The following is a 72,089-nucleotide window of genomic DNA, read 5'->3' on the forward strand; positions in this document are numbered from 1 at the left end:
GGCTGGGTTTAGGAATAAATACAGGATGAACCAAAGAGTAGACAGAAAAGATGGTTGAGAAATGGCCAACATAGGAGGTCGAATCAGATATGGAAGATAAATTAAAGGCTAAAGAGACTGGGATAGTTGCTTTTCACACTTATAAGTAATCCATGTGATCTTTCGCGGCAAGGAGCAGATTCTCACCATTTGAGATTATAGCCATCCAGAGGAGGACTGTCAACATCACATGAGATTTTACCCCTTTTAAAGTTAGTCATTAGACTCTTGGGGTCCAATCTCTTAATGTTGCAAATGATTCTTATAAAAACATGATTTTTAAAAATCATTCTGTCTTTGCCCTGATGGCATACACAAGCAGCAAATCACATCTGCCACATGAACTCCTAGCCTGCAGGGTTAGAACACTGCTGCTTTCTAATCTTAAAAGGACAAACTGGGCTCCAGAACAGGAAACCTGGCAATTTACATGATAGGGTTGCTTCAAATCTGAGTCTCATCTCAGAGCAAGTTAAGGAAGCAGCAAGAGCTGCTCTCTCCAAGGTAGAAGCCAGCTCACACTCATAATGGCATTGGTGTTTGTGAATATACATCTCTGAATCCAATCCCACCTCCAAGGAGATCCTCAGAATAGAACACTTACCTCCATGCCCTGCATAGGGAACAGCAGAGGTTTGGGTGTTCAATTCAGGGAAACAAAAATGATTGGTATGATTTATCGTGCTCTCTAACCTGTAAATGCTTACCAGAAGTGAATCATTTATTTCTAGATTATGAATACCAAAAGCCGCTTCTGATAACATGAAGGACATGAGAAAAGACAGCTGGCAAAGGTATTTACCTTAATTATTAGCTTTGATAATACAAATTTAATAGAGGCACAATTCTCTCAACATTCATCCAAGCTGTGGAAAACAGGCCAGAATTAAGTGTAGCTATACAGTTGTCCCTCAATATCTGTGGGAGATTGGTTCCAGGACCCACTGAAGATACCCAAAATCCAAGGATGCTCAAGTTTCTTATACACAAAATGACATAGTATTACATTTAACCTATGTACATCCTCCTGTATGCTGTAAATCATCTCTAGATTACTTAAAAGACCTAATACAATGTAAATGCTATGTAAATAGTTATGTTGTATTTTTAACTTTTAAATGTGTTGTGTTGTTATTTTTTATCATTTAAAAAAATATTTCCCATCCGTGGTTGGTTGAATCCCCTCCTGGATGTAGAACCTGCAGATATGGAGGACCCACTATACATGTGTCTTTCCTGAAGAAAATCTTAAATCCAAAATACAAATGTTCAAAACAGAAAAATGTGGCTCTCCTTACCCTCTACTCTCAATATTAATGGACCCTACAGAAAATACAGCAGGCATATAATCTTTTGGATTACCAGTAACCAAAGGAGATTAGGGGTAATATCTACAGTCTAAAAGGATACTTTGCTGCTCTCATCAAAAAGGTAAAGAGAAAGCTTCCTAGGTTCTGGTTCCAGTAACAGAGCAACTTAAAATGTACTAACCCTCCCAGAGATAACAATTGTAAATTCTATTCAAAATATTTAAAATCCAACTATCTGAGGCTTTTGAAAATGACCAAAGCAGGCAGAACTGGAAATGAGAGTATGTCTCAGGGAGGTGGCCAAGATGGCTGACTAGAAGCACCTACTGTGCATGACTCTCATAGAGAGGAATAAAAGGAGCCAGTAATACAGAACCTAAAATGGAAACATTCAGGTACTTGCATTGGGACTAATCAAGGAAACAACTCGACCCACGGAGAATGCAGAAAAGCAAGGCAGGATGACAGCCCACCCAGGAGCAACATGGAGCCAGGGGAACCTCCCCTGCGCAGGGAAGCCATGAGTGAATGTACGACCCTGGGAACCCACGCTTCTACCACGGATTTCAGGTCAGGAGATCCCCTGGTGAACCCACTCCACCAGGGCCTTCAGTCCGATGCACAGAGCTACCTGGGGTCTTGGCAGAGCAGCCACTCAGACACGTGTGGAAATCTGGGAGCCTTCAATACCCAGGCTTTCTGGGCTTCCCGGCAAAAGTAGCTGCAACTCTGACAAAGCAGGAGGTTAGACTCTCGTGTATACCCCTAGGAATGAGGCTGAATCCAGGAGGCTGAGAAGTGACAATCTGCAGGCCCCACTTCCACAGCATCTAACAGGATAAGACCCACTGGCTTGGAATTCCAACCAGTCACTGGCAGCAGCTTTGCACCTCCCTGAGACGAAGCTTCCAGGGTGAAAGGCAGGCTGCCATCTTGGCTGTTTGGGCAACTTAGCCATTTCAGCCTTGGGGCTTTGGAGAATCCAAGGCGACCAGAGGTGGAAGGGATCCTTCCGTACAGCATAGCTGGTCTACAAAACGTGGCCAGACTGCCATTTCTCCTCACCTGCAGGACCTCCCATCTGGCATCTCCACCCACCCCTGCCGGTGTTTTCTGGCCAACAGAAATTTGAAACCTCTCTGGGACACAGCTCCCAGAGGAAGGGATGGGTTCCCATTTTTGCTGTTTGGATGACTTAGCCATTCCAAGCCAATTGGGGGTAGAAGCGGTTCCCCAGGACAGCACAGCTGCTCTATGAAAATATGGCCAAACTGCTTTTCTTAAAGCAGGTGCCCGATCCCATTCCTCCTCACTGGATGGGACCTCCCAACCGGGGTCTCCGCCCACCCTTGCTGGTGTTCTCCAGCTGACAGATCTGAAACCTTCCTGTGTGGGAGCTCCCAGAGACGGGAGGCGGGCTGCCAACTTTGCTGTTTGGGTGAGTGTACATTAGTTTTAATAATTTGGGAAAGCTGTATGGCAATTCCTCAAAGAGCTAAATGCAGAACTTCCGTTTGACCCAGCAATCCCATTACTGGGCATATACCCAGAGTAATAAAGATTATTCTGCCATTAAAGACACATGCACACGAATGTTTGTTGCAGCACTATTCACAATAGCAGAGATATGGAATCACCCTCATTGGCTATCAATGAAGATTAGGTAAAGAAAATGTGGTACTTGTACACTGTGGAATACTCTATAGCCATAAAACAGAATGAGATCATGTCTCTTGTGGGAACATGGATGGAGCTGGAGGCTATTATCCTTAGCAAACTAATGCAGAAACAGAAAACCAAATACCGCATGTTCTCACTTATAAATGGGAGCTAAATGATGAGAACTCCTGAACACAAAGAAGCAAACAACAGACACTGGGGTCTACTTGAGTGGGGAGGGTGGGAGGAAGGAGAGAAGCAGAAAAGATAACTGTTGGATACTGGGCTTAATACCTGGGTGTTGAAATAATCTGTAGAACAAACTGCCATGACATGAGTTTACCTATGTAACAAAACTTAACGTACACCCCCAAACCTAAAATAAAAGTTAAAAAAATTAAAAAGAATATGTCTCCAGAAAGAAAGAAATTAAACTGGGTAAGATCTACATTTAGACAGGTTTTTCCCTGAGGGTATTTCTCAGTCAGTAGCCCTACAACTAAAACTCAAATAGAAAGCAGTCTTACTGGCTTGAGGTGTCAATGGGAGTGCTGGGAAGTGCCAGAATGACTGATAATAGAGGGTAAAATTCTAGAGAAGGAGCCACAGAGTGAGAAGCCCCCAGACCTACTTACACATTCCATTCAGAAGAGGGGTCTCCAAGGAGTACATTTGACAGCAACAGCTGGAAGGAAAAAAAGTTGAGTAATGATATCAGCGGCTACCCACAAAAAGGGAGACAAAGTTTGGGAGTAAAGTTAGAGGGGCTTACCTAACAGCTTTGGTTTTCTATGGAAACAACAGAAGGGCCTTAGGAGTAAATAACCTGTGTCCCAGGACTAATGAATGAACAGCTGGGAAACATACGTGTAATAGAAATACCCAAAGTAGTGAAAAGAGAAGATAGAAAGAAAGAAATATTTGAAGCAATAGTGCCTGAGAATTGCCCAAAATTAATGACAGATACAAACCACAGATATTAGACTCTTAGAGAACACCAAAGATAAATACTAAAAAACCTATACCACAGCATATTATATTAAAACTACAGAAAGCCAAAGAAAAATGAGAAAATCTTGGAAGAAGTCAGGGCAAAATAAAGAACCCCACTTCACCTATAAGAGCAACAAGAATAAGAATTACATCAGACTTCTCATCAAAAACTATGCAAACGAGAAGACAATAAAGTGATATATTTAAGATGTTGAAAGGAAAAAAATCCTACAAGATTGAAAGAAAAATGAAGACTTTTCAGACAAATAAATCTGAGGGAGTTTGTTGCCAGTTAACCTGCTTTGCAAGAAGTGTTAAAAGAATTTCTTCAGGCAGAAGGAAAATGATATATATCAGAAACTTGATCTGACATATATTGTCAGAAAGGAAGGGCATTTGGAAAAGGAATAAATGAAGATAAAATAAAATCTTTTTATTTTTTATGTTCTTAATTGATCCAATAGATTACTGTTGGTTTAAAATAGCAATAGCAACAATGTTTTAGGTGATTATAATTTGTGGGTAAGTGAAATGATTGATCTTATAAGGCACAGTAAGAAGAAATTGCACATATTCTTGTACAAGGCACATATACTACCCATGAACTGGTATACTGTTATTTGAAATTGCACTTATATTAATTGTAAATATATATTGCAAACTCTAGGACAAACCATAGGAAAATGTTTTAAAAGAAGATAATATATATGCTAAGAGAAGAGAGAAAATGGAATGATGTAAAATCCTTAAAACCAGAGAAGTCAGAAAAAGAAGGGAACTTTTTTGAAAAAAACAAAAAACAAATACCACAAATAGAAAACAGTAGCAGATATGGTAGATATTAACCTAAATATGTTAATAATCACTTTAGAGGTGACTTGTCTAAATATATCAATTAAAGGACAAACACTGTCAGAGTAGATTTAAAAAACCAAGACCCATGTAGAGGCTGTCTAAAAGAAAACCATTTTAAATGTAAATAAACAGATTAAAAATGAACGGAGAAAGATACATACACCTTGCTAACAGTAATGGAAAGAAAGCTGGTGTATATCTAAATATACGCTTCAGACAAAGCCAACTTTAGAACAAAGAAAATGATCAGGAAGAGAGAGACATTAATGATAAAGGGGTAAATTCTCCAAAAAGACATAATAATCCTTAATGTGTGTGCACCTAACAACAGAGCATCAAAATATGTAAGGCAAAAACTGGTAGAACTACAAGAGAAACAGAAAAAAATCACTATTATAGTTGGAGACTTCAATACCCCTCTATCAGTAATTGATAAATGCAGCAGGCAGAAAATCAGTATAGATGTGGTTGAACTGAACAATAAACCATTGGTCAACGGGATTTAATTGACATTTATAGCATACTTCCTCCAACAACAGTGGAATACACATTCTTCTCAAGCTCACATGGAATATTCACTAAGGTAGACCAAATTCCAATTCAGAAATCACAACTCAACGTAAAATAGAAATCATACAAAGTGTGTTCTCAGAGCAACATGGAATTGAACAAAAAATCAACACAAAGATAGCTAGAAAAATCCCAAAATATTCGGAAATAAAACCACACACTTGTAAATACACATGGGTTTTAAAAAAAGAGTCTTGAGAAATTTTAGAATATTTTGAAAGAAGGAAAATGGTGATACAACTTATCAAATTCCGTGGGATACAGCGAAAGCAGTGCTTAGTGGGAAATTTAAAATGGTACAGCCACTCTGGAGACCAATTTGACAATTGAAAAAAGAAAACTAAACAAATAACTACCATAGGATCCAGCAAGAACACTCTGGGGGACTGCACTGCTAGATACGTGAAGACAAGTTCACACAAAAACTTGTATTCAAAAGTTTATTGAGCAGCTTAATTCCTGATAACCACAAACTAGAAACAACCCAGATGTACTTCAAAAGGTAAAATGATTAAACAAACCGGGATACATCTACACCATGGAATACTACTCAACAATAAAAAGAAACAATCTGTTGATATGTGCAAAAACCTGGATGAATCTCAAGAGAATTATCCTGAGCGAAAAAAGCTAATCCCGAGGTTTCAGACTGTACAATTCCAGTTATATAACATTCTTAAAATGACAAAATTATAGAAATGCAGAACAGATGAGTGGTTGCCAGGGGCTAAGAAGGATGTGGTGGTGGGAGGGAAATGTGTGTGTGTCTATGAAAGAGCAACAAAAAGGATCCTTGTGGTGATGGAAATGTTCTGTATCTTGACTGTATCAATGTCAATATCCTGGTTGTGATACTATACTAGACAGATATGCAAGATGTTACCATTGTGGTAAAGGGTACAAGGGATCCCTCTGTTATTTCTTACAACTGCATGTGAATCTGTAATTATTTCAAAATAAAAAAGAATTTTATGAAATAATTGAAAAAAGGATAGGGGTGTGGGTTACATGGCTATATGGACCAGTCAACACTCACTGAGCCATATCCTTAAGATCTGTACATTTCACTTTATGTAAATTTTATCTCAGTTTTTTAAACAAGATTTTGCTTCCAAGCTGCTTAACTTATTGCTTTTCAATACACCAAGGCAAAAGAGTACTCATAATAAAGAATTTGAGGCACAGCTTGCTAGATACATTATAATTTCTCATAAATACTTTTGTGTATTCCTTAGAGACTTGAGTCAACCCAAGTTTAACAGAGCTAAATTGATATTATATTAAATTATATTAAACTCTCTAATCATATGTAGTCTTAGCTCCAGTTTGAGTCACATTCTTTACAATGTGTCAGGAAGATCCCTCAGTATCTTGCGTAATTCTTTCCTTTTGCCACTTGTATTAGTAAGTATATTTATAGAACAATGGCAATGGTTTATTAAGAGATGGGATATTTCATAAAAGCAATCATTTAACATTATGAAACAAAACTGCATACTATCAAATATAATTCTACTCAAAGCACTACACTCATTTATGATTACATATAATTTACTTATAAATTATAAAATATTAAAACCATACTTAATAAGAAAAATAAATTAGAAAACTAAAAATACTGGCTGAAAAAAGGTCACATTTTTATCAAGATCCTTAGTCAATGAAAGCTTCTTAGTTTTTATTATGTAATTAGTAACAGAATTTCAGTATTTCTTGAAGCCTAATTTATAGACTCTTTTCTTAAAAGATGAGACTTCCATGTAACTATCAGAATTTTTTTACATTTTGTATGACCCATCCAGATGGAATATCCTTTTTTTCTCTTTCCAATTTTTATTTTAGGTTTAGGGGTGCATGTGCAGGTTTGTTACATGGGTAACTTTCATATTGCAGGGTTTGATGTACAGATTATTTTGTCACTCAGGTAATAAGGATAGTACCCGATAAGTAGTTTTTTGATCCTCACCCTCCTCCCAACTTCCACCCTCAAGTAGGCCCTAATGTCTGTTGTTCCTTTCTTTGTGCCCATGTGTACTCATTGTTTAGCTCCCACTTGTAAGTGAGAACATTTGCTATTTGGTTTTCTGCCCCTGTGTTAATTTGCTTAGGATAATGGCCTCCAGCTCCATCCATGTTGTTGTAAAGGACATGATCTCATTCTTTTTAATGGCTGCATAGTATTCTATGATGTACATGTACATTTTTTCAGACTACCATTGATGGGCACTATGAACATACATGTACATGTGTCTTTATGGTAGAACAATTTATCATCTTTTGAGTATATGCCCGGTAATGGGATTGCTGGGTTGAATGCTAGTTCTAAGTCCCTTGAGAAATGTCCAAACTGCTTTCCGTAGTAGCTAAACTAATTTGCAATCTTACCAGCAGCATATAAGTGTTCCCTTTTCTTCATAACCTTGCCACCATCTGCTGTTTTTTGACTTTTTAATAATAGCCATTCTTGCGGGTATGAAATGGTATCTCATTGTGGTTTTGATTTGCATTTCTCTAACGATTTGTGATGTTGAACATTTTTCCATATGCTTGTTGGGTGCCTGTATGTCTTCTTTTGAGAAGTCAGAGAGAATATCCTTTAATTTCACCATAAATGTGTTGCCCAGAAGTAACTAGAAATATTAGAATCATAGAATATTAAAACTAGAAGGTCCTTAGAGAGATATTTGTGCAACCATCTTAATACACACAGGAGGAAGCTGAGGCATGGAAAGAAGTCATCTGCCCAAGGCCACCAACTTTCAGTTAGTATGCATTCAACAAATACTGATTTAGTGCCCTCTCCTGTAAAGCCCTATTGGAACAGCTTTCAGACACAGCAGTGAACAGAAGGACAAAAACTCCTGCTTTCATTTATTAGAATTCTAGTGGGGAGAGAAAGACAAATACAATGTATAACCCATCAGATGGACGTAAGTGTGGAAAAATTGTTGCAGAATGGAACTGTAATTTTTAACATAGGGTGGTCCAAAAAGATCTAAAGCAGGGGTCCCCAACCTCAGGGTCATGGACTGGTACTGGTCCATGACGTGCTAGGAACTGGGCCACACAGCAGGAGGTGAGTGGTGGGCAAGTGAGCAAAGTTTCACCTGTATTTATAGCTGCTCCCCATTGCTCACATTACCATCTGAGCTTCATCTCCTGTCAGATCAGCAGTGGCATTAGATTCTCATAGGAGCACAAGCCCTACTGTGAACTCCACATGCAAGGAATCTAGGTTGCACACTCCTTATGAGAATCTAATGCATGATGATCTTATGATCTGTCACTGTCTCCCAGAGGGGACCGTCTAGCTGCAGGAAAACAAGCTCAGGACTCCCACTGATTCTACATTATGGTGAGTGGTATACTTATTTCATTTTATATTATAATACAATAATAATAGAAATGAAGTACACCATAAATGTAATGTGCTTGAATCATTGCCAAACCATCCCCCAACCCTGGTCCATGGAAAAATTGTCTTCCATGAAACTGGTCCCTGATGCCAAAAAGGTTGGGGACCATTGGTCTAAAGGATCAAATGACATTGAACAGCGATGTAAGGAGGTGAGGAGGAGGTCACTGGCAGGGGTGGAGAGCTTCCTGGGCCGAAGCAACAGCCAGCACAATGGTGTGGCGTAGGCTCATACTTAGCTTGTTCCAGAAACACAATGGAGGCCAAAAGGGTTTGGCGCAGTCAGCATATGGAGGCTTAGAAGACGGTGCCCCTGCGTTGAGGTGCGACCATGAAAGGCCTTGTAGGCCTTTGTAAGAACTAGGCTTCTACTCTGAGAGAAATAGGAACCTACTGGAGGTTCCCCAGTAGTGGAGTGACCTAATCCAACTCTGCTGCATGTGAAGACTCTACAGTAGGGGCAAGAACAAAATGAGAGGAACCAGTTTTGTAATAATCCAGGGGAGAGATGATATTGTTTGGGACCAGGGTGGTAGACACTAAATTTGTAAGAAGGAGCCAAATTTGGATTATATTTTGAAGGTAGAACCAAGAGTGAGTAAACGGCAGAGCTAGGCCTAGACCCACGTTTTCTGATGCTCACAGGTTTTTTCATGCGTTCTTTTTGATACAACATGTTGTTGGATAATTTTTTAAAGTTAAAGAGTATTCCTGAGAATTTGAATCACAATTAAGGATCAGAGTTGCAATTTTTTGTATGAAAATGAGGCACAGCTCACAATCACTATACCAAGAAAATATCTGTAATTAGAACAGCCCACATTTATCAAGTTGAACCATCTGATGAAATAAAATTTTAATTACCTGAGCTTTTTGAGTTGCCTCACTGATCCTAGATTTAAAACATTAGTCTGAAATTGCATTACAGTTTTTACAAAGAATAATAGTCTCATGATGATAAAGATAAACCTGCAGTGGTAAAGAAAATCTGTCTATGTCAATCGCCTGCAGGCCTAAGCTTATTTGAAAATGTAGTACTTAGGCTGGGCACGGTGGCTCAAGCCTGTAATCCCAGCACTTTGGGAGGCCGAGACGGGCGGATCACGAGGTCAGGAGTTCGAGACCATCCTGGCTAACACGGTGAAACCCCGTCTCTACTAAAAAATACAAAAAGCTAGCCGGGCGAGGTGGCGGGCGCCTGTAGTCCCAGCTACTCGGGAGGCTGAGGCAGGAGAATGGCATAAACCCGGGAGGCGGAGCTTGCAGTGAGCTGAGATCCAGCCACTGCACTCCAGCCCGGGCGACAGAGCAAGACTCCGTCTCAAAAAAAAAAAAAGAAAAGAAAAAAAAAGAAAATGTAGTACTTTAGCTGGGCATGGTGGCTCACGCCTGTAATCCCAACACTTTGGGAGGCTGAGGCAGGCAGATCACCTGAGGTCAGGAGTTCGAGCCCAGCCTGGCCAACATGGCAAAACCCTGTCTCTACTAAAAATACAAAAATTAGCCAGGCATGGTGGCGTGTACATGTAACCCCAGCTACTCAGGAGGCTGAGGCAGGAAAATCACTTGAACCCGGGAGGCAGAGGCTACAGTGAGCGAAGATTGCGCCACTGCACTCCAGCCTGGGTGACAGAGTGAGACTCCATCTCAAAAAAAAAAAAAAAGAAAATGTAGTACTTTAAAAATGACAGATTTTTCAGATACCAAGCTTTATACACTGCATATCATTTCTCCATGGATAAATCAGAAGCCAAATACATTGCTTTGTGTATAGACATAATATTTATATACAGTATAACTCAAGAAATTCATATCTTCACCTCCTTTATCTAATACAAAAGTTCAAACACTCAGCCTAGGTTCAGCGAGTAGTGTTGGGAAGAATGCATGCAGATGGGAAGCATGGCCAGTGAATTTCACCAGAGTACTGGAAATAGCATATGAGCTCATAATTGATCACTAACACTTCTCCCTTCTTTCCCAAATTCACCAGCCCACAAGTTCTTATCAATGAATGCTTCATAAAATGTAAATATCCAATCAGTACATTTGTTTCACACAGGCTTTAATTTTATTAGGAAATACTTTTTAAAACATTCAGAAAGTTAGAAAGAATAATACAATGAATACTAAGATACCCTTCAGTTATGTAACAAACCTGCACGTTGTGCACATGTACCCTAGAACTTAAAGTATAATAATAAAAAAAAACAACAAAAAAAGATACCCTTCAGCTAGGTTGAACAATTAACACTTTCCCTTATATGTTCTATATATGTATGTAACTTTCCAATTATACTGCTGGATCCATTTTAAAGCATATTATTGATATCGCATATCACTTTACCACTACATATCTCAGTATGCATCTGCAGAAAATAAGGATATTCTCCTGCATAACCACAATGCCATTATCATAACAACACAATTCCCCTTTGACACCTAATATACAATCCTTCTTAAAATTTCAACAGTTGTCCCTATATCTTCTTTTTCCCCTCAAAACTGAATCCAGTCAAAGTTCATTGTTTATATTTGGCAATGCTCTTAAATCTTTTAACCTGAAAGAGGATCTTTTTATTCAATGACATTGACTTGCATTTAAGAGACCAAGTTATTTATGTTATATACAGATTTGCCTGATCATTTCTTCATGGTGACATTTAGCTTGTTTCTCTTTCCCGTTTCCTATAAACTAGATGATGGATCTAAAGCCTTAATTAGATTCAGGTGTAATGTTTTTGGCAGTAATACAGAGACAGCCAAATGCCTAGGCAGATAAAAAGGGGTCCCTGCAGAATCTCCGACATGCCCCATAAGTGTTTATATCAGATGCTTTTGTGCAGATGAGGGAACCCGACCAGGGCCTTTTCTGCACATGCCCACATGTGCACTGGGGGAACAGGGTGGAGCCATGGGCAGGTGGGAGGAGCCTGGCCTCTTCAGATCCTGTGTGGTGGCCTGGGATTCAATCTGTGAGGTGGGGGGCCTGTTAGCAGGACTCCATCTCGCTTTGCTGAGATTTTTTTTCCCTTTTCACCCAATAAAATCCTGCCCTACTCACCCTTCAATGTGTCCGTGTGCCTAAATTTTCTTGGTCATGTGCCAAGAACTAAGGAACAAAATTCTGTAACAATACTTCAGAGGCAGTACACAGAGGAATGTCTACTTCATATTGTATCACATTTAGGAGGTGCATAATGTCAGAATGTTCCACTACTGGTGATGCAAAGTTTGAGTAGTGTATTCATTATCTCTTATATAACAAATTATGCAAAAACATGTCTTTAAACCACCATAATTATTTAGTATTTTTCCTGATTTCTGCAACTCCTGAATTTGGACAAAGCATAGCTGGAACAGCTTGTCTTTGCTTCTTGATGTCTGGAACCTCAGCAAAATAACTTAAATGAAGGTTGGGAGCTAAAATCATCTGAAGGTTCATTTGCTCACATGACTGGCAGATAGTAATAGCAGTTATGTGAACTCTTCATGTGGCCTTGGCTTTCTCACAACGTAGTGACAGGGTTCTAAGGGCAAGCATCCCGAGAGAGAAAGCGAACCAGACAAAAGCCATATTGTCTTTTAAGAGCTAGCCTTAGAAATCATGCAGTGTCGCTTCTCCACTCTGTAGGTTGAAGCAGTTACAAAGATAGCCCAGATTCAGACAGAGGGAACAAAGATCCTGCCTCTTGATGGAGGAGTGTTGACATCACACTGAAAGAACATATGGGAACGGGATATAGAATCCTCCCATCCATCTTTGGAATACGCAATCTGCCCCAAGTAGTGAAAGCCAAATCTCTCCATTTAAAGTTACCGCTCCCCTCTTCTGACTACCAAGTAAAGGCATGGTTTCCTACCAGTGTTTTACCTTATGATTTTAGCATGCATTGATGACCCTTGTGCAAATCAATTATTAGGAGTTAGAAAAAAGTGATTTTCTGCTTTTAACATTCATTTGACGTATTTAGCTGGCCTCCTTCTGTAAAGAACAGTGTCCCTTTCTACTTGGACTATTAGGTTATCCTGAAATATGATTCTGCCTGAAAAAGCGGGATAACTTTTACTTTATTTTTTACTTTTTTTTTTTTTACTAGTTACCAATGTTCAAAGAAAAGTTGGTGTAGAAGAGTCCACCAATACTAGCAATTTGGGCTTTCTCTTTTTCGGGGGAATCATAAGGAATGCATTTTTATATGTATTTGACTCAATTAGTATTATTTTATGTTTAAGCTTAAATGCTCCTAATTTGGCTAGTGAGAATCAGGTTCTAGTCAGGAAAACAGAAACCACTCTAGATATTTCAATGGAGGGGGGTTGGAATTTAAAACCAGATATTAGATACACAAGTGATGGAAGAGCAAAGAAGCCAGTCAAAGGATAGTTGTAACGAGTTATAGAGAAACGCCACACTTTGAGACTAATTTAGGAGTATTTTATTAGCTGGCAATCGGGAAATGGCTAGTGCTCAAAATTCTCTCGGCCCCAAAGAAGGGGCTAGATTTTCTTTTATACTTTGGTTTAGAGAGGGGAGGGGGAGCCTAGCTGTAGCAATCTTACAGAAGTAAAACAGGCAAAAAAAAAAAAAGTTAAAAAGACAAAAGGTTACAGGAAAACAAACAGTTCCAGGTGTACGGGCTTTAAATTCATCATAAGGTGATAGGTGCGAGGGCTTTGGGTGCTATGTACCGGACACAAATGCAGGGGCTTAGGGTACTATCACCCTGGCGAGTTTCTGGGAACTGGGGACATAGCTTGCCACTATACCTGATCAGTTAATTGCACTCTTTGATGTGCTGGGAGTCAGCTTGCACAAGTTAAGTCCTTGAGGAAGGGGGTGGGTTAAGGAGCCCTTGATGTCTTGCAAATGAAGGAGCCAAACGGAGTCCGTCCGGCTTTCTCAGCGAAGGGAGAGTCTATTCATATTAAAACAAGGTAAGGTATCACATTGCCCACTTGTGTTTTTGGGGAATCAAATCATCGATTCCTCAGTTATAACAAGGGAGTTATACTTTAAGATACATAAGCTATGCATTGCTTTACAAAGTTAAGAAACCAATTTAATATACACGGCCTGAAGACTAAGCCTAACAGTAAGAGGAGAAGGGGGCTAGCTAACCTAGTGCTTAAAGTAGTCAGCCATGGATTCTAGTTAAATATACTTTGGTACCAGGGCGTGGCATTTTCCTATTGTTTATCTAGATTTTCTGGATGATGAACATAGTTTTAACTTTAAATCTCGAGATATAAAGCCTTAATCTCTATGACATAATACCATGGAGCTGAACCAGGGTTACAGACAGTTACAGTAAGAGGGTTACAATTTTTCACAGTACATGGTCTAGGACGGGAAATGTGAGTTATGGAGAGGGTTGAGGACTGGGTTGATCCTCTAGGGTAAGTGGCTAGGGTCACACATGACCAGTGAGGGCAGAAAAACTGATAATCTTAACAACTAGAGTCAGGGTGATTTTTAGGACAGAGGTAAAAGTCAACGCTCTGGAGTCCTTTTTTTTTTTTTTTCTTCACTTTTAGAGTTTTTAAATCCAGTCTGGCTTCCTGTGTGTCTGAACCCTGCAGCAAGGCTGACGTTCCCTGCTCCTATGACCGGCAGGTTGCGTGGTTCTTCATGGGTACGCACAACAAAGCACATAAATCGACTGCAAAAGAGACTTTCTTGGAGGTTCCTGCCTTCCAAGTAGTGTTTACAAATACAAGTCCTGTCGTGAAAGAAGAGAGGAGAAAATAATAGGAAGGTGCAGAGGGCATAACAGGTGGAAACAAACAAGGGAGGTAAATAAAAAGAATGAATGTAATGGCTTCACTCGACTTAGACGCAGTTTTAAGGGGCCTGGCCTAGGCTTGGGGACCTATGTTTCTTGTTGGGCTCTGTTGGCCTTTGTGATGTGAGAGTGATGAATCTAAGCAGGAATGCTGTCCACTTTCAGAGTTGTCGGTGTGGTGAGGATGACAGTATGAGGTCCTTTCTAAGCAGAAGTGAGTCCTTCTTTCTGGAACTTTTTAACAAACACCACATCACCTGGCTGGAATGAGTGGCAGGGCCCCATCTGGTCAGGAACTGGATTGGGATGAGCTCCCCGGACAAGTTGCTGGATGATATTTGGCACCTGTTGGAGAGACTGAAGGTACTGTAATAAATTCACTTGTGAGATTTCTGCTAAATGGATATCCTTTAGCTTAGGCAACATAAGCGAAGCCCTCCTATACATGATTTCAAAAGGTAAAAACCCAGCCTGGTAAGGAGAGGAGTGCATCTTACTTGAAGAAGGGTTAAAGAAAGGAGTCTTAGCTAATTTTTTACCGATCTCTAAGATCAATTCTGTAAGATTACATTTTAGAGTGCGATTCATGTGTTCTACCTGCCCAGAGCTCTGGGGTCGATAGGCACAGTGAAGCTTCCATTGAATATTGAATGCCTTACTGACTGACTGAGCTATGGACAAAGTAAAGGCCAGTCCATTATCAGACCCTATGGCAGCAGGCAGCCCATGTCCAGGGATGGTTTCATTGGGTGAAAACCTAACTACCGTGGTGGCAGTCTCGTTTTTGGTGGCGAATGCCTCAGTCTATCTGGAAAAGGTGTCTACTAGTACCAGAAGGTATTTGTACCCTGCCTGGTGTGGTTTTATTTCTGTAAAGTCAATTTCCCACCTTTCTCCTGGCGAGTATCCCTGGAGGCAGTGGCCTGAGCTAGGTTTAGGACCTTGCTTGGCGTTTACCTGGGCACAAGCCATACACCAGAGAGCTGCTTGGTTAACTAAGTCCTGACGGTGGGGGATCTTGAAATGGCTCCTTAGAAGCTGGGGCCAGTTTTACTTCTCCTTCCTGATTTGTACTGGCCTCAAGATCCAAAGCCTGTTTTTCCTCCTCTGGGGAATATTCTGGGTGATCTGGCAAGTCAGGTTGCAGAAAGGACACTGCAGGCAGCAGGGTCAGAGGCACGACTGGGAGTCCAGCTGCCTCCCAGGCTGCAGAGTCTGCTCTTTGATTACCACGGGCAATGGCCGTGTCTTCTTTTTGATGTCCTTTGCAGTGAATTACAGCCACCTGTTGAGGGAGCCAAACAGCTTCAAGCAGGGCCAAAATTTCTTCTTTGTTTTTGATAGCCTTTCCTGCTGAGGTGAGTAGCCCCCACTCTTGGTAGATGGCTTCGTGTACATGCACAGTAGCAAAAGCATACCTGCTGTCAGCGTAAATGTTAATACGTTTGTCCTCACCCATTGGAGGGCCTGAGTGCGAGTGACCAATTCAGCTTTTTGTGCTGAGGTACCAGCCAGCAAGCCTGAGTCTACAGTTTATCCGTCTCCATAGTAACAGCTGCACCAGCCTTTCCTACTCCTTAAGGAAGCTGCTACTGTCTGTAAACACTGTGGTGTCCGTCTCCTTAAAGGCATATCTTGGAGATCAGATCAGTCAGTTTCCACAGTCTCTAACAGTTTCTGGCAGTCATGGACAGGTGTGGTGAAGTCTGGATCAGGGAGCAAAGTAGCTGGATTTAAACACCTTGTGGGAGAGAAAGTTAAATGAGGCTGATCTAACAGTAAACTCTGATACTGCAGGATGCATTTGACAACCATTTGCCAGAAGCACTTTGCAGCAAAGTATGGCATGAGGAGCTGTAAGGGTTAAATTTTGACCTAGAGTCAGTTTATCAGCCTCCTGAACCAGGCTTGCTGTGCCGGCAACAGCCTGCTGACAACTTGGCCACCTGGAGGTCACTGGGTCCAGGCTTTTAGACAGATAGGCAACAGGGCGTCGCCATGGCCCTCCACTGTGGCGGTCACCATGGGCTCTGGGGGGCCAAGTGAGAGGGAGCCCCGGCCCTTTAAATCATCAGATTCCTCTGCTGCGGGGAGGGTGAGGGCCTTTTTCTTTCCTGGTTTCTCCTCTGGCTTTAATGGGCATTCTTTTTTCCAGTGTCCTATCTGCTTGCAATAAGCGCATTGGGTTTTTTTTTGCAGGGGAGCCTGCTGTCTTTTCTGGCCTTTCTGGCGTGGGCCCGGGGTCCCCTGGCTATGTTCTCTGATGGGGGCCCTTCCTTTCCGGCTTCCTGGATGGCCACCACTAAGATTTCCGCTTGTCTTTTGGATGCTTCAGCAGCAGCCTTTTCAGCTGCCTGAGCTGCTTGTTTTTGTTTCTCTAACTCTCGATTTGTCAAAAACTCTCTGGGCTACTTCTAAAAGCTGGCTAATGTTCATGCCAGCAAATCCTTCCAGGTTTTGTAATTTTTTTCCAATATCAGGGGCTGCCTGAGCCACAAATGCCAAATTAATAGCATGGCTATTCTCGCGGGGTCAAAAGGGGTGTAAGTCCGATAGGCCTCCTGGAGGCCTTGTAAAAACGCTCCAGGTGGCTCTTCAGGCCCCTGGACAACTTCAGTTGTCTTAGACAGATTCATGGTTTTTGAGCGGCTCCCTTGATACCCGCAAGGAGAGACCAGTGAAAGTTATCCAAAGCTGTCTTCCCACCCGAGGAGTCTGGATCTCAATCAGGCCAGGTAGTGGGAAAAACCTCCTCTTGGAGGTTTTTGGCTCCCCTCTCTGGTCTACCGGCTGATGTAAGGAAATACTTTCTGGCTTCTCTTGGAATACGTTCCCACTCTTCAGAGAGTTAAAAGGAGTTGTTGACAGTCATCCCAGGTGGGTCCAGGGCATAGACTACATCAGTGAGGTCAAGACCTGGGGCTTTTCAGAAAAGGGGGGGATTAAGAGCTTTCCAGTTGTACAGGTCAGAAGAAGGGGACATAAACTAAGAATGGAGCTGAGCACTCATCCCCCAGAGGGATTTGTGCCTCTCTCAGTGGGAGGAGGGGGCTACCTCCTCCTGCCACGGCCGCAATCTGGAAGCAATAGGCGGAGAGCCCACAGGAGACTTAGTGGAGGAGACAAGGGAAGATTCTAAGGGAGCATGAGGGTTATAAGGCAGCGGAACTGGGTGAGGGAGACTTTCCTCTTCTTCAGAAAGAGGCAATACAGGAGGAGCTGAGCCAAGCCGGCTGAGGGTCCAGGAGAAAGTGAGATCTGGCTCAAAAGGACCTTGGAGGTAGGATTATGAAGGGCGCATGGGTGGAGCCATGGAGGAAGGCTCTGGACCAAACTCAGCCATTGATCTATGTAGAGAAACTGATCGGGGTGACCGGGAGTTCCAGCCACAACCCGCCAGCCACACAGCCTGAACAATTGCGAGGTTCAGTGACCCTCTGGGGGCCACCCGGCTCCAAACTTTGGCCATTCTACTTCACAGAGTGTTGGAGTTTGCCTTTTTTAAGGCCGGATCCCATAATCCTCTGAGAAGCCTAGAGAGAAATTTTGTAACATACAATTGGAGAGGGCTCCAATCTTTATGAGGCCGGGAAGAAGAGTTTCCCATTCTGGAGACAGTTTAACAAGGTTTGAGCAGAGATATTAAACCCAGCATGGACAGAGAAATTCACGACCTGGGGGGCTGGGGTACTGGAAGAACAGAAGTATCACAACCAAAAGAAGTAGGAAAACAGCTACAGCCAGCGCTTCTTGCCACATAAAGTCTGCTTCCTTAAGCTCTGAGATTTAGGGAGAGGACAAGAGGCAGGTCCGAGGCTAGTGGGACCTATGTGATCTCCCTTCTCCTGACTTATAGCCTAAATACTTTTGTGTCTCTACAACTCGAAGGCAAAAAGTTCAAACTTGGCCTTTTAAGGGTTTTAGGAGGGCGAGCATAGCAAAGTCTTGGAGACGCTGGACTTGCTGTAACACAGGAAAACAGGATGTGCGGGGTAAGGTATGGGGATGAGGAGGAAAGGGGCCACTTGGATCTTTTCAGGCTGGGAGGAGTCGTGCTGGGCAGCAGTGGGTTGCCAGATCAACTCCGAGGTCCCCTACCTCGCCTCCAGGCCCTGTCAGGCGCTGCAAGCCCAGCTCAGAAGCCTGGCCCGGGGCCAAGGTCACTGCAGCAGACTGGGCTCCTGAGTTCCGAGCTGAGTGTGGATGTGCTGGTGCTTGGGGAAGTCGGTGGCTTTGACGCCTGAAGGCGCAGTAGCTGGGTGCCCAAGGGGGTCCCTGGGGGAGGGGGTCCGGCGCCGTCCTCTCCCACTCCTTGACTGCCGGTCGGGTCGGGGAGCCCCTGCCGCTGGGGAAGGAGGTTGTTTTGTAAACTGGCAGAGGCACACCTGGCCTCAGGGCCCGGCAACAGGAAGAGACATGCCTGAGACCTCCTGTGTTAGAAAATCTGCACTCAGGACTTAGAAGAAGTCCTTGCCCAGTTGTCTTGGGCAACATCGATGACCTGACTTAAGACACCAGACAGGACAATAGACACTAAACAGGATAATACATACTGGGGTATATAAACAATTATGACAATTTTTATAGGCAGACAAGGGGGGGTCTTGTGATGGGATCAGTTAGATGCCCGCCTGGCCGCTCCCTCTGAGGGGACTTAGGCTCCTCTTAGCATTAGCAGGCCAGTATAAACCTCCAGCTCAGATGGAGCTATGCCCCATGCTGCCCTGAGCCTTATGAGGTCACCACGGAACTGTGGGGAAAAGAACGAGAGATCAGTTGGTTACCATGTCTATATAGAAGGAAGTAGACATAAAAAACTCCATTTAGTTCTGTATTTGAGATGCTGTTAATCTGTGACCTTACCTTCAACTTTGTCCTTGCAAGAGACATGTGCAAAGGTGACTTAGGTTAAAAGGATTTTGGGCGCTGCAGAATGTGCCTTGTTAAACAAGTGCCTAAAGGCTGCTTATGGTTAAAGGTCATCAACATTCTCTTAAATCTCAAGAAAGAGAAAAACATTTGTCTCCTGCCCCTCCCTGGGCAATGGAACATCTCCGGGTAACACCATTGTGCGTTCTGTTACTGAGCAAGGAGAAAACCACCTTTAGGAATAAGGTGGGGCTTGCTGGAGCAATACTACTAAAAGGTTTATGGAGATGTTCGCATATGCATCTCAAGGCACAGCATTTTCCTTTAAACTTATTCATGTCACAGGGATTTTTGTTCATATGTCTTACTGCTGATTTCCTCCCTACCATAGTCCTATTGTCCAGTCACTCCCTTATCTTTTTGATGGTAAAGATAATTGTCAATAAATACTAAGGGAACTCAGAGGCCGGTGCCGGCGTGGGTCCTCTGTAAGCTGAGCGCCGGTCCCCTGGGCCCCGCTTTTCTTTCTCTACACTTTGTCTCTGTGTTTTATTCCTTTTCTCAAGTCTTCGTTTCCACCTAACGAGAAACACCCACAAGTGTGGAGGGGCAGGCCACACCTTCACGGAACCGCAGGTGAGGGCCCTCTCGAACTCCGTAGCTTTTGCGGTGGAGCTACAAACTGGAAATTCAAGTGCCAAGCCCTTGAACTCCACATTCACGCACTCATTCACACAGAGTTTATAACAGTTTTCTTATTCCTGTTCTAAAACAGGTCGCCAGGAGACCTGAACGAGAGAAGGAGAAGAGATAGGGAGGGAGAGAAAGAGAGAGAGACTAGTCTTAACAGAGAGGCCGGCCTGCCAGAAACCAGGACTCTGTCCTCCAGCATCCTGGAACGCGGTCAGAGTCAAAAGGAAGGGCCCTCGTCAGGGCCGCTGCCCTCCCAGAGAGACACAGAGGTGCCTAACAGAAAACCAGAACTCTGTCCTCCAGCATCCTGGAATGCGGGCAGAGTCAAAAGGAAGGGCCCTAGTCAGAGCCGCTTCCCTCCCAGAGAAACAGTCAGATCTGACTTACCTTCCCGGGACCAGAAACTGAGGACTCAGGAGTTGAATTTTTGTGGGCACACACCAGTGGTCGATCCATTCCCCTCCGGAAGACGGGGTCTTATGGGGCCCTGGAACATCTTCAGGTGGCACCTCCCTTGTAAGTCCGCCATCTGTCCGGGGGAGCCTGGAACGAGTCCGGCTCTCACACGGTGGTGAAACTCGCTGGGGCCTCCAAACGTTGTAACCAAGCGAGTTACAGAGAAACGCCACACTTGGAGATTAATTCAGGAGTCTTTTATTAGCCGGTGGCCGAGAGATGGCTAGCACTCAAAATCCTCTCGGCCCCAAAGAAGGGGCTAGATTCTTTTATACTTTGGTTTAGAGAGGGGAGGGGGAGCCTAGCTGTAGCAATCTTACAGAAGCAAAACAGGCACACACACACACAAAAGTTAAAAAGACAAAAGGTTACAGGAAAACAAACAGTTCCAGGTGTAGGGGCTTTAAATCCATCACAAGGTGACAGGTGCGAAAGCTTTGGGTGCTATGTACCGGACACAAATGCAGGGGCTTAGGGTACTATCACCCTGGCGAATTTCTGGGAACTGGGGACATAGCTTGCCACCATACCTGATCAGTTAATTGTACTCTTTGATGTGCTGGGAGTCAGCTTGCACAAGTTAAGTCCTTGAGGAAGGGGGTGGGTAAAGGAGCCCTTTGATGTCCTGCAAATGAAGGAGCCAAATGGAGTCCTTCTGTCTGGGTTTCTAAGGTAAGGGAGAGTCTATTCATATTAAAACAAGGTAAGGTATCACATAGTGAAGTGCCTAAGAGGTTTGCTACAGCAAGACACTACTACTATACTAATGTGGCAGGCTGGGTCTCACACAGGCCTCCATAACAACTGTTTTAGCACCGACTGAGTGGCTACATTAAATATTAAAAGCTGAAAGAGCCAGTACCCTTACACAAAGGCTAGAATGTAACAAAAGCCCACCAAGAGTTTTGCCCAGGCCTTTCCTGTACCTTAAAGCATGACTAAAAAGGTTTTATTGTGAGTCTAAAGAAACTCTCCAGGCCTCCACAAACAAGTTTACTGGGGGTCTGAAGAAACTCCCCAAACCTCCATGATTTAGCAGGAGACAAGGGTAATCATCCCAGCACCTGGACCCATTTAGATTAAGTAAATTTACTGAGGCTCCAGAGGAAGGTCTTCAAGACTCAGACCTTAGGTATAGATTAAAATAAGTTAATCACTTAAGTCTTTAGATGAATGCACACTTACATATAAACATATACCTTAGGAGGTATATAAGCTCTAGAAAACTTCGTAATTTTGAGTTTGGTGATAATTTCCAGGCCTTCTCCCTGTAACTGGTTGCAGAAACAAAAACTCGCTTCCTCCCCAGTCCACCTGCATCTCGTTATTGGGCCACGAGAAACAGCAGCCTGGCCCTCAGTGTGGTCTGGGAACACTAAGACAGAAGGATTATGGGAGAAAGTGGTATTACCAGAGGCTATTTGCCAGGCCATCCAGATAAAGCTACAACTATAGTTTCAACCTAGAGTGGAGAATTACACTGCATGATTTCCCATTGCCCAATGGCAAATGGAACCACAAAAAGAGGGCTGGTTGGGGTAGTCAGTGCCACAGAGGAGACACAGCCTGCCAAGGATACCAACCCAAAGCAAAGTGAGAGAGGATGAAATTTCTGGCTTCTCCCCGTCTCCAACATGCCAGTCTTCCACTAGCACTTCCTATTGGCTAAACCCAGCCAGAAGTCATTTGGTAAGGGAGACTGGAAAACTAGTTCCTTGCAAAGCACAGCAGAGAAATAGGTGGCTGATGATACCAGTTCCTGATGCTACCCCCTACCCCACATCCATGGCTCCTGCTCCAGACAGGATCCGGATGGGGCAGTTGGTGAAAAACTGTTCCTCCTTTTCCCCCAGCTCCTACTATAGTACAGAGGTTCGGTCCACAGGGGGTGGAAGCAGGTCTCAAAGACTGGCAATACCCTGCCCCTGCCAAGGGGCTTGACTTCAACTGAATCAGACTGTAGAGCAATTTCTGCCCCCAAGGCACTGTCAAGAACAATAGACCAATCACCTAGCAATTAGTGGAGGCTAACAGCTGGGTGTGATACCAACTGAGGCAGACCTGCCAGAAGCTTAATGGGAAGATCAGGAAAGAAGATAGTCAAATCACTAAACAAGCTCAGCCAAGTCACTGCAGCTGTTATATATGTGTTCAAAGATCTAAAGGGAACCATGTTTAAAGGAAGCCTAGTGACAATGTCTCATCAAATACAGAATATCAATACAAAGACAGAAATTGTAAGAAAGAACCAAATGAAAATTCTGGCGTTTAAAAGCACAAAAACAGGAACCAAAGAAAGAATCGGCAAACCTGAAGATAGATCAACAGAGATCATATATTTGAAGAATACAGAGAAAGAATAGAAATAATAGGAGGGAAAATAAAGACAAATGAGCAGAGCTTCAGAGAAAAGTGGGGCACCATTAAGGGCACCAACATATTTGTAATGCAAGTACAGGAGTGGAGAGAAAGTGCAACGGCAAAGGGTTCTTGCCTTAGCCATGCCAAAGAATTGGTGTGGCAGCAGCCTGCGGCAAGAGAGGGACATGAATCAGACCAAGAGAAAAAAAAGCGGTAGGCTTTATTGAGCAGTGACAGTACAAAGCTTCCACAGCGTGGAAGGGGTCCCGAACGGGTAGCCAGTGTAAAATTATTCGATCCCCTTTTAAACTCTTTAAGGCGGGAAATACACGTGGCGGGAAGATGTTACCAGAGTGAGAAACAAAGACAACATGTCTCAGATCTTGAGGAAAACCGGAATTGTAACTTAAGTTTTATCTACTTTATGACCTTGCAGTAGCATGGCAAAGGAGACAGGATCTCACAGGGTTTTACACATTGTGTTTACAAGGAATTAGAATTGGGAGCATAGATAAGGTCTGCTGGTCACAGAAAAGCGGGCTTTTAACATTCCTTTTAGTTTCAGGGGAGGGGGAAAGGAGAGAGGGAGAGAGGACACAGGGAAGCTTATGGCAAACTTTTCGCTGTTTATAGCTTTCTTGGGGAAGAAAACACATGTGCAAATTCTAATGTTAGGAATATTTTAAGCATGTATCTTCAATATTATTCATCCAGGACCAAAGTAAGTCGTGATGCAGGAAATAAGTGAGTTTCACAGCTTTCTGAGCCCCTACCCGACCCAGGAAGCCCAGCTGTTACCTCCTCTCAAAAGGAGCACGTGCACACATACACAAATTAAAAGAAATAGCTGAAAACTTCCGAAATTTAATTAAAACTCATTAATTCACATATCAAGAAGCTCAAAGAACTCCAAGTAGGACAAACACAAGACCATCAACATCCAAATATATCATAATCGAAATGTTGAAAGACAAAAAATCTTGTCTCCCTAAGTTGTGGCAGGCCAGGTCTCACTAACGCAGGCCTCCATAACAACTGTTTCAGTATTGAGTGGTTAAGTTGAATATTAAGAGCTAGTGCCCTTATACAAAGGCTGGGATGTAACAAAAGCCCACCAAGAGTTTTGCCTTGGCCTTTCCTGGGCCTTAAAGCATGACAAAATAACGAAGCAATTCTTAACAGGACCCATTTAGAATTAAACAAGTTTTACCGTGGGTCTGAAGAAACGCCCTAGGCCTCCACAAACAAGTTTATTGGGGGTGTGAAGGAACTCCCCAAACCTCCGTGATTTAGCAGGAGACAAGGGTAATTACCCCAGCACCTGGACCCACTTAGATTAAGTAAATTTACTGAGGCTCCAAAGGAAGGTCTTCAGGACTCAGACCTTCTGGGAACATAGTGACTATTCAAGAAGTGATTGCTACCATCTTTTCTTTCAAGAAATCTCTACCTCAACAGCAGGTTTGAGCCCTCTCCTTCCCTCTTAAGCAGCGGCCTTCCATGCACAACCCCTAAGGCAAGAAACCCCATCTTATCCCTTCCATAGCAGCTTACACCCAGGGGACCCTTGCCCAACAGGTAGTCTTCCTGGAGGAGGCTGGTATGTTTAAACCACAGTCCACAGGATCCACAGCAAGATGCTTTAAGTGGAGGAGTCCATGTGCTGTTCAGACATCTGCCAGGATCTTGCCCTGCCAAAGACGGGATGCAGGCTGTCCTTGTACTAGCTCCCCCTCTCCTCTTCTCTATATCACACTGTAGTGTCACTGTCACTGGGCACTTTATCAAGCTTGGTGGCTGAACAGACATCGTGTTAATGGTGGAGGGTTTTCAGGTTCTTGGCGTCTTGAACAAAGAATTGGACAAAATGCAAAAAGCAAGGAAGGAATGAATGGTTTCATTGAAAATGAAAGTATACTCCACGGTGTGGGAGTGGGCCTAAGCATAGGGACTCAAAGGCCCCGTAACAGAATTTAGGGAGTTTACATACCCTCGACTTGGGGTATGCCCTATATAAATGAAGAGGATGAAGTGATCAAGTCATTTACTTGGCCTACACCCTATGGAGAGGATATTTCCTGTGATAGCTGAAGTGTGAATCAGCCTTATGTTCCTTGCCTCCAGACTCTATTTTCCTGCCTCAATTGGGCTGGTTTTTAGGATATCCATCTCCCTTTAATTGCACTCTCAAGCTTCACCAGTACTTCTTTCACCTCCTACCCCCAAGTGGAGTCAGCAAGGGCAACCAGTTACTGCCGTGATTATCTTGTTACAGAAGATAAGACGACTGTGGTTCTAAGAGATTAACTGAAGCTTGTGCTGCACGTCAGTAGCATATCCAGGATTTGAACTCTGGTTAGCCTTCTCACCCCAAAGTCCATTACGTTGCCTCAATAAATGTCTTTTACATACATATATTTACTAATAAAATTGTGTAATGAAATTTCATTAATAAAAATGAGTGGGATTTCAGAACAGATTGCTTTATGTCATAAAGCAAAACAGACTCCTTTATGTCCCCAAAATGTATTTTATGGAGCATTAGTATGCCCAGAGATATTAATATGTATTCCTCAAAAACAGTGAAATAAGTAATGGAAGTAACTCTCCACAAGTAGAATGTGTGCTCCACTCCACAGCCTGTCTCTGTTGGAGATTTAGAAAATAAATGGGTACAATGAAGGACTTCAGAAGTCATGCAATAATAAAATCTGCTTATCTTTACTTAACTAAGCACATCCCACACTCTTATAACCACAGAATCCTTGTAAAAACTATCTATGGGCTGGGTGTGGTGGTTCACGCCTACTATCCCAACACTTTGGGAGGCCAAGGAGGGTGCTTTAGCCCAGGAGTTCAAGACTAGCCTGGGCAACATAGCAAGACTCCAGCTCTACAAAACATACAAAAAAATAGCCAGGTACAGTGACATGCACCTGTTTGGGAGGCTGAGGTGGGAGGATGGCTTCAACCTGGGAGGTGGAGGCAGTGAACCAATATCACACCACTGTACTCCAGCCTGGACATCAGAGTGAGATTCTGGCAAGAAGATGACGATGACGAAGATGAAGAAGAGTAGGAAGACAAGAAGAAGATGAAGAAGATGACAAAGACAAAAAAGAAGACGAAGAAGAAGATGAAGACAAAGAAGATGAAGGACGAGGAGGAGGAGAACAGGAAGAAAGAGGAGGAAGAGAAGGAGAAGAAGAGAAGGAAGAAAAGGAGGAGGAGGAGGAGGAGAAGGAAGCGAAGGAGAAGGAAGAGAAGGAAAAGAGAAAAGAGAAAAAGAAAAACAACAGAAGAAAAACCCCATCTACTATATTGAGACTAGCACTCAAGACATGCAGTTTGGGAAATGCCAAAGCTAAAGGTTTGTAAGCTTTACCTTAGCTCAAGCTCCCCAGAGGCGCCTCAGCAGCCATTCTTTCAAAATAAAACAAACTTAAACAGTCGTTTGACATTAGTTTCAGGAAGAAACATCTTAAATAGAGAAAACGTTTTTTCATGGGGAAAAATGACTCAGAGAAAAATTGTATTAGTCTGTTCTCACACTGCTAATAAGGACATACCTAATAATAGGTAATTTATAAAGGAAAGAAGTTTAATGGACTCACAGTTCCTCATGGCTGGGGAGACCTCACCATCATGGCCGAAGGCCAACGAGGAGCTAAGTCATGTCTTCCATGGCAGCAAGCAAGAGAGTTTGTGCAGGGGAACTCCCATTTATAAAACCATCAGATTGTGTAAGACTCATTAACTACACTATGAGAACAGCATGGGGAAAACCACCCCCATCATTCAATTCTCTCCACCTGGCCCTGCCCTTGACACATAGGTATTATTACAATTCAAGGTGAGATTTGGGTAGGGGCACAGCCAAACCATATCAAAAATCAAGACTTAAAGAATAATGCCATTATTTTAAGTTGAGGCATGAAAAATTAAACATGCCTATATTTAAATTAAGGAAAACAAAAGGATAACAGTAAATATGCAGTGTCTGTGTGTTCATCACAGTGATGGTGTTAACCAGACCACAGGCTTGGTGAGACACATTTTTTCTCTGCTACAGGGACAAGTCCTGCCAAGCAGATGGCACAGACATAGATAGACCAGTCTCCCCAAGTGCATGAAAGAAGCATGACTAAGTTCTTACAATCCCATTACCCATTTTTCTTGACTACTATCAACCTACCCACACATTATTTTATCATCTTTTTCATCTAAAAGGGAAAAGCCTGTTTTCTTCTTTACTACATTCACATATTATTTCTGACACCAAATGTGTGGGGGGTTTTTCCCCATCCCAACCAATTTTCCAGCTCTCTAGACACCAACAGGGTACGCCACATTTAATTCAATTCTGACACCAAATACCTGGAGTTAACGCAGACTCCACAGATTAAGGGCTCAGTCCCATAAAACTGTCCCCAACTTCAAACACCAATCACAACTAGCGGGTCCCCAGGTTGCCCATACTTCTGTCCAACATGGCTACACATGGGGGCTCCCACAACCCCGTCCTCAGGGTTGATAATTTGATACGGCAATGCAGAACTCAGGAAAATGCTTTACTTGTGTTTACCAGTTTAAGGTTACTACAAAGGATACAGATGAACCACAACCCGATGGAGGGGTACCTGGGGCAAGGTCCAGAAGGGTCATCAGCACAGGACTTGCTGATTTCATAAAGCTGGAGTCCGTCACCTTCCTGGCACATCAAAATGTTTGCCAACCCTGAAGCTCCCTGAACTCCATAGTTTAGAGATTTTTATGTCTTGTTGACATAGGCCTGATGGATTATTCACTCAATCTCCAGCCCCTCTCCCCTCTCTGGAGGTGAAGACTGAAAGTTTGAAACTTCCAATCATGATGTGGTCTTTGTGAGCAGCCCCCATCCTGACATCCACGTGCCCATCAAGAGTTACCTCATTAGAACAAAAAATTCTATCACTAGGAAATTCAAAGGAATTTAGGAGCTTTGTGTCAGGAACTGGGGTCAAAGACCAAATATGAGAACAAAAGATGCACTCCATCACTTTGGAAATTACAAGGGTTTTAGGAGCTCTGAAAAAGGAATTGGATAGGAAGATCAAATATATATTTCTTATTATATCACATTATCACATCAACTTTATTACACTTTCATTACAGGTTGAAGTTTACAGACGGGTGTACACTAAATGCATTTCAGGTAAGCTGCTCCCTAACAACCTATAGGAAAGCACAATAATCAGATGATAAACTGTCTCCAAATCCAGCTTCCAGGAAGTTTACCTATAGACTGAAACACCATCGATGGAATTTAGACACTAGTGATCTTTAAGTACAAAGGGCCTGGGTATCCTAACCTCATCATCTTGATCTTTTTCTTCCAATATCACATCTGTACTCAATCTTTTTTTTTCTTTTTCTTTTTATTTTTTTTGAGACGGAGTCTCGCTCTGTTGCCCAGGCTGGAGTGCAGTGGCGCGATTTCGGCTCACTGCAACCTCCACCTCCCAGGTTCAAGCAATTCTCCTGAGTAGCTGGGACTACAGTAGGCGCACGCCAATCTGTACTCAATCTTTTTGGGGTCTGCAGCATTGTCCACTCAACACAGAAACTGGACATGAGCATTTTTTAGTTCTATTATGTGCCTAGTACAGAGGCTTATTCAGCAGGTAGTTAAACATTTGGTGAAAGGAGGTAAATCTTGAAAATATGTAAGCGTTATCCAAAAAAGTTTTATTTTTGTAAGAAACAAGAACAGGTCAGGTGTGGTGGCTCATGCCTGTAACCCCAGCACTTTGGGAGGCGGAGGAGGGTGGATTGTTTGAGCTCAGGAGTTCAAGACCAGCCCAGGCAACATGGTGAAACCCAATCTCTATACACAAAATACATTAGACAGGCATAGTGGTGCACACTTGTAGTCCCAGCTATTCAGGGGGCTGAGGTGGGAGGATCACTTGAGCCTGGGAGGTTGAGGCTGCAGTAAGCCATGTTTGCGCCACTGCACTCTAGCCTGCGTGACAAAGCAAGATCCCGTCTCAAAGAAAAAAAAGGAAACAAAAAAGACTAAAAGTTAAAAAAATTATATATAAGAAAATTATAGAAATAGCCTCTATACCCTATTGGTCCGTTCAAAAGTTCACAAGGGACTCAGGTTATAACGTAACGAGTAAGTCCTCCCCCTCGGACCTCTGATAGCCTCCGGCAGTGTCGTAAAATATTCAGTAACACGTGAAACTTCTTGTCAACTTTCAAAGTCGTGAACTCCTTTATGTCAGCTTCCACTATAAAATAACGACCTAAAAATAAAGATATTAGTGATAACTTTTATAAGGCCAACTTGCAAAAGAGTCTTTAATACATTAAATTGTGAATATGAATGGTATTAATCGTTTTTACTGTTAGTATCCAATAAAACCAGTAACTAGTATTCTTGCTAAAATAATAATTATTCTATCAATAGAAGTTGCATGCATGATATTTATTAGGTCACTAGCTATCTGTTGGTATCGCTTGAACAATTCACTTTTCAAGAAGCAATATGATGTACTGGTTACCAGAATAAAACCCGTTAACAGTGCTATCACTTAACTGGATGGCCTTGGACAAGTAAGTTAAGCTCTCTTTGCCTAGTCTGCAAATTGGGAGTAATAATAGTAAGGGACACGGGTGTTGTAAGGATTGAAGCTCTTGGCACACTCTCTGCCATACAGAAAGTAGCTATATCAACAGGACTAGCTGTTATCATTACTATTCAATTTCTGAAAACATTGGGCATAGTTCCACAATAGACTCTATCTAGCAGTGTTTCTCAGGCTCAGCACTACAGACACTGTGAGCCCGATAATTCATTTTGTGGGTGCTATCCTGTGCACTGCCGGCTGTTCCAGCAGCATCCCTGGCCTCTACCTACTAGATGCCAGGAGCACCCAGCTCCAACAACCAAAAATGTCTCCAGACATGGTAAAATGTCCCCTGGTAGGATAACTGCTCCTGGTTGGGAATTCATTTCCCATGATCTAGTTACACTCAGAACAGTTCACATGTACACATATATATGCTGCCATTTTACCTTTGGTATCCTTCGTTTCTTCATCAATAAATCTGTGATAGAGATTTCTGGCCACAGAATTCATAGACTTTTTTGGCTGATGTAGGATTTTATATTTACTAATTACTGCCTTGTTGATTTCTTTAATAACATCATTAATTTGACCATAGGTTAAGCGGGATTTCATGTACCTGTAAAAAGGCATATGGTTAATTATTGTTTTAAAGAATCATCATGCAAAATTACTTTCCTTGAAAAACATAAGTATGGTGACTTTGTATGATAGTAAAACTATAGTACCCTTTATAAGAACAATTTTATATCAACTTCCAAATAAACCAGACAGCTGAGTAACTAAACAGAGCTGACAACATAGCGGGGCTTACCTTCTCTAACTATTAACCTCTACTGTTTACCTATGGAGAACTGATATTATAATTTTAAATAAGCTCTCAAATTCTCATTCAAATGGCCTGACTAACTGCAACATATACGTTTATTTAAACATTAATTTTTAAATGTGACAAAGGAAAAATTTAAATATTAATAAATTATACAACTCATAGCACTCTGGTGCTATGTAAAAACCATTACTTGTTCAGAGAAAGAGAGAAAAAAAGGAGGAGGAGGAAGGGAAGATGAAGGGCAACAAAGAAGACCACAACAAGGATGACAATGAAAATTAAGACAAAGAGGAATTAATAGGGTAGGCGATGTACAGGAGTGAGTGACTGGAAGCTGCCTGGGCAGAGGAGAACCAAAGAGTAGCCATGATGTTTTTTATGCCCTAACTCAAATTCCCTTAGAGCACTGTCTATTTCACTGTGAATTCTACTCTTTAACCTCCCACCTGTCCGTCCTCCCAGTCACCATGGAGTCTTAGAATATAAAAATAGGAGACTCTCAATTTTGAATGTTTTGAACACACCAAAAACAAAACTTGATGATCTGCTTCAATTTGTCTCTTCAACAAATGATAAGTTCAGTAAGTTAAGCTTTGTCCTTCACTTCTATTCAAAGTACCAGCTTTCTAGTCAAAACTTCCTTGATAAAATGATATAGAAGCTTATTTAAAAGAAAATGTTAGGCCGGGCACGGTGGCTCACGCCTGTAATCCCAGCACTTTGAGAGGCTAAGGCGGGCGGATCACGGGGTCAGTGGATCGAGACCATCCTGGCTAACACGATGAAACCCGTCTCTACTAAAAATACAAAAACTAGCCGGGTGTGGTGGCGGGCACCTGTAGTCCGGAGGCTGAGGCAGGAGAATGGCGCGAACCCGGGAGGCGGAGCTTGCAGTGAGCCGAGATCGTGCCACTGCACTCCAGCCTGAGTGACAGAACGAGACTCCGTCTCAAAAAAAAAAAAAAGAAAATGTTCGTATTTCCAAAAAGCACTCATTTTCATTATTCCTCTCTTTTCTAAATTCATTTTTGCTGTCCTGTTTTTTCTGACCACAGTTTCTACAAACTCTAATACTTCAGCTCTCCACAATGCACTTATAAATTCCTTCAAATCCTCTCAACTACCACCTTGATTTGCTCAATAGTCATCCCTAATCTCTGCCAATGTTTTCCACTTTAACTCTACTCTTAGCACCATTTGTTTTAAAGTAAATAAAAACTCTATGCTTGGAAAACATGATTTTTTTGCCCTTATCTTCTATCTTCATTTCTCATTGATTAAATAACCCCAGGTTGAAAAATGAATACTCCACCATGACCATTCTAATTTCCTTCCAATAGCTCTTCATGGAAGCATTTTCCAAAAATCCTTTACTCCACTGTCCCTCACAGTCATCTGCTCGTCACATTAGCTCAGCCAATGAGCAACAACAACAAAAACTAAAGCTGGATAGCATCAGAGCATCAAACAGTTTTCATGAAAATAAAGCTGTCAATAAAGGAGATGACCACCAGTGTGGTGGCTCACACCTGTAATCTCAGCACTTTGGGAGGCCAAGGCAGGTGGATCACTTGAGATCAGGAGTTTGAGACCAGCCTGACCAACATGGTGAAACCCCATCTCTACTAAAAATAGAAAAATTAGCTGGCTGTTGTGGCACACACCTGTGGTCCCAGCTACTTGGACTGAACCATGAGAATTGCTTGAGCCCAGGAGGCAGAGGTTGCAGTGAGCCAAGATCATGCCACTGCACTCAAGCCTGGGGGACAGAGTGAGATTGTCTCAGAAACAAAAGAAGTAGTAAACAAAACAAAGTCAAAGGAAATGACAAAATGACCCCCCCTTGCCAAAAAAAAAAAAAAAAGACTAAAGAGCAATGTCAACGTCCTCACTAGTCTTGGACTTGTAAAAGAGCCAGGTATGTTTCAAGTGGCTAACTGGTAGCAATTTTTAAGTAGTAGGTAACACTAGCAGGTGTGAGATTAGGTTGGGCATTCTCATACACTACCAACAGGAGTAAAAACTGGTATGCAGCACTCTGACGTGTCAAGAGCTTGGAAACTGTCACTGCCATCCTCACAGCAAGAGCAAACAAAGCTGGTAACTCTTCTCAGAGAATCGAGGTCACAGGGCCAAACACTGCCTCCAAAACAGGAGAGACAAGCAAATACAGAGAATCACAGTTTCCTAGGAACAGAAGCCACTGGAGTGAGTAACTGCAGGAACACTCAAATAGTAACTGACAAACTGCTAAGGCTCAGTTTGAACTAGCTTGAGAGTTAAAAACTGGTGATCCAGTTTAGGAAACCCCCATACTTTCACGAGTTTTACTTCCAGGAACCACCCCTGCCTTCCCCCCAGGTTTTCAAAATGAGGATCAGAGAAAAATTCTCCTGAGCATCAGCAAGAGGAGGGAAAAAGAAATTATTTTGAAATAGGGCAGGTAAAAGTAGAGCAGTTCTGTTATTCAAAACAAAGACCTGCCCTCAAGGAAAACTACTTGACTAAGAACCTTGTCTGACCTAGGGGAAGGGTAATTAGACAACTTCAGCCCCATCTAGCTAAGAAACACTTTAGAAGGTCACAGGCCAGAGATGCAATCTTCATCATAAGATTGTAGAATGCTTCTCCTCTCCAACACCTTACCACCACTACAACAAGGTTACAGGAATGCATTAGTGAACTAACACTGAGCAAGCTACAAGACACAGAATCTATTAAGAAAAAATTTCTAAGGAAACTCGACAGAGGAGACAAAAGAAATGGGAACTAGGGCCGGGTGCAGTGGCTCACGCCTGTAATTCCAGCACTTTGGGAGGCCGAGGCGGGCGGATCACAAGGTCAGGAGATCGAGACCATCCTGGCTAACATGGTGAAACCCGGTCTCTACTAAAAATACAAAAAAATTAGCCCAGCATGGTGGCGGCAGGCACCTGTAGTCCCAGCTACTCTGGAGGCTGAGGCAGGAGAATGGCGTGAACCCAGGAGGCGGGGCTTGCAGTGGGCCGAGATCGCGCTAGTGCCCTCCAGCCTGGGCGACAGAGCGAGACTCCATCTCAAAACAAACAAACAAACAAAAGAAATGGGAACTAGAAGAAATTGAAGCATCTGACATTTACAACCATAGCAACCATTAAACATAGCCCAGCTCCTAGACATATCAACATAAAATCTCACACTAAAAGCCTATTTACTTCAGTTCCTATTATGCAGATACATCTTGTCCAGCTTTCAACAAAAATTACTAGGCATAAGAAAAAATACAGGCTGAGAGCATCACAAGCATCAGATGCAGATTGAGAAATGACAGAGATTTTGGAAGTATCAAACCACTAATTCAAATAACTATGTTTAATATGCTAAGGACTCCAATGGAAAAAGGATAAAATGCAAGAATAGACAGACAAAGAAAGCAGAGATGGAAACTACAGAAGAATCAAAAGGAAATGCTAGAAATAAAGAACTCTAACAGAAATGAAGAATGCCTTTGATGGGCTCCATCAGCAGACTAGACTCAGCTAAAGAAAGAATCAGTGAACTTGAAGATACATCAGGACGGGCGCGGTGGCTCAAGCCTGTAATCCCAGCACTTTGGGAGGCCTAGACGGGTGGATCACGAGGTCAGGAGATCAAGACCATCCTGGCTAACACGGTGAAACCCCATCTCTACTAAAAAATACAAAAGACTAGCCGGGTGAGGTGGCGGGCGCCTGTAGTCCAAGCTACTCGGGAGGCTGAGGCAGGAGAATGGCGTGAACCCGGGAGGCGGAGCTTGCAGTGAGCTGAGATCCGGCCACTACACTCCAGCCTGGGCGACAGAGCGAGACTCCTCTCAAAAAAAAAAGAAGATACGTCAATAGATACTTCCCAAACTAAAATGCCAAGAGAAATACAAAAAAAGAACAGAAAACCCAAGAACTGTCAGGCAATCATAAAAAAGTATAACATACAGGTAATGGGAATACCAGAGGAGAGGAAGGAAGATATGCAAAGAATTCTTAAAATTCAATGAGAAGAAAACAAACAACCCACTTTAAAAACGGGCTCAAGACCTGAACAGATACCTCATCAAAGAAGATATGCAAATGGAAAATAAGTATATCAATATGAAAAGATGCTCAGCATTCCCTTCGATAGCTCAGCTGGTAGAGCAGGGGACTGTAATACTTGCTGAAAAGATGCTCAATGTCAAATGTCACTAGGGAATTGTAAAGTAAAATAATTAGATACCACTACACACCTATCAGAGTGGCTAAAATCCAGAACACTGGCAATACCAAATGATAAAGAGGATGTGAAGCAAGAGGAATGTTCTGTCATTGCTGATGGGAATGCAAAATGGTATAGCCATTGGCAGGTTTTTACAAAACTGAACATACTCTCACATGATCCAGCAATTACACTCCTATTTACCCAAATGAATTGAAAACTTATTTCCACACAAAACCTGCACATGAATGTTTTTAGCAGCTTTATTCATAATTGCACCAAACTGGAAGGAACTAAGATTGCTTCAATAGGTGAATGAATAAAGAAACCAGTACATCCATACAATGGAGTACTATTTAGTGTTAAAAAGAAATGAGCTATCAAACCACAAAAAGATACAAAGGATCATAAATCCTTATTTCTAAGTAAAAGAAGCCGGTCAGAGAACGCTACATACTGTATGACTCTAACCATATAACATTCTGGGGTTCAGTGGGAGATAGAAAGAGTTGGGATACAAGGCACTTTTAGTATAGTGAAACATTTTAGGATAGTGAAATTCTTCTGTATGATACAGTAATGGTAGACACATGATATCATGCTTTTGTCAAAACCCACAGAATGTACAACACAGAATAAATCCTAACACAAACTAAGGATGTTAGTTAATAGTAATGTATCGATATTGGTTTGACAACTGTAACAGATGTGTCATACCAATGCTCTGTTACTGAGGAAAACTGTGTGCAGGGAAGAAGCGGTATGAGACCACTAGTATCTGCTCAATTTTTCTGTAAACCTAACAAAGGTTCTAAGAAATACACATTATTAAATAAAACAACAACCAAAACAAACTGGTATGAATAACTCTCTAGAAAGCAAAATAATCATGATCTTTGCCTCAGGGACTCTCCTCCTAAGACTCTATCCCAAGGAAATAAAAAAATTGCAAAACAGCCTTGTCTAAAAGATATTTCATTGTACTCTTATTTATAACAATAAAGTCAACCCAAATATGTAATGAGGAAATGCTTCAATAAATTATTGGATAGCTACATATTATATGACTATTAAGATAGAAAAATTATCACAATAAAAGGATAGTAAGTTGCATTTACAGTATAACTACATTGCTAAAATAACAGGTATAAGAAATACTTGTTATACATGTATAGTTAAATAAAATCTGGAAAGCTATACCCTACCTTATCTGAATGGTAGAATTACAGATGAGTTTTACTTTTTGACAACAAACACTTCCTAGCAACATGTATTATTCGTATAATAAAAAGGTAACAAGACATGTAACATAATATAAAGCTTAGAGGTTAAGCAAAGCCCTGGAATTATGAGTTTAAAAACGTGGATTTTCATAATTGGTTCCCCATTATTGCCATATGTAAGAGGCAAGGGAGACCACCCTCTAGAGGAAGCCTTTTGTCTTATTCATTCTTCTATTCAGAGTGACCCAGGGCCTGGAATATAACACAGGCTCAAACAAGCGTGGGGTCCAATGCACAAATGGAAACCAAACACAACATACTCCATTCTCATTCTCAAGTCTACACAACTCATTCAATTTCCTTAAAATTACCACAAAACTGAGTCTACTTCTATAATATAATTGGTAAATCTGTAACACAGAAAGGTCCGAGAGGACTTAAGCAAAGAATTGATCCATCTCTAGATCTCTCTATGAAGGGGTTTTACAACAAAAATCTTCAAAAAATTTACTGCATTTTCACAGTATAATGTGAAATGTTTTAAAAAGATCAATATTTGAACACAGCATATTACAATTAATATAATTAAGCTTTATGATTTAAACAATCATCTATGTTGAGTATTAAGCGGTTGAACATTATTTATCTTAAATACTTACGAAGGAACACCATTGAACTCATCACAAGTTATAAATGGCATTTCCTTAATACTTCTTTGTTCTTTGGGAGGCTTCTTTATGGGTTCAGGTTCCTCAACTTTGAATGGTTCTTCAGGATCAAGATCTGATCCCTTAACACTACAGAACAGAGATGTACATACATATAGGCAATTGTCAGAAATAAGCAGCATACTGCAAAGTTTTCCCAACTGAAAATAATAATAAATACACAACTCATCCTGTTATAATCTCACTGCCAACTTTTTTTTGTATTCCTATGTCTATTGTTCATGAAAATCTAAACAGTGAAGGAAATGTTGAAAAATTAAGTTCCCAAATCTTCAGTAATATAGCTATATTTATTTACATGTAATACGATATCTTCATCAGTTCTCCCACTGGCTCCTCAAAGTCAGTAAGTTAACAGCTTTGCGGCTTCATGGCTTCTCTTAACCCCTTCCTGACATCCCTAACTCTGAATCTGGAAATATCAGTTACCTTAGACTTCTGTTTATTCTAATTTATCCTGATGGTTACTCGTGTCAGTCCCTGTGGATTGCAGAGTCATTTTAGTTGTCAGCATGATCATGGGTCACCCCGGATTCAATCTGCCCAATTTTTAGAGTGAGTGAGAAGCCTACTAATATATCTCCTGCCCCACTAGCAAACAAAGTCTAGAAACACACTATAGCTCCTTGGTTCCTTAACTGCCAGGGATGTGGCCAGCAGTAAGTCAAGACACAGGAAAGACGACATCAGATATAAGAAACAGTAGGGGCTGCTATAACTACACATCATAACAGGTAGAAGAAATGCCTGTTATATATGTGTAGTTACATAAAATCTGGAAAGCTATACCCTATCTTATCTGAATGGTAGAATTACAGATGAGTTTTATTTTCTGACAGCAAACACTTTCTAGCAACATGTATTATTTGTATAATAAAAAGGTAACAAGAAATGTAATATAATATAAAGCTTAGAAGTTAAGCAAAGCCCTGGAATTATGAGTGGGAGGATGGCCACAGGAGCAAACCAAGGGAATCCCCAGAAAGGCAGGAAGCGAGAGCCCAAGATGACAGTCGAATGCCAGACACAGATGGCAACCAGCCTTACTGAGGTGGTGTGACTCGGCCATGCTGCACGCTGTCAAGATAAAGATGCCCAATGCACCATAATCCTTCTGTGAATCCTAACATATGAGATTCTACTGTGAGACTGGATGAATCGTATCTGTACTTGTTTGTCTTGACCATGTGTTGAGGAAGCACCTGAGTGCTCCCTTTATGCCCTGCTGTGTTTATCAGCTGAAAATAACCATTTTGACCTACAGAAAGGTTCTGCTCTGACCTATCCCTGAGAGTTGAAGCTAGGCCATAGTGAGCTTAGAAGAAAATTCCTCCTATTCCCCTGATCAAATTCTTGCTGGATGTACAATGACAGGTAATGTGAGAAAGAGCGAGACAGGATAAAGATGCCAATTCCTCACCGAGGTGATGGGAGGATATATGGGTAACAAGAGAGCCAGGTCTTCGAGATACAAAGCAGGCCACTGAATCACGGGAACTAGATGTCCTATCAAGGCTAGAGCTGGACATTTGAGAGCATTAACAGTGGAGTTAGGTAAGAATGAGTAAAGCAGGCAGGAGAGATCTATAATCTAAAAGAGGGGAGAGAAAAAGGAGGCAGCCAAGTCAGAGATGTGGGCTGACAACTAAGAAAACATAGTGGCAGTGCAGAAAACAGAATTTCAAAAACAAAAAGGTGGTATGCAAAATGAAATCTTAGAAGTAGAACCAGGGCTGACAAAGGATTTTTGACCTCTTTGTGACCTTCAACCACCCTAGGTGTGGTGGCAATGACAGCCAAAAGCCAGGTGTTAAGGCCTCAGGGAAAAAACCGCCACAGACATACCTTGTAAGTGCGGAGAGAGAGAGAGGATAGACATTTGAGGGGAAAAAAGAGCTAAGCTTACTGTTCATTTGGCTTTTATTTATGTATTTATTTTGAGGCAGGATCTTACTCTGTTGCCCAGACTGGAGTATAGTGGCACCATCAGGTCTCACCACAGCCTTGACCTGCTAGGCTCAAGCAATCCTCCTGCCTCAGCTCCCTGAGAAGCTGGGACTACAGGGGTGTGCCACTGTGTCTGGCTAATTTTTTGTATTTTTAGCAGAGACGGGGTTTCGCCATGTTGCCCAGGCTAGTCTCAAACTCTTGGGCTCAAGCAATCTGCCTGCCTCGGCTTCCTAAAATGCCAGGATTATAGGCATGAGCCACTGTGCCCAGCCTCCTTGGCTATTTTTAAAATGGTAACTTCCTTACGCTTATTTTTACCCAAAGGCAGTGGTTCTCAAGGGTCAAGGAAGATTTTGCCCTCAGTGGCATTTGGCAATGTCTGGAGACCTTTTTCATTGTCATGAATGGGTGGGATAGGAGGAATGCTATCAGAATCTAGTGGGCAGAGATCAAGAACACTGCTCAATGTCTATTCTCATAACAAAAAATTAACCTGCCTAAAATGTCAAGGAAGCTGAGGTTGACAAACTGCTCTAAGGAAAAGAAATGAGTGGAAAGAGAGAGGCTAGAGAGACTTGCCCTTGGCAAACTGGGAAAGAGGTGTTAGATTTTCCTCAGAGACAGCAAGATAAGAACACTGGTGAACATAGTAGGAAATACTGTTTTTAGTATAGGTGACAAAAAATTAGATCACTGCTGACAAAACTGCAAGTACATGAAGAGCAAAAGGCTTTGAAGTATTTTGTTTTCATGGGTTTATAAATCCAGATAGCAAGAATAATTACAAATACACTTACCAGCTCTGGGCTACTGTTACTTGAGGCAAATGGGAAGGAATGTTTTCTTTAAGATGTTCTACGTCTTTGTAATCTTCTTCAAGAGATTCACAGAGTTCCTAAAATTTAAAAATGCTCATAATAAGTCTCTGTCCTCCCCATGTATGTTTTAAGATATTCTAAAGAGCAGGGAAATGGTGAACCATAATCACAGTGACTATGGCCGGTCGCGGTGCTCACGCCTGTAAATCCAGCACTTGGGGAGGCTGATCATGAGGTGGATCATGAGGTCAGGAGATCAAGACCATCCTGGCTAACACAGTGAAACCCCATCTCTACTAAAAATACAAAAAATTAGCCGGGCGTGGTGGCACGCGCCTGTAGTCCCAGCTACTCAGGAGGCTGAGGTGGGAGAACTGCTTGAAGCTGGGAGGCGGAGGTTGCAGTGAGCCGAGATTGCACCACTGCACTCCAGCCTGGGTGACAGAGTGAGACTTCATCTCAAAAAATAAAAATAAAAAAAAATCACACTGACTGTGAGTACCAATAATGCAGAATGAAGTGAAAAAGCAATGAATCCAGCAATAAAAAATTGGTTTCTAGAGCTGTTTTTGGATGGTGGTAATATTTTTCTCTACTGGATTTTTTTCAGAGAACAATCACTATAATCACATTGCAATTACAAAGCAGGACTAAAGCTAAGTCTTTCTCAAATACTTTAATCTTGGGAGATAACTAAGAAATATATAAAGAACTTATGTTTTTCATTATCATCAATTGCTTTTGTTGGCTTAGCAAATGCTCCCCAGTGTTACCTGTGTAACAGCAACTGTATTATCACAGCATGGTAATATACCCAGCTGGCAAGCACAAGATGCTGCTTTAGGATGACTTCCACTGTGGGCTACCTACATCCCAGCTTAATGAAAATTTCTACTTGATAGCTGGGGTTTTTTTGGTCTCCAACGTTTACTAGAACTTCAGGCTACGAACTCATACAAATTTTAATGAGGAAAATATTCTGTGCCTTTGGATTCCCGCCATCTGGCTCCCAATCACAATGTGAACAGAAATTCCAAATAGCCTTCAGTTCTGAGTTGAGCATTCTCTAGGCCCACACCTAACCCCGGATATTCTTGAGCAGGTTAGAACTGAAATACCAGTATTGGTTTCTGTTTTGAATTTATATAATGTCTTTTCCTTTAAGAGGTGAATGACATTCATGGATACCAATTCCATTTTGACTAATAGAGTGATAGGCATAATCATGCCCATTCCTATAGCTGAAAAATCTTTACAGACCTTAAGGATTATAGGCTGAATGCAGTCAGGGAGGTCCCTTGTTCAATCCCACTGAGCAATTCCCCAGCTCTAACAACGTGAGATAATTATGGTACAGACTATTTCCCCATTGGGAAGTGCACAAGCACTTTTATTAGCTGAAGTCAATTTGAAGGCTTATTTAGAACAAAATGTGCCTGTGAATGAGGCTCAAGTTTTTCTTTACCTGAGAGCCCTTATATTACCTTTTATAAAAATATAGAAATGTAGACATATAAGGGAGCTAAGAAACAGTTCAATATGATCCATTATTTTTTCAAATGAGGATCTTGAAACCCCAAGAGGTAAAATAGCTTTCTCAGGGTGGCAGAGAATACCAAGGACCACCAAGGTAAGAATCCATATCTCCTCACCCAAAGCAGGTGTTCTTTACATACCACTCTACTAGAACATCATTGTTTAAATTAAAGCTACCAAGAATGATTAGCAAACTCTCCTTTCTAGTAAAGTTCAATTCCACTGGCCATCAGCAGAAAGAAGTAGCTGTGGAGCTCCAAATTCCATTATACTAAGAAAATAAAACATAAATGGCATACTGTACCATTAATAATTCATAAACCGAAAACATTATAAACAAAGCATCCTTAAGAATTACTTGATGATTAGGGAGTTTGTATGTATTGCCTTTTTACTGCTTCCTCATTAGAGAAACATTACCTTGAGTGAATTGTTGGTTTGTTCTTGATACTGAATTTCCAATTCCAATTTATTTAGAAGTTCATTTACTACAATGATCTCATCTCCTATTTTATTTAATACTGTCTTCAAGGTAGGTTCCTGGCCTGTTATAAACAAAAATAAAATAGAAAACAAAGTGTATAGAAGAGCAGTAGCTGCAAGTACTCATGCAAACTCTTGGAACAGATAGCTATACCTTAGAGAGGGGTGGAAAAAGGACTATTGCTTTAGCCCCTAGAAACTGACTCCATGGATAATCTTAAGACCTCATTTCGCCGGGCGCGGTGGCTCAAGCCTGTAATCCCAGCACTTTGGGAGGCCGAGACGGGCGGATCACGAGGTCAGGAGATCGAGACCATCCTGGCGAACATGGTGAAACCCCGTCTCTACTAAAAAAATACAAAAAACTAGCCGGGCGAGGTGGCGGGCGCCTGTAATCCCAGCTACTCGGGAGGCTGAGGCAGGAGAATGGCGTAAACCCGGGAGGCGGAGCTTGCAGTGAGCTGAGATCCGGCCACTGCACTCCAGCCTGGGCGACAGAGCGAGACTCTGTCTCAAAAAAAAGAAAAAAAAGAAAAAAAAAGACCTCATTTCTTTTTTTTTTTTTTGAGGCAGTGTCTCGCTCTGTCGCCCAGGTTGGAGTGCAGTGACCGGATCTCAGCTCACTACAAGCTCCGCCTCCCGGGTTTACGCCATTCTCCTGCCTCAGCCTCCCCAGTAGCTGGGACTACAGGTGCCCGCCATCTCGCCCGGCTAGTTTTTTGTATTTTTTTTTAGTAGAGATGGGGTTTCACCGTGTAGGCCAGGATGGTCTCGATCTCCTGACCTCGTGATCCACCCATCTCGGCCTCCCAAAGTGCTGGGATTACAAGCTTGAGCCACCACGCCCGGCCCAAGACCTCATTTCTAAGTAGTATGGAAGAGACGGAGAGGAGAGGCAAGGACAATGTCTCCCCTGCATCTTTTGTTTCTGGCAAATTCCTCCACTTATTAAAACACGTAGAAATGTTAGGTAAAACAAGCATCCTTCTACATCCACAGCTAAGCTTTCATGAGAAAAAGGCAAATCTCCAAGGGTTCCAATATGAAGGGGGAACCACAGTTCCCCCTCACACCAGGCAGTATGTGTGAGCTGAGGCTGCAGCAGCCATAATCTGAGGAGTGTACAGCAATGCTGGACAGGAGGTTGTCAATCTCAGCACCAGAATATATTTGATTTTAATAGGGATAAGATCCAAGGTTTTGGGGCTTTAAAACACAGGGTGTTGGAAGTGAGAATCTCAAATGAGGCTAGGACCCTTCTTCATGAATAGATTTTCAGCGAAAGTTGTAATCACTCACCACAGAAATAAGCTTACATTTTAGACAGGCCCTTCGGTGTGTGTGTGGAAGGGGCAGGAGTGAGGCTGAGGTGAAATTCTCTTTCAGAATTTGTAATACAGATTTGGAATTCATATTAACACTATTCACACTATGCAAAACCACCCCTAAGCAAACAAAGTAAAATAAAAAGTCACAAGCTGGTAATAACCCTGGGTACCTGGCAAAAACAAATGTAAGACATTCATAAAGTAGTATATTCTCATAGTCCCAATCCCACCTCCTAGCACCTCTCTCTAGCAACTTTCAGAGATTTGAGATGGATGAGAAAATCAGAGTCCCTTCCTCCCTAGAAATAAAAGAAGTAGTTTTTTAAAAAATTTAAGGGCAGATTAAAAGCACAAAAGAAAAACTACCTCCATCATTGAAGTTTCCCATCTGCATTTCCAGCAATCACAACGACATACACATAAGTAAAAGCAGACTTTGGCAGTATCTGCAGATTATGGAGGCAGTAGAGTGAACCAGGTAGAAGGCCTGAAGTCAGAGACACCAAGTACCTACCTCATTACTGCGAAGATAGGTGAAAGTACACATAAGGTGGGCTTAGCCCTGTCTAAAACCTAATACTCAGTAAGTGCTAACTGCCATTCATCATCATCATGAGGAGTATATCATTCTATCTAATAGAGCAATGCTACTTGCATTTGACACTCAGCTCATAACAACTAAAACAAGTAAATGAGAGTACTGATGTCTCTACTGAGAATAATTTCAGTAGAATTAGTTGAATATAGTATTTCTTCCCCATACACTGGTATCTCAACTTTTAGTCACCTAAATTTTAGGATGTTATTTACCACTTTTTTTTTTTTTTTTTTGAGACAGGGTCTTCTTGCTCTGTCACCCAGGCTGTAGTTCAGTGGCACCATCACAGCTCACTGTAGCCTCAACCTACCAGACTCAAGCAATCCTCCTGCCTCAGCCTCCTGAACAGCTGGGACTACAGGTAAGCGCCACCATGCCTGGCTAATTTTTTATTTTGTGTAGAGACAGAGTCTTATTATGTTACCAGGCTGGTCTCAAACTCCTAAGCTCAAGCGATCCGCCTGCCTCGGCCTCCCAAAGTAACACATGGCATTACAGGCATGTGTCTGGCCACTGCTTTTCATGTAGTAATCTAGTCAGTTACAGAAGCCAAAGTAGCAAACAAATGAGCAGGCTTTATTTTATAGGCTATGGAGGCACACAAATTATTCTCCCCCCATACAAAATGACAGTTGACAACTGTGTAGGAATCTAATGGGTCTGACTGCTTCGGCCAGGCCTCATGCTTTCGTGGGTCATTTGAATTCAAGGCTTGATAGTTTTATAGATCTCCAAATTATATTTGTTTATCCAAGAGTAATCATAACCTCAGAAAGTGAATGTAAACAAGACAAATTATTAAACATCTAAAAGTCTTTTACAAATTACTTCAATCAAAATGGCAACAAATAGAAAGAGTACTAACATGGGAATCAAGAAACAGAAACTGTCACCCAACCAAGTACTCGCGAGCTGAGGGACCTGGGCTAGCCACCTGACTTCTGACAGTCTCAATTTCCTCAGGTATGAAGTAAGGGGGCTCCTTAAGATGAACCGACAGTCCCTTTAGCTTTAACTTCCAGAGTATGTGAACCATAAACTGTAAAATGTATGAGGCTCCTTTATTAGTAGTTATCAATATAGGACTGAGAATATCAAGGTCCCTGGGAAGGGAGGTATAATTCGAAAGGGCCTACCTAACATTATAATTTCATATGTGAGAAAGTTTTCAAACTACCAATTCATAATACAAACTACAAGTTCAGCACAACCTTCCCAGCATATGGAATTCTGTCTGCCAATAAACCTTTACTCTCCCAGATAAGGTTAGGGTGTATATAATTCCTTCAACAATATTTTAGATTTGACAAGGATCATCTGTTTCTATGAAGTTTCATTGCATCATCCAATTTCAGCACATCAAAATATTTTCAAAGATACTTACAAACTCCAACTTCATGGATGCTTAAATAATTTATTTCATTTTCAATTAGTTATTTCCCAGTGATATAGAGTAATAAGCTTCCTCCAAAGCAGGCTCTAAGATGGGTTATGGACTACTTTTACCTCTATGGATCTCTACATCAGTTTTTTTTTTTTACTTGCCTTTTAATACAGTGATGTGCTACATAACAGTGATTCAGTCAACAATGGACCACAAATATGGCAGTGGCCCCATAAAATTATAATGGGGCTGAAACATTCCCATTGCCTTGTGACATCGGAGCCATCATAACCTCATGGTGCAATGCATTATTCACATGTTTGTGGTGATGCTGGTGTAAACAAACTATAATGCCAGTATTATACAAGTACAGCAAATACAATTATGTATAGTACATAATAATTGACAATAAATGGTTACTACTTTATGTTATTTACTATACGATACTTGGTACTTTTTAGAGTGTACTCCTTCTACTTATTAAAAAAAAAAAAGTTAACTGTAAAATAGCCTCAGGCAGGTCCCTCAGGAGCTATTCCAGAAGGCATTGTTACCATAGGAGATGACTGCTCCACACGTGGTACTGCCCCTGACAACCTTCTAGTGGAACAAGATGTGAATGTGGAAGACAGATGTTGATGATCCTGACCCTGCGTAGGCCTACGCTAATAATGTGTGTGTGTGTATTCATTTTTGACAAAGTTTAAAAAGTTAAAAAAAAGTAAAAAAACCTAATAAAGATATAAAAATATTTTTGTACACCTGTACGATGTATTTGTTTTAAGCTGTTATTAGAAAAGAATAAAAAAGCTAAGCCAAACTAAAAAGTTTATTAAGTAAAAAAGTTATAGTAAGCTAAGGTTAATGTATTATTGAAGATTTTTTAATATAAATTTAGTATAGCCTAAGTGTATAGTACTTATAACGTCTACAGTAGTGTACAGTGATGTCCTAGGCCTTCACATTCACTCACTGTCACACCCACAGCAACTTCCAGTTCTGCAAGCTCCATTCATGGTAAGTGGCCTATACAGGTGTTCCACTGTTAATCTTTTACTGTATCTTTTCCATGTTTAGATACACAAATACTCACCATTGTGTTACACTTGCCTAAGGTATTCAGTACAGTCACTTGCTATACAGGTGTGTTGCCCAGGAGCAATAGGCTATATAGCCTAGACATGTAGTAGGCTGTACCATCTAGGTTTGTGTACATTTACGTACATTCTATGATGTGATGTTTGCACGACGACAAAATCATGTAATGCTTTTTCAGAACACATCTCCATCACTAAGCAATGTATGACTGTATCTCCATTTAGCTGTAGAACCATGGATGCCACATAACCTTCAAATCTTACCATTGGCCTATGTGTCTCAGAAAAACATAAGTAAATAATCTAATGAATATTCAGTTCATTGTTCAACATACCTTACATTTTTAGTATCCTCCGCAATACTAAAAATGACATTAGACTATTTAAAAAACGTTGTTCAAAATCTAAAATTACCTAAAATGCAGTCACTCAACCAAGCAAAGATGTCATTCAGAGTGGAATAATCAAAATGCATTTTGTACATACGAAGTCAGTGGAATCTGTTTTACTTACCACAGTTTCTTAATGACAAGGTTTTCTTAATATTGCCAATCTTTTCATTAACATGAGAGCATAACTGTTCCAGATCTGAAGAAGCCATCCTTTAAGCCTCTGAAGAAAAAAATATAAACATATTCGTAACGAAAAGCCACACAAATTTCTGTTCACTTTCGAAATCCAAGAATGGTCAATATCAAGTAAATCACAAGTCTTTGAAGGTTAAGCACAAATATTCAAGAGCAATTTCTTTCAATTCTACAACATTCAGTTTCTAACCACGGTACAGTACTGACTTGTCTTAGAGCCTTCGGCCATCAATGGATCACAAACCAGGGTAAAGGGGATAAGCCTGAGTCCTTTCCTTTAAGGGTTCAGGAGGACAGACGCACTATTTATATATAAAGACAACATTGGTATTTTCTTTAAACACGCAAAATACGGACACAGTTTTTTAAAATCTCTTACACGGTCAAAGAAATGGGCCCAGGTAATCATTTTTCCTGCGCTGTGAGGGGTTGGGGCTTTACAGTTTGGGATCGGTAAGGAGGCAGAGAAATGGGAAAGGACCAGTTTCCCACCCACTCCGCGGGTGAGAGAGAAGGGGCGGGTCTAAAGCATCCAGCCCCGTCCTGCCCCACGCCGGGCGCGGCCCGCGGCCCCCAGCCGCCAAGCAGTGCCTCAGGCGCTTCCGAAGGCAGGGTCCCCAACACACAGAGTCCAACCTCGAGTCCGTCCGGCAGCAAAAGGCTACTCGCCGCTGGGTCTCCAGCCGCGAATACCGCAGTCTCAGCCCGGGATGGTGTAACGCCACTCCGGGAGCAAAATTCAAAACGCCCGCCTGGCCCTGGCGCAGCGCAGGCGCACATCCACGCTTCCGAACCGCAGGCTCAGCGGCTGTTGCCGGTTTGCGTCTTCCGGGGCCACAGCTGGGCGGGGAAGGAGGCGTGGCCGAGCCGGGAAAAGGCGGGGCAAGGGCGAGGGCGAAGGCGGAGTTTCCGGAAGAAAGGATACCCCCTCCGGCGCTAACCAGTCTGGGGAGATTTCAGTGGGCTGCGCAGTCTTGACAGCCGTCCAGCCAGGGACCTGGCGTTGCCAAGATGTGGTCTTCCACATTTGCTGCACCTTAGAGTCACCAGGGGCAGCTATTACAAGTCGCAGTGCCTAGAGCACACCCCAAGTCGGTGATATCAGACACTGGGGAAATGAGGCACAAGCCTTAGTATTTATAAAAACACCCCAGAAAATTCAAAAGAGCAGCCAAGTTTGTGTAGAAGAAACAGTGACCCTGTCTTCTGGGTGTTACAGCCTCTGTTAAGTGTTCCCGGACAAAACCAGGGGTGGGGCTGCTTATTCTCATGATGAAATGGGAAAGAAGAGTTTATTTTGGTAACCGGGTACGGGGAAAAGGCCTGGAAAATATCGCCAGGTCAACTCAATATTACAAAGTTTTCCAGAGCTTATATACCTTCTAAACTATCTGTCTACATGTAAGTGTGCATGTGTGAAAAGATGTAAATGGTTAACTTCTTTTAATCTATAACTAAGATCAGTCCTAAAGATCTTCCTCTGGAGCCCCAGTAAGTTTACTTAATCTAGATGGGTGCAGATGCCAGGGGTGATTACCCTTACCTTGTCTTCTGCTAAATCATGAAGGTTTAGGCAGTTCCTTCAGACCCCCAATAAACTTGTTTGTTGGAGTCTGGGGAGTTTCTTCAGACCCCCAATAAAAACTTGTTTAATCTTGAACAGGTCCTGTTAAGAATTCCTTCTTTATGTTGTCATGCTTCAAGGCCCAGGAAAGGCCTGGGCAAAACTCTTGGTGGGCTTTTGTTACATTCTAGCCTTTGTATAAAGACACTGGCTCTTTCAGCTTTTAATATTTAACTTAACCAGTGCTGAAACAGTGGTTATGGAGGCCTGTGCAGCTGTTAGTGAGACCTGGCCTGCCACATAAGAGCAAATATAAATTTAAAATAAGAAAAACAAAAGTTTAATTCAGAGGGAAAAGCACCCAGGGCTGGAGTGGTGGCACTGCCAGGTTCTGTCCATCCCTTGGCTCCACTGCGCTATTATTATGCACTCGGGCCTTCAGGCTGCCAGCCCCTGTCCTCAGGTCTTTCTCCCAGGCAGCAGGAATGAGCAAGAGGCATGTGTAATAGGCTTAACTGCCAGTGGAACCAGCACCTTGAGAGCCTTGTACTGGAAGCCACACCCAGTGACTTCAGTCTGCTTCTCACTGGTCACTCCCATCTGCAAAGGTGACTGAAAAAAAACTTTTGTAAAAAAGATATTCTGGACAGTTACTTTCACTCACGTCTGTGTGAAGAGACTGTAATGCCCAGACCCGCGATGACCCGAAAGCAACCACCAGAGTCCAGAGACAAAGCCAAGCGGCAGGGATCGCTTTATTTCGAGTTCGAACTCGGTTCCCTCCAGCTAGGTATCAGATCCTAGGGAGAGACCCCGAGCTCGGTGTTCAGCCGTCTTTTATAGTCAGACACAAACAAGTTACAGCAAGTTACAGAGTCACTGGGGATTTTTACAGTTGCAGGTTTACAATTGGCTGACATTTAAAGTTAAACATTAGTCAGTTGTTCATTTGTTCCCGCCCTTTGACCAAACCACAAACGGCCACTTGCCCTGCTAGGGACTTTCCAGATAACCTTGTTGTTTTAGCATTAAGGGGAGTTTCCTGACTTTTCTGACCTCTGATATTCAGTATTTTTTCACTCCTCATTCCCCCCTCTCTCTAGTATCTTGAGAGCCAATCTTGGGTCTTATATGTCTGACTCGGAAGTCTCGGTGAGTACAGGTTGGTACTGGGCTCTGAGGACCATAAGCTGGACAGTGTTGAGTCTTTCTTTTACAAAGTTTGTTAATCTGTTGATTATACATGGTCCTATAATGAGTAAGAGAAGTATACTTATGAGTGGTCCTATGAGGGGCACTAGAAGGGAGTCATGGAGGAATTCCACCAGCTGTTGGCAGCAGAGGTGAATTGTTGTTGCTGCAATTCTAGGCTGAGTTTATGTAGTTGTTGAACTCGTGTTTCTACGAGTCCAGATTCATTTATGTAGAAACAACAATCTTCTCTGAGGAAGAGACAGGTCCCTCCTTTTTCGGCCGTTAACAGGTCTAGTGCACGGCGGTTTTGTAAAGTAACTTGGGCAAGGGAAGTCAGTTGTCTCTGTAATGAGGCAAGGGATTCAGCGGAAGCTTCCATAGCTATGGAGAATTGATGAGAGAGTTTTGCAGTGCTGATAAGGGAGTGACCTAAAGCTCCCCCGGCTAGTCCTGCAGCAACTAAGGAGGTGGTGAGTGAGACTCCGGCTACTAGGGGGAGGAATATAGCTCGTTTTGGTCTAGGGAAAGGGGCGGAGTCCCGCCTGGAAAATTCTGCAGGGGTGTGCAAGGTTAGTTGGGGGACTAGCGTGACAGGGAGACACAGTAGGGTTATAGTGGCCTGAGTGGAAAGGTTCTTATATAGGGTCCCATTGCACCAGAAGAAAGAACCGGGAGGGGCAAAGAGGGTTGAGCTGGGAGTGGAAGTTGTATTACAGAGGGTAGTGCCCGCATTTGAATAACAAAAGGAAACTTGTGTCTGTCCAGGGTTTAGGAACAAGGGGACGTCAGGGATCGGGGGTGGTATGTGGCTATTGTTAGGGTTTAGGCTGAGAGAAGCGTTAGACGGGCCTGGAAGTGGAACCGTGGTTAACGGCGGTTGCCCTAGAGCCGCGCAGAAGAAGCATGCAGAGAGATTGCCTAGGCCAGTGGCGTTTGCGATTTCTAACCCTTCTCTTAATAGGATAACCAGGAAAAGGGGTGGGTAGGAGTTAAAGTTGAAAGCTGGACATTTAATTCTCTTTCCTGGTTCTGTATAGCCGCGTGTAGGGCGGTCTGGATCTGAACAAGGGAACGCCAGAGAAAGAGACGGCTACTAGGCCAGGTAGTTCCTGAAGTCAAGTACATAGCCCCTTTTTGCTGGGAAGTCCAGCGGGGGTCCTAGGGGTCCTAGATAACCTAGGTGTAGCCTGATGTCGTTTTAAAGAAATTGTGTGACTGCCACGTTTGACTGGATAGGGACTCAGAAGTTTTTAGGATTTTAACGGTGTGGATTTTGCAGGACCTATATGGACAGCCGACACTTTGTTCTACCCATGAGTTATTACAATAAGAGAGTGTTTGGTCAAAGAGGAAACAAATTGCGGGTGCTGCTTTTCCTGGCTGGTGTTTAAAATCAGTGAAATTTAGATGGATGAGAGTGCTACAGCCCCCAGGGGGACAGTCAGCAGTGCCTAATACAGAGCCCTTTTGTTCTGTCTGAGCATAATTGGTCCAGTTCTCAGTCAGGAAGAAACGCCAAGCAAAAGGGGATGTTGCCGGGTTCGCCTGGGTCTCCCCACAAGGGATCCATAAGAGTAGAAGAGTTATAAAGGGGGTAGGTGTCATAGTTACAGTTTAGGTTGCTGACGGCATAGAACAAGTTTTAGAGGGTTTTCTTTGGTCCGGTCAACTGTCCAGGTTGCTGCCTCTCCCGTCGAGGATGTAACAAGGTCTGAGAGCTGGTCTATAGGCTTGGCGTGGGTGTGATGAATCCAGGCGGTGATGCCTTCCACTTTGAGGGCCGTAGGCATAGTCAGGATCACCTGGAATGGTCCTTTCCACCGGGGTTCTAGGGTTTCTTGTCGGTGCTGCTTGACGAGGACCCAGTCTCCCGGTTTGTATTGATGTGGAATGGGTGGAGGCCCAGCTTCATATAGTTCTTTTAGCTTGGGCCAGACTTCCTCATGAACTCTCTGTAGGGCTTGTAAGGAAAACAAAAGTTCAAGACCATTATCTGTGTCAGCTTTGAGGAGATTGTCTTTAAGGTTAGGGATGATAGGGGGTGGTTTGCCATACATTATTTCATAAGGGGTAAGTCCTAGTTTATAAGGAGAGTTACGTGCCCGGAACAGAGCGTAGGGGAGGAGGACTACCCAGTTAGTGACAGTCTCCATGGTCAATTCAGTTAGGGTCTCTTTTAATGTTCTATTCGTTCTTTCTACCTGACCTGAGCTTTGGGGTCGATAAGCACAATGTAGTTTCCAATTAGCCCCAAGGATGGAAGCCAGTCCCTGACTTACCTTTGCAGTGAAGGCCGGCCCATTATCTGACCCTATCATGACTGGAAAGCCGTACCTGGGCAGGATTTCTTCTAGGATCATTTTGGCCACAATCTGTGCAGTTTCTTTTTTTGTCGGAAAAGCTTCTGCCCATCCTGAGAATGTATCTATAAAAACTAGTAAATATTTGTATCCATATTTTCCTGGCTTTATTTCAGTAAAGTCAATTTCCCAATATACACCAGGTCTATCTCCCCTGCGTCTTTTTCCCGTGGTCTGGGTCCTGTGACTGGTGTTATTGAGTTGACATACTACACAGTTTTTAACCGTGGCATCTACTTTTTCAGGGGCGTTTTTAATTTTTAGTCCAGCGTGTTGAATCAAATCTAACATCCGCCGCAGGCCCAGATGAGTGCTTCGGTGGATTTGTGCTATTACTCGCTGCCCCAATCTGTCCGGGAGAATGGTATTGTTGTTAGAATCTTTCCACCACTGATTACTGACCTGTGTTCCGGGGAGTTTACTTATCCACTGGAGGTCTTCTTCTGAGTATTCTGGGTGAAAGCGCAATTCTCTGGGCCCGGGATCAGGCAGCTGCAGGGTCAGCAGCTGAGGAGTGGTTTTAGCCGCGTCTTTTGCAGTCTGATCAGCCAGGTTGTTTCCTCGAGTGACTGGGTTAGTGGCTTTTTGATGTCCCGGACAGTGGACGATAGCCAGCTTTCTGGATTCCCAAAGGGCAGCCAGAAGATTTAAGATTTCTTCTTTATTTTTAATGTCTTTTCCTTCAGCTGTGAGAAGCCCCTCTCTCTGTATATAGCCCCATGTATGTGGGTAGTGGCAAATGCATACCGGCTATCAGTATATACTGTCAGTTTATGGTCTTTGCCTAGTTTCAGGGCTTGTGCCAAGGCTATTAACTCAGCTTTTTGAGCCAATGTTCCTGGAGGTAAAGGCTCAGCCCAAATTATCTCAGTCTCTGAGGTTACCGCCGCCCCCGCATACCTCTGTCCTTGGTGAACGAAGCTGCTTCCATCAGTGAACCAGGTGAGGTCTGCATCTGGTAGTGGTAGGTCTTGGAGGTCTTCTCTGACTCCATGTATCTGGGCTAGTATTTCAGCACAGTTGTGGAGCGACTTACTTAAGTCTGGGTCTGGCAGCAATGATGCTGGGTTTAGGGTTGTTGGGGGCTTAAATGTTATTCTGAGGGGGTTTAGTAACAGCCCTTGATAATGGGTAAGCCGAGCATTGCTGAGCCATCGGTCAGGGGGTTGTCGGAGGATGCCTTCGACAGCATGAGGGGTGGTGACTTGTAATTCTTGGCCCATGGCCAGTTTGTTAGCGTCTGTGACCATCAGGGCCGTTGCAGCAATCATCTGGAGGCAAGGAGGCCATCCTGCAGCTACCGGGTCCAGTCTCTTTGAGAGGTATGCAACCGGTCTGCGCCAGGGACCTAAATTTTGAGTTAATACTGCTTTCGCTATGCCCCGGCTTTCGTCCACGTATAAGTGGAAAGGCTTAGAGACATCCGGAAGACCCAGTGCAGGGGCCGAGAGCAGAGCAGTTTTGATTTGCTGGAAAGCTTGCTCAGCCTCTTCGGTCCAATTGAAGGGCTGCTGCTCTTTGGTAGCCTGATAGAGGGGTTTTGCCAGTTCAGCGAAGCCAGGTATCCGGAGTCTGCAGAACCCTGCAGATCCCAGGAACTCTCTTACCTGTCGTGTTGACTGCGGTCTGGGGATCTGTAGGACAGTTTCTTTTCGAGCATTTGTTAGCCAGCGCTGTCCCCCTCTAAGTAGATACCCCAAGTAGGTTACCTCTGGCCTGCAGATCTGGGCCTTTTTAGCTGAGGCTCGATAACCCAGGTTTCCCAAGGTTTTCAGGAGATCTTTGGTTCCTTGGATGCAGGCCTCTGGGGACGTTGCCGCTATTTTTTTTTTTTTTTTGAGGCGGAGTCTCGCTCTGTCACCCGGACTGGAGTGCAGTGGCCAGATCTCAGCTCACTGCAAGCTCCGCTCCCGGGTTTACGCCATTCTCCTGCCTCAGCCTCCTGAGTAGCTGGGACTACAGGCGCCCGCCACCTCGCCCGGCTAGTTTTTGTATTTTTAGTAGAGACGGGGTTCACCGTGTTAGCCAGGATGGTCTCGATCTCCTGACCTCGTGATCCGCCCGTCTCGGCCTCCCAAAGTGCTGGGATTACAGGCTTGAGCCACCGCGCCCGGCCACGTTGCCGCTATTAAGAGATCATCAACATACTGCAAGAGAGTTATACTGGGGTGTTGGCATCGGTACTCTCTGAAGTCTTCATGGAGGGCTTCCTCAAACAGAGTTGGGGAGTTTTTGAATCCTTGTGGCAATCTGGTCCACGTCAGTTGGCCACTTATGCCTTTCTCAGAGTCTGTCCACTCAAAGGCAAAAATTTCCTGGCTTTTAGGGGCTAAAGGCAGGCTGAAAAAGCATCTTTTAGGTCTAGAACAGTATACCATTGATTTTCAGGACTCAAGGTACTCAGGAGGGTGTATGGATTTGGCACCGTCGGGTGTATGTTCATTACCCTTTTATTGACTTCTCTTAAGTCTTGTACCGGCCTATATTCTTTACTGTTGGGTTTTTGTATTGGTCGCAGCGGAGTGTTCCATGGTGAGTGGCAGGGGCGTAGGACTCCATGATCTAGGAGTCGGCAGATGTGTGGTATAATTCCCTCTTTGGCTTCCAGAGCCATTTGGTATTGGCGCACATGAACAGGGTCAATCCCGGGCTTAAGCTCAACAAAAATGGCGGGACAGTGCTTTGCTAGCCCTAGCCCTCCTGTTTCTGCCCAGGCCTCTGGGAAGCTCCGGAGCCAGGAGTCTATATTTTGGTTAGGAGGCGTTAACTCCTGGTGAAGCCGGTACTCATCCTCTAGAGTTATGGTAAGAACAGATAGTGGCCTGTTTTGGGAGTCAGTCACTTTGGGCCCTTCTGGTTGAAAATGGATTTGTGCCCCCATTTTTGTCAACAGATCTCTCCCCAACAGGGGACAAGGGCTGTCAGGGATGACCAGGAAGCTATGGGACACTTTCCCGGTTCCCAAGTTTACTGCTCTCTGGGTTGTCCATGGATATTTTTTGGTTCCTGTGGCCCCTTGAACCCAGGAGGAGTTGGAAGATAACTTTCCATAGGGCTTGACTAAGACCGAATGTTGTGCCCCGGTATCGACCAGGAACTGGACCAGGGACCCCTCCACTTGTAAGGTTACCCTAGGTTCGGGGAGGGGATCCGAACCCCGTCTCCCCTAGTCTGTATCTTGAGTAACTAATATTGGCATAGATTTGGGCTGCCATTACCCTTGGCCTGGCTGGTGCTGTTTCTTTTGGGGGCAGTCTTTTATCCAGTGACCAATTTATTTACAGTATGCACATTGGTCTTTACTCAGATTGCGCCTAGGGGCACGCGTGGATTGGGTGCTTCCTGGCAGTGGTTGTTCTTTTTGGACGACCGCCGCCAGGACTTTGGTCATTTTCTCAGTGGCCCTAATTTGTCTTTCCTCTGGAGCATCTCTGTTGTTGTAAACTCTCTGTGCTATGCGAAGGAGGTCCTGGACCTGTTTTCCCTCCAAATCTTCTAATTTTTGTAGCTTTTTCTTAATATCTGCAGCCGCCTGGTTGACAAAGGACATAACGACTGCTGCCTGATTTTCAGGTGCCTCTGGATCTATAGGTGTATACTGTCTAAAGGCTTCCATTAGTCTTTCTAGATAAACAGTGGGGCTTTCTGTCTTTCCCTGTAAAACAGAATATACCGTAGCCAAATTAGTGTGCTTGCGAGCTGCAGCCCGGAGACCTGCCATTAGAGTCTGGCGATAAATGAGTAGCTTTCCCCTATCTTCTGCTGTATTGTAGTCCCACGTTGGCCTGGTCAAGGGAAATGCTGCATTAATGAGGTCGGGGTTTGCAGTCGGTTGACCGTCATTTCCAGGAACCAACTTTCTAGCCTCTATCTGGATTCTCTCCCGTTCCTCCGTTGTGAACAGAATGCGGAGGAGCTGTTGGCAGTCATCCCAGGTGGGCTGATGAGTGAACATGACACTGTCTAGAAGGGCTGTTAGGTCCTTGGGGTTATCAGAGAACCGGGCATTCTGAGTTTTCCAGTTATACAGGTCACTGGTAGAGAATGGCCAATACTGGAGTCTAGGGTTACCTGTGTCATCGGGGGGTCCTATTTCCCTTAAGGGGACTGCTACAGTGGAATCGGGAACTCGCGGAGTTGCCTCACGCTGGACACGCCCGCGCTTTTGCCCTGCCGGCCCTCCCGAGCCATGTTCTCTTTCAGTTTCTCCTGATGCCGTGGCCGCTTCTCGCCCTCATGGCTTCCTGGGAGTACAGCCAGTTGGGCTTGGGCATGGGGTGTGGGAGGGGGAGGATAAGGCGGGGGTTCCAAGGATGCGAGGTCTTGGCTGTCAGGCAACACAGGGGGCAAGGGGGCAGTTGGAGTTTTTGGTCTTTTGGTGGTCCCAGTTGGTTGCGCGACTAGGGTTTTACAGGGTTCAGAGGTCAGCAGAAAGGGAGCTAGCCACGGGGGCGGATTTTCCACCAGATCTTGCCAGACTAAAACGTAGGGGATCTGATCTGGGTGTCCCGAACGACCTGGCAGGAAAACCCTTGATTTTACCTGGAGGATAATGGGGAGGCAAAAAGTTCCCTCAGCTGGCCAGCCTACGCCGAAGGTGGGCCACTCAGAGCGGGAGAAGGTTATTAATTTTCCCTTTTTAAGTTCTATACTGAGATCATGTCCCCTTGCTCTCACATCTTTAAAATTATTGACAAGGAGAGAAAGTGGTGTAGTCTGGGAGTTGCCCATTCTGAGGAAGTCCTATTGATAGAAGATGGGTGGTAAGGGATATTAGTGCCTGGTACAGGACTGGCTCCGAAGCTCCTGTAAATCAAGGTAAATTAGTAAGGGGCATGCAACAGATAACTTCCAACAACCAAGATATATTGATCGCTAGCATGTCTCAGGCTTAGGACCCGACCAGAAGCAGATGGGCCACAGAATACAGAGCCCCAGATGAGTACCAGAGGACGTCTCCCACTGGCCTCCACTGACTGTCCTATAGTGCGTCTGCCAGGACTAGAGCAGTCTCATATACAGACCCCACGGGATTATTCAGAGGCAGACAGACAACATATAAACAGAGCCGGCTTACTCACTTTTGCAATGACCCGTTGGCCTGGGGTCTGGTGGGCTTAGGGGCAATCCTGGACGAGCCCCCAAGATGTAATGCCCAGACCCGCGATGACCCAAAAGCAACCACCAGAGTCCAGAGACAAAGCCAAGCGGCAGGGATCGCTTTATTTCGAGTTCGAACTCGGTTCCCTCCAGCTAGGTATCAGATCCTAGGGAGAGACCCCGAGCTCGGTGTTCAGCCGTCTTTTATAGTCAGACACAAACAAGTTACAGCAAGTTACAGAGTCACTGGGGATTTTTACAGTTGTAGGTTTACAATTGGCTGACATTTAAAGTTAAACATTAGTCAGTTGTTCATTGGTTCCCGCCCTTTGACCAAACCACAAACGGCCGCTTGCCCTGCTAGGGACTTTCCAGATAACCTTGTTGTTTTAGCATTAAGGGGAGTTTCCTGACTTTTCTGACCTCTGATATTCAGTATTTTTCCACTCCTCAAGACCATCAAACAGGATATGTGTGAGCAACAAGGCTGTTTATTTCACCTGGGTGCGGGCGGGCTGAGTCTGAAAAGAGAGCAAAGGGAGATGGGGTGGGGCCGTTTTATAAGATTTGGGTAGGTAAAGGAAAGTTACAGTCAAAGGGGGTTGTTTTCTGGCAGGCAGGGGTGGGGGTCACAAGGTGCTCAGTGGGGGAGCTTTTGAGCCAGGATGAGCCAGGAGAAGGAATTTCACAAGGTAATGTCATCAGTTAAGGCAGGAACAGGCCATTTTCACTTCTTCTGTGATTCTTCAGTTACTTCAGGCCATCTGGATGTGTATGTGCAGGTCACAGGGGCTATCATGGCTTGGCTTGGGCTCAGAGGCCTGATATTCCTGTCTTCCTATATTAATAAGAAAAATAAAATGAAATAGTGGTAAAGTGTTGGGGCAGCAAAGATTTTTGAGGGTGGTATGGAAAGATAATGGGCGATGTTTCTCAGGGCTGCTTTGAGCGGGATTAGGAGCAGCGTGGGAACATACAGTGGGCGACATTAAGCTGAAGGAAGATTTTGTGGTAAAGAGTGATATTGTGGGGTTGTTAGAAGAAATATTTGTTGTATAGAATTATTGGTGATGACCTGGATACGGTTTTGTATGAACTGAAAAAAGAACGGAATAAGACAAGGAGAAAAACAGGTATTAAAGGACTAAGAATTGGGAGGACCCAGGACATCCAATTAGAGAGTGCCCAAGGAGGTTCAGCATAGCCCTGCTGGCAAAGATTATTTATTTACTTTAAGATAGAGTTAAGAGTGGCAGTTTGGGGATAGCACCAGGAGATATCAGCTGTGATGGCTTGGAGAAACAGTGTAAACTGGCAGTGTAAACAAGAGCACGGCATTTATGAGTAATTGAGAACAGTGAATAGGAGTATGACTATACAGAAGATGGTAGGGATGACAAGTTTTTTGGGGCACAGTTCAAGTTGGTCTACTCTCTGGAATGAGACTGGGGCCTAATAAAAAGGAGTGTCTATACAAGGGCTTAAATGGGCTGTACCCTGTAGCATTCTGAGGAGAGGCCCGAATTCTGAGAAGGGCAAGTGGTAAAAGTATTGTCCAGTCCTTTTTAAGTTGGTGGCTGAGCTTGGAGAGGTGTGTTTTTAAAAGACCATTAGTTCACTGAATACCAAGAGCCTGAGAAACTGTATGGGTGATTTGACTAATAAAGGCTGGTGTATTATCAGACTGTATAGAGGTGGGAAGGCTAAACCAAGGAATTATGTCTGACAGAAGGGAAGAAATGACCATGGTGGCCTTCTCAGACCCTGTGGGAAAGGGCTCTACCCATCCAGTGAAAGTGTCTACCCAGATCAAGAGGTATTTTAGTTTCCTGACTTGAGGCATGTGAGTAAAGCCAATTTGCCAGTCCTGAGTAGGGACAAATCCCCAAGCTTGATGTGTAGGAAAGGGCCGGGGCCTGAACAATCCCCGAGGTGTAGTAGAATAGCAGATGGAACACTGAGAAGTGATTTCCTTAAGAACAGATTTCCGCGATGGAAAGGAAATGAGAGGTTCTAAGGGATGGGCTAGCAGCTTGTAACCTACATGGAAGAGGTTATGAAATGACAACAGAATAGAATGGGCCTGTGAGGCTGGAAGGAGATATTTTCCTTGGTCCAAGAACTATTTGCCTTGTGTGGGAAGAGATTGATAGGTGGAAGTTTCAGCGGGGGAGTAGGTGGGGGTGGCCAGATGAGAAGGAGAAAAACCACCATGAGGGATAGAAGTTGGAATGCTAGCTGCTTTTTTAGCTAACTTATCAGCATAAGCATTGACCTGAGTGATGGGATCTGATGCCTTTTGATCGCCCTTGCAGTGAATGACTCCAGCTTCCTTTGGAAGTAAAGTGGCCTTGAGAAGAGTTTTTATTAAAGAGGGATTAATGATGGAGGACCCTTGCATAGTGAGGAAATCTCTTTCAGCCCATATAACAGCATGGTGGTGCAGGATATGGAAGGCATATATAGAGTTAGTATGAATATCGATGCATTATTCCTTTGCAAGGTTGAGGGCTCAAGTTAAGGCAATGAGTTCGGCTTGCTGAGAGGTAGTGGAGCAGGGCAGAAAGTATATGCGTCAGGTGTGAGGAAGCAAATAGGTTTTGGAAGTTATGAGAAATGTAGAGAATGAGTTGAGCACAGTTTTGATTTTGAGAGCCTCTAAAAGTATTGAAGCAGTGGCAGCTACTGCACATAGGCATGAGGGCTAGGCTAAAACAGTGAGGCCAAGTTGTTTGGACAGAAAGGCTACAGGGTGCAGTCCTGGCTCTTGTGTAAGAATTCTGATTGCACTAACCATGCCTAGGAAGGAAAAGGAGTTGTTGTTTTGTAGAAGGGATTGGGGTTTGAGAGATCAGTTGGATATGATTGGCAGGGAGAGCACGTGTGTTTTCATGAGAATTATGCTGAGATAGGTAACAGATGAGGAAGAAATTTGGGGTTGACTGAAGTAATGGGGGCTGTCTGTGAAGCCTTGTGGCAGTACAGCACAGGTAATTTGCTGAGCCTGGTGGGTGTCAAGGTCAGTCCAAGTGAAAGCAAAGAGAGGCTGGGATGAAGGCTGCAAAGGAATAGTAAAAAAAAGCATGTTTGAGATCCAGAACAGAATAATGGGTTGTGGAGGGGGGTATTGAGGATAGGAGAGTATATGGCTTTGGCACCACGGGGTGGATAGGCAAAACAATTTGGTTGATAAGGTGTGGATCCTGAACCTGTAAGCCTTGTCTGGTTTTAGGACAGGTAAAATGGGGGAATTATAAGGAGAGTTTATAGGCTTTAAAAGACCATGCAGTAACAGGCAAGTGATAACAGGCTGTAATCCTTTTAAAGCGTGCTGTGGGATGGAATATTGGTGTTGATCGGGGTAAGGGTGATTAGGTTTTAATGGGATGGTAAGGGCATGTGATCGGCTGCCAGGGAGGGAGTGGAGGTGTCCTACACTTGTGGTTTAAGGTGGAGAGATACAAGGGGAGGATGTGCAGGAGGCTTTGAACTGGGGGAAAAGGCGGCAATGAGGTGTGGCTAGCCCAGGAATAGTCAGGGAAGCAGATAATTTAGTTAAAATATCTCAACCTAATAAAGGAGTTGGGCAGGTGGGGATAACTACAAAGGAGTGCATAAAAGAATGTATCCACAGTGGCTCATGCCTGTAATCCCAGCACTTTGGGAGGCCGAGGTAGGTGGATCACCTGAGGTCAGGAGTTCGAGACCAACATGGAGAAACCCCATCTCTGCTAAAAATACAAAATTACCTGGGCATGGTGGCACATGCCTGTAGTCCCAGCTACTAGGGAGACTGAGGCAGGAGAATCACTTGAACCTGGGAGGCAGAGGTTGCGGTGAGCCGAGATTGCGCCATGGCACTCCAGCCTGGGCAACAAGAGTGAAACTCCATCTCAACAACAAAAAAAGAATGTATCCAAGTTGGCACCAGAGTTGGGGAGTTTTAAGAGGTTTAAAAGCCTGGCTGTCAATACCCACAACAGTTATGGAGGCAAGGGAAACAGGCCCTTGAAAAGAAGGTAATGTGGAGTGGGTAGCCTCCGTATTGATTAAGAAGGGGACAGACCTACCCTCCACTGTAAAAGTTACCTGAAGCTCGGCGTCTGTGAATGTCTGGGGGCTTCCGAGGCGATGGGGCAGCATCAGTCTTCAGCCTTTAAGCTGAGAAGATCTGGGAAGGAGTCAGTCAGAGAGCCTTGGGCCAGAGTTCCAGGGGCTCTGGGAGTGGCTGCCAGGTGACTTGAAAAGTCCAATTTTCAGTTGGGTCCTGCACAGATGGGACACGGCTTAGGAGGAATCCTGGGCTGTGGGCATTCCTTGGCCCAGTGGCCAGATTTCCAGCACTTGTAGCAAGCCCCTGGGGGAGGAGATTCTGGAGGAATCCTTGGCAGCTGCGTTCAGGCATTTGGAGTTCTTGTGTGCTGGAGATGTGGCTGGGGTTTGTCTCACAGTGGACGCAAGGAATTGCAACTCAGAAATACATTGCCACTTGGCTGCCTCTACTGTATTATTGTACACCTTGAAGGCGAGGTTAATTAAGTCCTGTTGTGGGGTTTGAGGTCTGGATTTTAATTTTTCGAGCTTTATTTAATGTTGGGAGCGGATTGGGTAATAAAATGTATATTGAGAATAAGACAACTTTCTGACCTTTCAGGATCTAGGGCTGTAAAGCGTCTCAGGGTTGCTGCCAAACGGGCCATGGACTGGGCTGGGTTTTTCATATTTGATGAAAAAGAACCTAAACGCTAACTGATTTGGGAGAAGTTGGATAAAGAAAAAAGAGCATTAACCTTGACTATGCCTTTAGCTCCAGCCACCTTTTTAAGAGGAAATTGCTGGGCAGGTGGGGGAGGGCTAGTCAAGGAATGAAACTGTAAGCCGGACAGGAACCAAACTGTAAGCTGGACCTGGTGCGAGGAGGGGAGGTGATAAAATGATTACAGGGTGGAGGAGCAGAGGCAGAATTAGGACCTAGCTCGGCCTGGTGAGGAGCAGCCTGGGGAGGAGGGGAGAGGTCAGATGGGTCCGCAAAAAAGGAAGATTGGAAAGACTCAGCAACACTTGGGGTTGGGACTGAGGGGACAGGTGAGAGGGAAAGAAGGAAGATTTGGGATGAGTTGCATTGGGAACAGAAACTAGGGAGGGACCGATGTGTAAAAGAATGCCTGGGCATTTAGAACTTGTAGGATGGAAAAATCGAAAGTGCCGTTTTCTGGCTATCTGGAACCACTGTTGAGTTTGTATTGGGGTTAAGTGGCATTGCAGAAGAAAATAAGGCATTTAGGTTTTAGGTCAGGTGTGAGTTGAAGAGATTTTAAGTTTTTGAGAACACAGGCTCAGGGAGAAGAAGGAGGAATGGAGGGTGGAAGATTGCCTATAGTGAAGGAGGCAAGTCCAGAGAAAAGAGAGGGTACAGACACAGAGAGAAGGGGTAGGGGTGCTTGCCCCCCAGGAAAGTGGAGAGAAAAGAGAGGGTAGAGACATGGAGAGAAGGGGTGGGTGAGCAGCCCTGGGCTGCAATGTGGGTGAGCAGCCAAAGCAGGCGTCTCGGCAATTGACTTGCTTCCAAGGGTGTCTCAGGCGTCCATGTGAAGAGACCACCAAACAGGCTTTGTGTGAGCAACATGGCTGTTTATTTCACCTGGGTGCAGGTGGGCTGAGTCTGAAAAAGGAGTCAGCAAAGGGTGGTGGATTATCATTAGTTCTTACAAGTTTGGGATGGGAGGTGGAGTTAAGAGCAATGTTTTGGGGGCAGGGGTTGCATCTCACAAAGTACATTCTCAAGGGTGGGGAGCATTATAAAGAACCTTCTTAAAGGTGCAGGAGATTACAAAGTACATTGATCAGTTAGGGTAGGGCAGAAACAAATCACAATGGTGGAATGTCATCAGTTAAGGCTATTTTCACTGCTGCAGATCTTCAGTTGCTTCAGGCCATCTGGATGTGTACGTGCAGGTCACTGGGGACATGATGGCTGAGCTTGGGCTCAGAGGCCTGACAAAGGGAATGTGGGTGAATGACCAAGGCAGGCATCCCCGCAGTGATCAGACACCAATGAAATGTGGGTGAATAATCAAGGAGGCATCCCCGTGTGATTAAACACCAAGGGAAGACCGTCTTCCCGAGTCCGTGACCGGCTCTGGAGTTTTGGGTTCACAGATAAAACGCATCTCCTTTGTCTCTACTAGAAAAGGAAAGGAACTGAAATTAAGAGAAGGGAGAGACTGAAGTGTGGCACCAAGATTGAAAGGAGAAAGTGGTTGAAGAATAGTGAGAGAGGTTGGCGAAAGAGAGTAAAAAAGAGGCCGCTTACCTGATTTAAAATTGGTGAGATGTTCCTTGGGCTGGTTAGTCTGAGGACCAGAGGTCGTGGGTGGATCTTTCTCACAGAGCAAAGAGCAGGAGGACAGGGGATTGATCTCCCAAGGGAGGTCCCCTGATCCGAGTCACAGCACCAAATTTCACTTGGCACCAAATTTCACTTGCATCCGTGTGAAGAGACCACCAAACAGGCTCTGTGTGAGCAACAAGGCTGTTTATTTCACCTGGGTGCAGGCAGGCTGAGTCTGAAAAGAGAGTCATCGAAGGGAGATGGGGCGGGCCGTTTTATAAAATTTGGGTAGGTAAAGGAAAATTACAGTGAAAGGGGGATTGTTCTCTGGCAGGCAGGGGTGGGGGTCACAAGGTGCTCAGTGGGGGAGCTTTTGAGCCAGGTTGAGCCAGGAGAAGAAATTTCACAAGATAATGTCATCAGTTAAGGCAGAAACAGACCATTTTCACTTCTTTTGTGATTCTTCAGTTACTTCAGGCCATCTGGATGTATATAGGTGCAGGTCACAGGGGATATGATGGCTTAGCTTGAGCTCAGAGGCCTGACAGTTGCATTGCATCCTCAAGACTTAAGTTTAACCTAAAGTTGCCTCCATACGTATTTTAAGTTGTGCCTAAAGGTTTCTCTGTAAGTCACAAACTATAACCTAAATGAAGGTGTAAACAGACTGTAGTCTACTCTCGTGCCAGTCACTGAGTTATGGCCAATGAAAGGGGGCCAGCTGCTCAAACCCTGTTCAAATAAAGCAAATGCTGACTGTAACCAATCTGGCTGTTGCTGTGTAGCAGGACGAGCAGATAAAACTCCTCAGACACTGAGTTAAAGAAGGAAGGGGTTTATTCAGCCGGAGGCATCGGCAAAACTCCTGTCTCAAGAGCTGAGCTCCCTGCATGAGCAATTCCTGTCCCTTTTAAGGGTTCACAACTCTAAGGGGGTGCGCGGGACAGGGTTGTGATCGATTGAGCAAGCAGGGGGTATGTGACTGGGGGCTGCATGCACCGGTAATTAGATCAGAACAGAACAGGACAGGGATTTTCACAGTGCATTTCTATACGATGTCTGTAATCTATAGATAACATAACCGATTAGATCAGGGTCGATCTTTAACTATCAGGCCCAGGTTGTGGCGCCGGGCTGTCTGCCTGTGGATTTCATTTCTGCCTTTTAGTTTTTACTTCTTCTTTCTTTGGAGGCAGAAATTGGGCATAAGACGATATGAGGGGTGGTCTCCTCCCTTAGCTGTCACTACCTTTTCTGTACATCACTTCCTTTTTCTGTCTATAAATCTTCCACCATGTGGCTGTGCTGAAGTGTCTCTGAACTTACTCTGGCTGGGGAGGCTGCCTGATTGGTGGAATCATTCTTTGCTCAAGGAAACACTGTTACATTTAATTAGGCTAAAGTTTTTCTTTTAACAGACTATAGGAATTCTATTTGTAAGGGAGAATGAGAGTATAGATACTGGGTAGGGAAGGAGTTCAGAGCACACCACTTCGAAACATGCCACTATAGCATGTTGACTCTTTTGAGTGAAAGCACTTAAAAAACAACAGGTGCAAGAAGGGCACACTGGCCTTCGTTTTTCTTCCTGAAAGCGGAAGATGGAAGTCCCATGTGAGAGATGTCCTCTCTACACCAAGAGGAAAGAAACATTCTGATCACTAGATGTGGAAGTCAAAGACAAGAGACATCTGTATAAACAACACTTGTTGCACTAACTGATATCTTCCTAGTCACTTCTGCATGATTCATTGCCGAAATCTAAGCCCCTTTTCTTGTCATATTTTCACAATTTACTACTCTGTCCAATGTGGTATGTAAGCATTTAGCTCTAACTGCATCTTTGGGTCTTCATTTTTCTTGTGAAGATTCCCATGTACAAGTAAAAAAATTGTTAATATTGTATGCTTTTATGTTGTTCATCTGCATTATGTCAGTTCTGACCAGAGACCTTAGGAGCATGGAAGAAAATTTTATCCATCACTGTTTAATTTCCTCATGTTACAACATCACATGAATAATTCTAGATTACTTTTGAATTCTACATTTTTCATACCCAGCTGACTTTGAAAGAAAAGATTTTATTTTTATTTTTTTATATTTCTATTTTGCCTTTTTCTTACAGCTAGTGTCAAGGTTAACTTCTGGATGTCCCCAAGTCAGAATTAACTAAGAGCCTCATTGTAGAATTAGGATTGAGGATCTCTGTAAGCAACAGGATTGCATTTCTGGGCATCTTGGGAAACATTTCTTTTAATGTTTTGACCAATGACAAGTGACCAATGGGTCCAATAAGTTTTGGGACAGCTTCCTAGATCTCCGGTGCTGATAAGTCTTCATTCAGAAGAGGAAGGGCCCATTGAAATAGATGGGGTGCATCCGAGATGCCTCACTGATCAGATCTGACCCAAGGCAGATTATATTTTTACATTTCCTATTAATCTACAGTCCTTTGGCTTGTTTTTATTTTATTTATTTATTTATTTTGAGACGAAGTCTCACTCTGTCACCCAGGCTGGAATGCAGTGGCGCCATCTCAGCTCACTGCAAGCTCCGCCTCCTGGGTTTACGCCATTCTCCTGCCTCAGCCTCCCGAGTAGCTGGGACTACAGGCGCCCGCCACCTTGCCCGGCTAGTTTTTTGTATTTTTTAGTAGAGATGGGGTTTTACCATGTTAGTCAGGATGGTCTCGATCTTCTGACCTCGTGATCTGCCCGTCTCGGCCTCCCAAAGTGCTAAGATTACAGGCTTGAGCCACTGCGCCCAGCCGGGATAATTTCTTAATTCTCGCAAGCAGTCATAGCAGCTGAGACAAATCATTCCAGAAAATCAAACTCTTCACTTTTTCAATGTCTCATGCCCTCAATTGATATGTAGTCCTGGTGGTGTTGGTTGGTTTATTTGTTTTTAACCAGAGGAGAGAGGAAGAAGAAAAAGTCTTACAATTTTCCTAGTGTTCTTTCTTTACCATATTGAGTCTTTATCCAATATATACTTTTTTAGTATTATAGTCAGAGCCCCAATTTCTGTGCCACCAGAGCTGCCCCTAACAAAGGCCCGGTGCTATGTAATATGAATAAAGGCAGGAAAGGAAGGTACTCAACATGCAAAACTTCTCATTCCCTCTCTTTCTCTCTGTCTCTCTTTCTGATGTCTAAAATGCCACCCATACATGAGACAGGAAGATGGGGAAAAAAAGGTGGAGACCTTCTCTTCAGTCATTAAATGGCTCTGTGAACTTGGAAAGTGGATGACTTTTTTTTTTTTTTTGAGATGGATTCTTGCTTTGTCAGCCACACTGGAGTGCAGTGGTGTAATCATGGCTTACTGCAACCTCTGCCACCCAGTTTCAAGCAATTCTGCTGCCTCAGCCTCCTGAGTAGCTGGGATTACAGGCATGTGCCACCACACCCAGTGAATTTTTGTATTTTTAGTGGAAACAAGGTTTCACCATGTTGGCCAGGCTGGTCTTGAACTCCTGACCTCAGGTCATCCACTCACCTCCGCCTCCCAAAGTGCTGGGATTACAGGCATGAGCCACTGCACCCAGCCCAAAAGTGGATGGCTTCTGAGATCACTTCCAGCTCAAAGCACTAGTTTCTTTTTCTTGTGAAAAGTATTTCCTTCTTCCTGTAGCCTGCTTAAAAAATATAAATATGGTGCTGTAGAAAAGATGGACTTCTAAGTTTAAAAGAATTGAGACTGCCTCACAGTTTTGCTTTCCTTACTTCTTAACAAGATGCACCCAAAATCAGTTTTAAAAAAAAGAAAACCTCTCCCCCAAAATCGCTAATAATTGCCAGCAAGGAAGGGGAGATAGTGGAATGCAATAAACTTTAAAAATTGGTATCAAGGAGGAAAATGAAGGATTCTGGAGTGGAGAGGGTAAGTAGCCTGGCTCCTAATCACACACCACCCCTGAAGTCATTTGAAAAGCCACATATCTGAAAATTGAAAACCTGAAAACAACTGGAAAATAGCCTTTCTTTTTTCTCTCTTTGTAGCCATGGCTCTAATTCGGTCTAGTTTCCCATTGGGAAAATTACCAAAAGGTTAGATGTATTCCCTAAAGGGACGGACCACTCCTTGAAATTGTGAAAAAGCAGAACACTAGTTCAGGACATCTAACAAGGAAAGTAAATGAAGAGGGAGGCAAGAAAGGAAGAAACCCTGCAAAGATTGATAAAGAAACTGACCTGGGAGAATACATAATTAAATGAATAGTAATAAACTGTGTATGTATATACATTATATATACATTAATTTAAAATAAGACCTCATAGAGAAGAATATAAACAGCAGCAATAGAAACATAAATGGAGATCATCACACTTAAAAATACAAAGTGAGGATCCAAACAACACCATTCAACACATTGAAGTACAAATTGGAAGGAATAGAAAAGACACCACTGAAAACTAAGTTAAAAGAAAAGCTTAAGATCATAACAATACATGCAGCTGAAAAGAAACTAAAGCAAATACAAAGAAGCCCACAGAATCACAGTGTAGAAATGATCCAACATGAGGATAACTGGTGTCCTAAATGCAAAGTGACCCAACTTTGGAATAGAAGAATTCAGAAGATGTAATAAAGGTGATTACCTAGAGGAAAAAAAATGAACCTCTAGATGGAGGCACACATTGCGGTCCTGGAAAATTTATTAAGAGACACTTTATAACTAGAATATACAACTTAAAGCGTTATTCAAGCATCCAGGCAAAAAACAAATTGGCTACAAAGGGGGAAAAAAATCAGACTGGACAACTGCAGAGTAACATTCCCCCCTCAACTCTTTATTTTGAAAAATTTCAAACATACACGAAAATGAAAAGAGTAGGATACCAAATATTCATACACCTTCCACTTAAATTTTTCAGATGGTAACATTGTGCTCTCTAGATATCTATGCATATGTAGTCGTAGTTTAAAAATGTGCCCACAAATTCTTTGATGCCCTTCTATCAAGAGGTAGAGTCTAAATCCCTTCCCTTTAAAAATAGGCTGGCCTTAGTCACTGATTGCCAATGAATAGACTATTTCCAAAGCAATATTTTGTGAATTCCAAGGCTAGTTCATAGAAGTGGTACAGCTTACGCTTCTCTCTTTATATTAGAATACTCAACTTTGGTTCTCAGGGCTTATGCTGTAGAATGAATGTTTATGTTCCTCCTCAAATTCTTATTTTGAAACCTAACCACCAAGTTGATGTTATTAGAACACAAGCCCTTTGGGAGGTTATTGGGTCATGAGGGCACACCTTATGAATGGGATTAGTGCTCTTATAAAAGACACTCCAAAGAACCCCCTCACCCCCTCTGCCATGTGAGATCATTCTGCCATGTACAGCCATCTATGAACCAGGAATCAGGCTCTCACCAGACACTGAATATGCTAGCACCTTGATCTTTGACTTCCCAGCCTTCAGAACTGTGAGAAATACATTTCTGTGGTATATATGCCCCCAGTCTGTGGTATTCTGTTACAGCAGCCTGAATGGAGTAAGATAGCTAAATTTCTGCTGAGTAAGGCCAAAAGGTTGGGGGCTCCCTTCCTCTACCAGCTGCTACTCCCAGGATAGAGGCTCTACCCTGGGCTTGGCAGAACAAGACTACCAGGGTCCCAATCACCCCTGCTGCAGCTCACTCATTGAGCAGAGGTTCCATGCCAAGATAGGCAAGCTAAAAAGACCAGCAGCCACTATCCTCATCATCCGGCACCACAGTACTGGTTCAAATTTTCTGCCTATGAGGAGAGAGACAGCCTTTAAGAACAGAGAGTCCTGAAGTTCTGCAGAAAGGAACTGACTTTGAGACAGAATGTAGGGAAGTTCAAGCCTAACAGTGCCTTGAAAACAATAGAGATTTTGGTGTAAAGCAAATAAGAGGAAGTTGGAGTTGGTACCTGCTCTTAATTAATCAGAACAAAGCCATCTGGTTCACCAGAGACAAGCAGAAGAGATAGCTAAGAAGAGTCCTCCTGAGATTAAAACAAACTTCAAAAACTGCCTCAAAACCACCCCTGCCTGACAGATTGACTTCTGGCATGACAGCATGAGGATGTCTGCTGATTCTATCCACAGTGAAATTATTAAAAAGCATTAAAAGTATTAAAAAGCAATGACTTAAAGCCTCTGAAAATGGTCCTCAGGGCAAATAGCAAACAATGAAACAGTTATCATATGGTCCCATTTTTACAAAAGTATTTCCTCCTCTCTAGCTATTTCTTTAATCCCATACATGATTTTTAAAAATGTTCTGAAAAATGGTGCTCAACTAATAGCTATGATTAATTCTGAGCAGTGGGATGTGGTGTAGTTTTTATTTTCATTTTTGCATTTTTATACACTCTTTGAGTTTTTATTTGTAAGCATCTATCATTTTAATAAAAAAATCAGCATGAGTTTTTATAAAAAAGGAAGGTTGGGGCCGGACGCGATGGCTCACGCCTGTAATCCCAGCACTTTGGGAGACCGAGGCAGGTGGATCACGAGGTCAGGAGATCAAGACCATCCTGGCTAACATGATGAAACCCTGTCTATACTAAAAAAAATACAAAAAATTAGCCGGGCCTGGTGGCAGGCACCTGTAATCCCATCTACTCTGGAGGCTGAGGCAGGAGAACGGCATGAACCCAGGAGGTGGAGCTTGCAGTGAGCTGAGATTGTGCCACTGCACCCCAGCCTGGGTGACAAAGCAAGACTCCCTCTCAAAAAAGCAAGGTTGGGCTGGGTGCAGTGGCTTACACCTGTAACCTCAGCACTTTGGGAGGCTGAGGCAAGTGGATCACTTGAGGCCAGTAGTTCAAGACCAGCCTGGTCAATCCAGTGAGACCCAATTTCTACAAAAAACAAAATTTAAAAATTAGCTGGATGTAAAAGCAATTACCTGGGTGGCATGCACCTGCAGTCCCAGCTCAGAAGGCTGAGGTGGGAGGATTGCTTGAGCCCAAGAGTTCAAGATTACAGTGAACTATGATTGTGCCACTGGACTCCAGCCTAAGTGACAGAGCAAGACCTTGTCTCTAAAAATAAAAAAACAAACAAAAAGCAAACAAAAAAAAAGAGAGTTTGGATGAGAAGCAAATATGCCAAGGAGGTAACATACATTGCTATGGCATTATAGGATGTTTTCTGTATTTTCCTTTTTTAAAATTAATTACTTCATTTTTTATAAATAGAGATGAGATCTCACTATATTACCCAAGCTGGTGTCAAACTCCTGGACTGAAGCGATCCTCCCACCTCAGCATCCCAAAGAGCTGAAATTACAGGCATGAGCCACTGCACATGGCCTGTATTTTCAATAGACATAAGTGAGGCACACACTGTCTTAGCTCAGGCTGCTATAAGAAAATATCATAGACCAGGTGACTTAAACCACAAACATTTATTTCTCACTGTCTTGGAGGCTGGGAAGTCCAAGATCAAGGTGCCAGCTGATTCAGTTCCTTATGAGGGTCCACTTCCTGACTTCCAGGTAGCTGCCTTCTCATTGTGTCTTCACGTGGTAAACAGAGAGAGAGAGAGAGATCTTACTCTTCATGTATGGACACTAATCCCATAAGCCCCACCCTTGAGACCTCATTAACCTTAATTACCTCCTAAAAGCTGTATTTCCAAAGTCAGTCATGTTGGAGGTTAGGGCTTCAACATGTGAATTTTTGGGAAACACAATTCAGTCTAGAGTACATACATATAATTTTTTTGTTTTACTATGAAAGGCTAAACTTTTATGTCTCCAGCTGTTAGTGTCTAGCATTTTAATGTGACAGAATGTGTTTAGAGAATAAAAGGATAAAATAATGGGGGAAGGAACAAAGACACACACAACAAAATTTATTTAACGATGTCCAATAATAGCAAGAAAAACTTTCCTCCTTCAGGTTGCAATGAGCCGAGATTGCGCCATTGCACTCCAGCCTGGGCAACAAGAGTGAAACTCTGTCTCAAAAAAAAAAAAAAGGAAAAACTTTCCTCCTTCTACTTCACATGTTCTAGAGGATGGCTGCTGCATAAGGGGGTATAAAATGTCCAACCCAAGCAATAACAATCTGAACAACCCCACAAACACCACAGGCTGCAGGTGCACTGACCTCAAGAGTGACTCAGAGACCGGGCATGGTGGCTCATGCCTGTAATTCCAGCACTTGGGGAGGCCTAGATGGGTGGATTGCTTGAAGCCAGGAGTTTGAGACCAGCCTGGTCAACATAGCGAGACCCCCATCTCTATTTTTTTAAAACAAGTATTTAAAAAACAACAATAAAGAGTGATTCAGAGCTGACGGGAAATTGGAGCACTGTCTTCTATTTAAAGAAAAAGGAGGCTGGGCACAGGGCTCATGCCTGTAATCCTAACACTTCAGTAGGCCAAGGTGGGCTGATTGCCTGAGCTCAGGGGTTCAGGACCACCCTGGGCAACATGGTGAAACCCCATCTCTACTAAAAATACAAAAAAACAAAAAAGAAAATTAGCCAGGCCTGGTGGCACATGCCTGTAGTCCCAGCTACTTGGGAGGCTGAGGCACACAAATCCTTTGAACCTGGGAAGTGGAGGTTGCAGTGAGCTGAATTGCACCACTTGACTCCAACCCAGGCAAAAAAGGGAGATTCTGTCTCCATACAGAAATAAAAAGAAGGAAAAAAAGATGTATTGACATAGTAGTTTTGTGGTACTGAATTTCTTGTGTGTGTGTGTTTTTTTGTTTTGTTTTTATAAGCAGAGATTGTATTTCAGCACCTTTGCCCCACGCTTCATTTACACAAAGGAAAAGAGTAAAAGGGCTGTTACCATTCAAGGTGGAAAATTCAATTTGGATCACTGGAGGAGAAATTTATAAACTATTTAAAATATACGGGTAGTTTACAGAAGATAGCAAATGATGATGGAGTTCGCTGGGGCTTGCAATCTCAGAGAACAGTTATTATTACCTCTAAGCACAAAGATTGAAGGTCATGGGGTGAGGGGTATATGGAAGGGGTCATCTGACAGGAACTGTGGCCTTCAGTATCAGTTCAGAGAACACCCATGGGGAGAATAAATACCTGCCTCCATTCTCCTCCCACCTATGGATCTTTTGCTGATAACCCCACACCGGTTGGCTGAACCCAACCTGGAGCCAGAAGGCAAAAGAAACCCTAGGTCAGCA

General features: G+C 43.3%; 1 protein-coding gene and 1 long non-coding RNA gene across 2 annotated transcripts; one reads left to right on the forward strand and one right to left on the reverse strand.

The window, feature by feature from the left end:
* Nucleotides 1-21,689: 21,689 nt before the first annotated feature.
* Nucleotides 21,690-28,809, forward strand: LOC117063902. Its single transcript, XR_004429158.1, has 3 exons — nucleotides 21,690-21,806; nucleotides 27,414-27,419; nucleotides 28,764-28,809. It is a non-coding gene; the product is annotated as an uncharacterized LOC117063902 (long non-coding RNA).
* SKA1 (spindle and kinetochore associated complex subunit 1) lies at nucleotides 27,508-47,218 on the reverse strand. The gene is made up of 7 exons (XM_033177715.1): nucleotides 47,030-47,218; nucleotides 46,320-46,418; nucleotides 41,337-41,461; nucleotides 39,360-39,457; nucleotides 36,544-36,681; nucleotides 30,070-30,239; nucleotides 27,508-29,296 (listed from the first exon to the last, which is right to left on the reverse strand). Exons 2-7 carry the CDS (start codon nucleotides 46,405-46,407, stop codon nucleotides 29,148-29,150), a joined length of 768 nt encoding a protein of 255 aa, XP_033033606.1. The 5' UTR covers nucleotides 46,408-46,418; nucleotides 47,030-47,218; the 3' UTR covers nucleotides 27,508-29,147.
* Between the last annotated feature and the right edge of the window lie 24,871 nt (nucleotides 47,219-72,089).

Source organism: Trachypithecus francoisi, unplaced genomic scaffold (assembly GCF_009764315.1).
Source record: "Trachypithecus francoisi isolate TF-2019V2 unplaced genomic scaffold, Tfra_2.0 Lachesis_group19, whole genome shotgun sequence".
In the NCBI taxonomy this organism is placed as follows: Eukaryota; Metazoa; Chordata; class Mammalia; order Primates; family Cercopithecidae; genus Trachypithecus; species Trachypithecus francoisi.

Bases quoted from the DNA above. Each gene is read 5' to 3' on its own strand.
- SKA1 (XM_033177715.1), bottom strand. From the start codon at position 46,407: ATGGCTTCTTCAGATCTGGAACAGTTATGCTCTCATGTTAATGAAAAG. The intron at 39,458-41,336 runs GTAATGTTTCTC...TTTAAATTTTAG, and splicing joins AAACCAACAATTCACTCAAG to GAACTCTGTGAATCTCTTGA. The intron at 36,682-39,359 runs GTAAGTGTATTT...TCTGTTCTGTAG, and splicing joins GTAACAGTAGCCCAGAGCTG to TGTTAAGGGATCAGATCTTG.